The following is a 72,089-nucleotide window of genomic DNA, read 5'->3' as shown; positions in this document are numbered from 1 at the left end:
GATCTGCACTTGTTGTAGTTAACAGCAATTCAGATTCATGTAAAGTAGCTAATAATGAGGCCTTTTCTTACTGGAGATAATGTATCTCTAAATCAGAAATTTCTGCATTGCAGAAACATGGGACCGGATTCAGGAAGCCTCCGTGTAAGAGTTATAACTCTTACACAGAGGCTGCAGTTAAACGGTGTGATGTCAGCATGTCATGCATATGCATGAGGTGCATGAGGCATGCTGAATCACACTGTAACTCTTACACGGTCCGTGTAAGAGAGTAGGGGGCGTGTCCGTAGGCTAAGCCCTGCATGCGGACACGCCCCCATAAGTGTATAATGGCTGAAAGTAAACAGCCACGAGAGAAGCCATGGAAATGTAAACAAACACACTACACAACACATTCCCCCACAGACCATCAGTGTACAAAGTGAACAGAGGCTATAAAATGAAAATAAAAACTGTTTTATTTTTTTTAACCCCCCGTAAATGTATGCTACTGAGTGCACTCGTGTGCGCGGGTGTGCTACTAGCGCAACTGCGGTTAGCAATCAGTGGAAAAGGATATGAGAACTACATATGCAAAGTAAGCCAAGAAGAAATAGCTTAGCGGTAGAGTTGCCGGCTTAAGAGTAGGCAGGCAGGGTTCGAGCCCACACAACAACTTTTTTTTTTTTTGTAAATAAGCACTAAAAAAGCCCCTGACAGTATTGTCCAAATGTAAAAGTATACCCTTTTGTAAAATGGAATGAAATGGAGCATACATATTGAAGTAACACAATAATAAAAATAATTAGAAATGTACCGATAGCTAAGCTGCTGTGAGACACTGTGCCCGTAGCTGCATAGTGTTTAAAAAGCTGCAATTGGTATGCCCGTTGCTAAGCACCGGTTTAACAGGCTGAAACTGTTTGCAACTAGCTGTGCTTAGCTCAACATGTGTGTCACTAGCCAATTAAGGTTTATCCCAGTGCACACCGTTTGTGCGCCATTCCCACAAGCTAACTGCCAGTGTGCATGCGTTACCTCCGCGCAAACAAGCGCAGACCTGCTTTTAAGTGCTTAAAAGTGCTTATGGCATGTTTGATTGACAGGTCCTCAACTCATTTCTGTCATGAAAATTAAAAATCAGTGGTTAGATTCGAACCCAGGATACCATGCACTAGAGTCAAGGTACTAAACCACTAAGCCATGACAACAATACCTAGGAATGCAGAAATAGCATATATATGTGATAAAATACAGAATGGAGCATGATAAAGCATTTTCAGTGAAGTAGATACAATTCCAAAATGGCCAATCAGAGAAATGTGCGGGAAAAGCAGCATATATAAGCCCCATAGGCAGGAATACACACCATAACCGATTGTAGAACAGACCTGCAGTCAGAATGAGTGGAGTAGGTGAGGGACGTTGCTTTCGAGCACAGCGTTGGGGCGTTGAGGAGTCCAGATACATGGTCTGGCTCCTTGTCCATCATCACGAGGCCCAACTCATGCAGGGCCAGGTCTCATGGGGAGCGTACAGGGCGGAGGCATGGGACCAGTTGGCTCGTGATCTGACCAGTGCTACTGGCATTCCACGCACTGGTGAGCAGGTCCGTCACCACCATGCGGACTTGAAGCGGCGTAAGCAAGACCAGTTGACCCAATGGATCCAGGAGGCCCGGGATATGCCCAACGCCCCACTACTGAGTAAGTTACATATTACTCATGTATGTAAGGATTTCAACTAGCTGATACCATAGAGATGTGTAGTCCAATATTACTTCCTTTGTATTACAGCTGCAGGTGTCCGCTCTGCGAACCGTGAGACCCATGACCGTAGACTGGCGGCTGCCACCATGCAGGTTAGTAACCCCATCTAGTACTTGTAAATAAATATTATAGTGTAGCATGTATCAGAACACTGCAGTGCATTGATTAAAAGTAATCTAATGTGCAAGCAAGAATTGAAAGTTTGCAGGTATGTCTGCAACAAGTTCATCAGTATGCAAGTGTGACTGGAAAAATAATTTATAGAAATAAATAGTGCTGTAATACAGATGTCCCACCATTAATTAAATGTAGTATAACCTGCAGTAGTCTCCAGAGTACAGCTTCAGAATCTGAGGTAGTCACATGTGTGATTTATCCCTGTTGAAATGCTGAATCATGACAGAAGTGAGGCTGTTGGAAAGTGTTTGAATCACCACAGGTCTAATATGTGAACAAAGCCTAGAAGTACCAACCTGAACTGTGAAGTTGCAGGATGTGTGAGAGTGACAGAAAGGGTCATGTATGAATAAATAAAGTAGTAATAACCCCTGAATATATTAGCCCCAGTGTGTTTACACAGAACTAAATGCATGTGTGAAGTACAAATTAACATCCCAAACTGATTTCAGTGTGTCTGAATCTGGAATGTCAAGGCCAAAATCTGTATATGGTGATAACAGTAAACAATTTGCAGATAGAATGAATGATTATCTGACAGACTAAACAGCCATAGTTGTCCCCTGTCCTGTCATCAAAGTGTAGCAGGATGATGTATCTGATCAAATTAAAAATAAGTAGGATAGTGATGTATTTGTAACAGGTGTAGCATGACAGTCAAATAAAAATCATTTTGAAACATCAGCCTCAACTTAATTGTGTACCTATTACAAATGTATATCAATGTGTAACTTATGAATGTGTCATCACTTTCTATCTCCACCCAACCCTTTAATTCCATATAACAACACCCAATAAATATTGGTATGTGAACATTTCATTAACCATGGACATTTGTCCTTTCCAAACATATATGCATGTCTGTTCGTGCATGTGCCCTGTTCATACATGAAAATCTGATGGCCTGTTGCCATTAATCAACCCTGCATGTTGTTTGATTGTGTATTTCCATTCAAATAATGCATGTGATATTGATATGCCCCTTGTTCAATGGTGTTAATATCTGGGTGTTTGTTTAATGGGAATACCAATGCATGCTGTTACAACTAATCTGAATGGAATAATATGCCACTAACCCAAACTAACATAACTACTCACAAACCTAGAACGCTTGGGAAGGCAGGTCCCAGCGGACCCACCTCTCCCACCTCAGCTGGCGACTGCACCTGGCACTAGTGCCCAGGTCGGACCCTCCTCCGGTGGCCCTGTGCCACCTTCGGGTGGAAGCGCTGCAGGGGATGGGGCCCGTCCCCCCTCTGCAAGCGTGGCCGGAGGAGTTCGTCCACTCACCCTCCAAGGTGTCTGGTCTGTGGTGCGAAGGGAGATCCAAGACTCGTTCTTGGGCCCCTACGCCAGCTCGAGGCTCGTGTGGCACAGCTAATGGCCCCGGCCTTTGCCCCGCCTACACAGCCCCCAGCACAGCCCCGTCCTGGGCTGTGAAGAAACAGTGGCAACTGCCTATGGGTGGGGATATCAGTTCCACTGTTGCCATCTGTAGGCTCATGCGTCTTGGATATCCCAACCTCCGTCCCCGTCAATTGTGTAACCCCCCCACGTGTGTCAATACACTGCCCCTGTATGCGTCTTGTCTGTCTTGTCTGTTAACCTACCCAACCTACCTCCCCAGCTATACTGACTTCCTTCACCTGACATACCACTCTCCCTGAAAAAAAAAAAAAAGGGCACTCTGTACCCACAAAAAAATTACGCCCCATACATAGCTGTCCATGTTGCACACATGTCCGCTTGACATTGAAACTGTTAATTACAATTGGCTCTACAACAAACATTAATGTTGTCCTGACACCTCTCTCAGGGGTAGAAGGTTTCAAATGTCTCACCAAAATACATGGAAATGCACAGCTGTTGCTGCTAAAGACATGGGCATCTATGGGCCTTACCTACATCCCTCCTGCAAATCCCACGCTTGTTTCCCTACTGTCTTACCCTCTTTGTGACCCCTTTTTCACCACTTTCCTGTCACCTTTTCTTTTCTTTCAAAGAAAATAGCGGGTGTCGCTTGTGTTAGCGGAGCTCACCGCCAGTGCGCATGCGTGAGCTCAGCAAAGCGCAGACCTGGTTTTAACTGCTTAAAAGTGCCTTTATGGCACTTTGATTGATAGGTCCTGTACTCATTGTGAAAGTCTGGAAAGAAAAATAAATTCCCACTGCCAGTCTCGAACCCAGGACCTTGGTAACATTAGTCTGTATAACCTACCACTAAGCCATGACTGCCATACAAAAGCATAGTGCTAAACTAAATATAACATGCAATAGTAGGAATCAATATAAAGGCAATATAGGAGGTGTACTACCTAATACATCTCAGGTAGAGTTTTAATGTCCGAATTACTGGATTCCAACACTAGTTCAGTGTTAACAGAAACAGCCCTACTAATTGTTCGCTTGTACATAATAATGTAAGGTAATGTACACATAAGAAGATATGTAAATGTACACATACATATATATAAATATATAGTAATACATAGAAATATAGTCGTAGGTGTCAGTATCCATACACACTCACTACAGGAGACAGTGAAGATAAACGCAGCAGACAGAATCTGCAACACAGCCTGACCCCTCTGAGACCCACTAACCCTTTTAACTGCTTAAAGGTGGCTTTAGCACTTTGATTGACAGGTCCTGTACTCATCTGGAAGGTTTGGAAAGAAAAATAAATTCCCACTGCCAGTCTCAAACCCAGGACCTTGGTAACATTAGTCTGTATGACCTACCACTAAGCCATGACTACCACATGAGATCATCGTGCTAAAATAAATATAACATGTAATAGTAGGAATCAATATAAAGGCAATATAGGAGGTGTACTACCCAATGCATTTCAGGTAGAGTTTTAATGGCCAAAGTACTGGATTCCCACAGTAGTTCAGTGTTAACAGAAACAGCCCTACTAATTGTTCGCTTGTACATAATAATGTAAGGTAATGTACACATAAGAAGGTATGTAAATGTACACTTACATATATATAAATATATAGTAATACATATGAAATATAGTCGTAGGTGTCAGTATCCATACACACTCACTACAGGAGACAGTGAAGATAAATGCAGCATCCAGAATCTGCAACACAGCCTGACTCCTGTGAGACCTACTAACCCCTTAACTGCTGGAAGGTGCCTCCAGCACTTTGATTGATAGACCCTGTACTCAATTTGAAAGCCAAATACAAGCATACTAGTAGGCCCTACCACAAGACCATTGTAACACTAGTCTGTACGACCTACCATCAAGACATGACTCTCATACAGGAATATAGTGCTAAATAAGTGGAACATGTAATAGTAGGAATGAAGATAAAGGCAATATAGTATGTGTACTACCCTAAGCATGTCAGACAGACCTTCACTGTCCCAATTACTGGATTCCCATACTAGTGTGTGTTAACAGAAACAGCCCTGAAAATTGTTAGCTTGTACCCAATATTGTCAGCTAATGTACATATATGACAGTATGTATATGTACACATATGTATATATAGCAATACATAATAAATATAGTTGTGGGTGTCAGTATGCATACACACTCACTACAGGGAACAGGTGGGAGAAATGCAGCAACCTGAATTCACAACACAGCATGAAGCATGAGAGATGTACTAACCTTCACACTCACAGAACATTTTCCAACAGCATACCAGCATGGTCCACGCCCTTACAATCTGAAAGGGCAACGCCTATCTCACAGACCTGTTTATAGCACTGTCCTGAAATCACAGTGAGACATGCAATCAGTACACAACTGGCTGTATGCAATTAGCCAATGCTGCCTTACAATTGGTGCAGAGGCCATCACATGGGCCTATGCAGATACCTACAAAAGCATTCAGTACCCACACTCCACATATGCAATACAATCATTGCACAAACCTGAGAAAGAGAGAGAGAGAGAGAAACAGAAATACGAAGATAAACAGACTGACAGCAGCAAAACCAGCAGCAGCAGCAGAAAACTGCAAGCAGCAAGCAGCATCACTGATACAGCAACAGCTGCCACAAACAAAGGTAATGCAAAGTAGCAGGTTAATACTGTGTTTACTGTGACACCTCCAAATGTATCATAGCTCACTATCTATAGGTATGTCCATGAGATAGGTTGTGTGTACATAGTCCTGAAATATACACATATGTAATATTGCTGTACATGTTGCCCATACTTAAAACTTCTATAGCTGAGAACACAAGGCCAGTTGTGCATATGATGCAGTAGTTACCAGGGTCAGTAGAGGTTACTCCTCATTGGTGTGGGACCACTATGTATGTATGGCACTGTTCAGGTACATATCCCGTAGTATGGCCAGGGATTAATATCAGTCTGTCATGTGGTGCTATGTCCTCCAGGGGTGAATGTAGCACACATCCAGGGATACCATTTCGTAACAGTGATGCTATGTGTTCTGCAATGATGAGGGTGGCTCTCACCTGGACATGTGAGAGGATAGGAAGGTTACAGTCATCTGGGATAACTAATACCACATGTGTAGGAGAATGGGGGGGGTACCTGCACCTAAACTGTCTGCAACAATGTTGCCAATATCTGTGCATTTGGTGAATGTGAAGCATCTTAACACTGCTGACCACAGATGCCTTGCCGTCATGTGAATCTGCCCTGTGCTGCAGTAGCCTCCTACTATTGTTATACAATATGCCTGTATCTGTAGTCCACTGGACAGGATTAATAAGTGGTGTGCAGTTGTTCTGGGTTAGATATGTGTGTGCACAGTACATGCAGTATGTGGGATGTCTGTGGTAAGCATATGCAAAGGTGCTGGCAGTGTGTGTTGTGGCTTCCACTGGCCCAATGGGCTGCATGGATAGCATCACTGTCATAACTAGTGAATAACAGTGTAATTACATGCATACATAGCAAGGTAGTGTACTGTGCTTGTGGTGTTGTTCGGATATGTATATCCAGGCTGAGTAATGTGTGTCCACATCACAGGGTTGGATGGCAACACACATCCAGTATGTAGGGATGAACACCCAGAATGTGTCAGACGTGTCGCCTGTGCAGAAATATCCGGCCATTACCTGTGCATCCCCCACAACACACACACATGCAACATATGGCAGAAGTACTATAGCAGTACACACATGTTCATAGGTTCATACTAGGCTATTTGCCCTAGGGCATTGGTAAGCCTAGTAGAATGTGTTTGTCTTTGCCACCCAATTACAAGTTATGCTGCTATGCCCTTGTCCGACGTTAGTATACTGTGCCTCTGTCTAACAGTGACATAGAAGTGATACCTGGGGTACAACTATGATCTCCATCCACTCATCCAGATTCCTATGGAAGAGAGTCAATGAGGGACTCTGCCTAACCTGTAGTGTGAGCTCATTACAGAGTGAAGGGAGCCTCTCGGTTAGGAATATGCCCCTCCAGCATGTCCATGTATGTCAGTGCTGAGGTCCAGCTCTCCTGAGCATGTGGCTGTATGGGACTCTGATTGCCTGAGGTGCAGCATGTTCATTACTGCTGGGTAGGACATGGCTGTATATGGCATGCACAGATTGCCTCTGAACAGGCAGTATGCCACTGAGTCCAGCTGGATTTACTTTACCTGGGCAGCATATGACATCTGTGTGAGCCATTGCATCCCCTTGATGAGGTACTGTTGTCCTGTACCAGTTGCTGTAGGTGTCTGGTTAGGTACATCCCAAAAGGTGCATTGTACGCAATTATAGGCCTGATGATGGATGAGTAAAGAGGCACAATGACCTCCCCTGCCATACATGTGAATCCCTCATGATTAGCTGGGCTATATAACATGTCTTTCAATCCACATTGGCCATGTGGTTGACAAATGACAGACCACTACCATGTTTCTTCCCCAGGTCCCCAACTACGTCTTCTGTACTCAATGGCCTAACACCTATGTTGTACTTTGCCACCAATGTGGAGGCGTGGGAATCTGCATTGAATACTGATACTCCCTCCCTTGTTCAAGTGTTGGGGCTGACAAGAATGGTAACAGCTATAACTTGGTAGTACTGGTGTGCTCCTGTGAAACCTGAAACAGGTTCATGTTACTGCACAGATATCGATGTCCAGAATGCTAAGTAGGGTTTTGAGTGCGTGCATCCTGAGGTCTAGACTTCCGGTGTTGAGTAGCATCACTCTTACTTCCTCATCCTTTGTGATACAAATGGATGTGGGTTTGCCTTATGAGCCTTGCCCAATACAGGCACTATGGGTGTAGCAAGAGGCTCCGCCAAATTCCAATAGGACAGGGGTGACAGGTGCAAGCTGGCCCTAGCAAAGCATACCACCCCAAGATGGCAGGCATTGGCACACCTGTGAATGACACCAGTATGTCAGTCAATTGATGGAAGGGATCATCGTGCCTTGATATTGTGGCATTGTTCGTGGTGAGGGTAGGGTGCTACTCAAGGTCAGGGTCAAACTGTCTTGGGCTACGTGCTCAGAGAGCTCTGTACTGTCTCATGTCATGTAGTCCAGGGAGGTATGTGTCAGGTCATTCACACCAGCATGGACATTGACTGAGTCATACCTGTACTTGCCTTGGGGTTACCTGAGTGTTTGTGTTATGTGGCAGGTCATAGTGCCCGACAGGCTGCACACCATTACCCTCACCTCGTTAAGCCTGGTGAATGTGATGTTAGTGTGCCTGATGATAGAGGCACCTAGTACAGGTGTATGAGGTGTGTTGTGTACTGTTAATGGCTGTGAGTGTTCAGCACATTGGCTTTGTGTGATATGTGTTGCACGTGTACGTATCCGTGGTAGTGGTTGCCTGAGTGTCTACTTAGGAGGTCTCTGCTGCGTAGGCAGACCTGTAGTCCGAGCCTACAAGTATGTTCATGTGTGATCATGTGTTAGTTCTGCTGTCGTGGTAGGTCTATGTGAGACTGGAAGTGTAGTGAGTGTTGTTTCCCTCGCCACCTGACTGGTTATGGCGGTATTGAGTAGACAGAGCCTAGCCTCCAGTTTGGTATATGGTTGCATCACTCACATGAGTTTGAATTTGTTGTTAGGAGGAGGGGGTTGTCTGTGTACATGCAGCTGTTCTAACATTGTCTCTGGAGTACCACACTCACCAGCTGGACTGGGAGGGAACTGACAACTGACCTCTGGACATGCTAGAATACTATTGTGAAATCCGTAATAATTGAAAACAAGGTCCAGTGGGGAGTGAGGGTGTACTGATATTACCTACAACTGCTGACTGATATAAAAGCGTCAGTGAGCAAGTGCCAGGTAACCTAAGTGCAATGTGTCACAATTAAGTAAATGCAACAATGACAAGCAGTCACTTGCTGTCATGTGTAACATGGAAGTACGTACAGTAAGCAATGCAGATATCAGTAGTGAGTCACAGACGTGTTGAGAAGCTGTGTATTATGTGGAAGTAGCATACCAGTGAAATAACAAGCTAACAAATAACAAGCATATAAACAAAGGTAGATCCAGGAGGCCTGGATGTAGTGTTTGCTACAGCAAACAAGGTGTAGCAATGTCAGTAAGTTACAGCTCAGATATGCAGGCACTATAAACCTGAAACCAGATGTCCCCAGCTATGAATGGCAGAGTACAGCCTATTGTCACACACAAGTGCAGACCACAAACCTTGTTAATGTTAAATAACTGGCCTGAAGGCCAACTGCCTATACCAGAACTAATACACTTGTACACTGGGCCCTCAATCAGCAGTTCCCAACTTCAATGGATGAAAGATATGTGTCCTGCCACCACAGTGCTTGCCACAAACCTCCCTAATGTAAAACAACTGGCCTGAAGGCCAAGTGCTTAGTCAAAATGACTTAGAATGATAGCTACACTGTAATCAAGTTACAACCAAGCAGTAATAAGTACAATTTAATACTCCCTGTATAGAATGTGTACCATGTATTGCTGAGATACTATGCTGATAACCTGTTTGTGTACCTTTCCAGATCAACATGGCGGCAAAAGGAACCCAGCATATTCTGCTGCAGAAGATGACGTGATTCACCAGAGCCTGGTGCGTGACTATGCCATCCTGTTCTCACGCACCACCCAGAATCAGCAGGAGAGGTCTGCACTGTGGCAAAACCTACTTAGCAGGATAAATGATGTTGGCATGCATAATAGGACATATGAGCAGGTGAGACATCACTGCAGTGATTTGATTAGAAATGTCCGCCAGCGTGCTGCAGATATCCGCAGGCAACAGGTTGCCACAGGTGGGGGGTGGCCACACATCCCCCCCTCACCAGACAGGAGGGGCTACTGCTAAGTGTTGTGGATCCAGCCCCAGAACAACAACAGCAACAGTCATGCATCATGATGGAGGTTGGATCCACACAGCAGCAAGACACCGAGCGTGCAGGTAAGATGCCATATTTATTTATTGATATTACTGTTACATTTGTTGACCAAGATAGTCTAGCTGGATATATGTCCACTTTCAGTAGAGGCCTGGGGAGAAAAGCTCCACACATAACATAATAAAGGCAGACAGACAAGTTGTTAATACAGACAGCCAACAGAATAGAAATATACACCAGCCTGTTAATTAAATCAACATACATTTAAGGAACTCAAACAGTTTAGAGTCATACACAATGTACTGTCGGTTTCAAAGCAATTCTACCTAAAGCATAACGGTTATGCAATAAGGCAAGAGCCATATAGATAATACTTAGGGCTCAGAAGGGTAGAGAAGTAGAAGGAGTATGAAAGATAAAATAATAGGGAAGAGGCAGGGGTCAAGAAGGGAAGTGAGGAAAAGAAGGAAGACAGTCAAGAGGAGGTGGGAGGGATGGGAGAAGTAGGTCAGAGCATAGAAGGACATCAAGGTGAAAGAAACAGGGTAGAAGCTAGTTTTATGCACAATGAGGGGTTAAAGGTAAAGAGAGGGTGGGAGAGGGACATTAGCCTGGGGTCCAACAAGAACAAAGCCAGTGGTTCTGGAAGTACAGTTTGAGTTGTCGTTTGAAGAGAGGTAAGGGTGAGATTAGAGTTAACTCCTGGTATGTACATATGACTGTTCTGTACACTGTTACTTCATGCACGCATAAGGTGTGCATGTGGTATGTATATGTCATCATGATATGTAATTGTGCATGTGTGATACAGACATTATGAGCAGCTGATGTGTATAAGGGAACCAGTGTACTACTGTACTGTATCATGTGCAAAACAAATGGCACACTTGTGCCCACTGACATTACTCTCTTCACACTTCCAGGTCCCTCCCATCTAGCAACAAGGCAGGCCATACATGCTGGTGAGTGTTTGTAACATTACCTGTAAAACAATTTATAATACTAGTAAGAGTAGTGTAATGCTGTAGTAGACATGCTGGTGAGTGTGTTAATAATAACTGTAATAACCAGTTGTACTACATTAAGAGTAGTGTAACACGGTACTGATGTGTGTGTTTACTGTGGGGTGTGCATGTGTGCGAGTGTGCCTGTGCCCATGTGTGCATGTGTGTTAGTGTCCATGAGTGCATGTGTCCATTTCTGAATGTGTGCATTAGTATTGAAGTGCATCTCTGTCAAATATGTGTTGGGACTGTAATCTGTGTTCCCTGTTTTCCTCCCGTAGGTTCTGGTGCTGCTCTGGTGACCTGCAGCAGGGAACCTGAATCTTGTGCCCCAGGTACTGATGATGATGAAATGTCTGTAATGGTGCAGGAAGGTGTGTCTGGGTCCACCATTGGTCAGCCAATTGACAGTACACAGCTGTCAACCCCGTCAATGCGCACAGTCATCCTGCCGTTACATCCTTTGTCACCATTGTCCCTAGGTGATGGACAGTCTGCAGTGGGCATAGATCAGGGTAATGTGGTACCTGTGGTACATGCATCCCCACAAGGCAGCCATGAGCAGGGTCCTCCAATGGTACCACACAGACAGTCGCCCATGGGTTCTCGTGGGGGCATCCGTGGCCGTACTGCCTCTGGCCGACGTGCCCAAGGAGGTATGTCAACCTCCACTATGTTCAGAACTGTCATGCAGGCACAGGCACATATGGAAAGGTACACCAGACAGGGTCTGAGGGAGCTGAGAGCATGTCGCACAGCCATGACAGACGGCATGCGTGACGTTGCGAATGCTATCCGTAACCTCACAGATGTCGTTGACAGATGTTGTGGGGGCATAGAACAGCTGCTCCACAACCAGATGTCCATGGGCCAGGGCGATGGTGTGCGTTTGCGATGTCAACGTGGCCATATGCCAGCAACAGCACCAGCTGGCAGTGGCCGTGGATGACAACAGGCCCACTCACGCACCTCAAGTGCCAGCACCAGCCCCAGCAATGCTGGGTCTGTGCTGTCATCAGGACGCCCCAGGAGACCACGTGCACGTGGCTCTGCACAGTCCCAACAGGGAACTGTGTCCAGTCAGCACACCCCTGCTTCTGACGACAGTACCCAGTCTGGGTTAGTACCGGATATGGCCCGTAGCACCCCTGCCAGGCACAGGTACCGTGTCCGTGCCCACAGACACTGATCTGGATGACCTGACAGGTGCAGTCTGTGGCTGTCCACAAAACCCTGTACATGGCAGCCATTATGTGTGACTGTGTGCGTGCTTACACACATGCAGAAACCTAACACCTAGGGCAAACACATACACACACACACTGCACCAACACTGGTCCACCCTGTACTGCTGCCCTCACAAACACACATACACACACATGTCAATTGGTGTCACCAGTGGCTGGCTTGGGCATACCTAACCCACACCCTGTGCATATGATGACACTGTGCCACCTCCTGCATACTACAACATTGGTGCAGGAAAGGGTATACACGTTGCTGATGCACAGGGTGACTACATAGATGTGTATAAGTAGTAACATGTTTGTAACTGTTCAGTGTTCCAGTATGATTGTGTGTATATCCCAGCAGTCCTGCTGCAGTAACTGTATGAATGTCCTCAATTGTTATCTGCACCCATACTACTTACCAAAGTGTACCAGCTGCACACCATCACATGCTAACATTGACCATGGGAATGCATCATGTGCTGTTATGTAGATTCAGCTATATGTATCTGTTCTGTCACACATGCATTTATACACACCCTGCTACCCACACACATGCACACGCTCACCTGCCATTCCCATAATTTATTACCCTACATGAGTAGCTGTCGATACATGACAGGTACACATTTGAGAAGTGCACTATGTTGTTTACTACTCACTTCCTCTTCTCTACCTGTACTCACAGGGTGCAGGCAACCTCATCAGTTCAAAGATGTAATGTGCATCAGGTACTGTGGTGCCCTGATTGCCACATCAAACATGTTTCCCATACGGAAATGCACACACAGACACTTCCCACATCCACACACTTGCCACATACAGGCTTCAAAACACTATCTAGGTATATTCTGGTACATGTGCATGTTACAGTAGCATGTAACACTATACTGAGTACTGGCAGTTGTCTGTTGTCATGTTGTTTGTATAGAATAAAAGAATTGTTTGATTATCCTACTTTGTTTTGTGGACATTACTTGAAGAAGTGTTACCTTACATGTGTTATTGGTACCACCACCTTCTCTTTTGTAGTTTTGTTTGTATAGGGTGCTGTCAACATCACTGCTTGTTAAGGGTAATGAGCACCCTGCAGTGCATAGCCCCATGTGGCAAAAGCCACATCCCACCCCATCATTGTGCACACACACTAACCCCACCCACAGTAAAACACATACTTTCCATTTGCAAGATGCAAACCCATACCTAACTGTGTTATGTCAGTAGAAACAGACACATTAGCAGAGTGTGCTATATGCAGTAGTTGTGGAAATCCTTTCTAATGCTGTACTTAGAGGGTGCTGACATCATCTGTGTGTAGGAGGAGGGATGTGCACCCTGTAGTGTGTTCTCCCAGTTGGCAAAAGGCACTTATCCCTCCCAGCATAGTGCACACACATAAACCCCACTCATACTAACACACATACATTCCCTTTGCAGGATTCAAACCCCTACCTAACTATGTTATGACACTGGAGAAAGATGCATTAGCAGAGTGCGCTATGCGAATTACAGGAGGACTTTAATACAGGTAATATAGTTATAGAGTCCTGACATCATCAGTGTTTCAAAAGGGGGATCTGCATCCTGTACTGTACTGTCACAGCTGCTAATAGGGGCATTTCCCACACACACATCGAAGTGTTCGAGGTTTGCATATGTGGGGGATCCAGTACTCCAGTGTGATTTGTATATGGTTTGATTGCAACAATGAGGGATATACTCCCAGTGGTGAGCATTTGGTACTCATGTTTGTGATGATCAGGTCTAGTATATCTGCCCCTCTTGTGGGAAGGTTGGTTACCTGTTCCATAGCTGAAGAATGTCTGATCTATGTGAACCCTAGAGCTTGGGTATTGTGGCTTGTGTAATGTTCACAGTCTATGTTTGGGTATCTGATGTCACCCAGTATGATGGTGTTTGCAGAGAAATCTATACTCTCCTGTGTCAGCATGAAGGCTGTGTGGGAGTCCTGGGTTTGAGAGGGTGCTGTAAGAGCTCCTCTGTGTCTCTTTCCATGTGGTCCAGGGAGGTACATCTCAGGTTGTTTGCACCAGCATGGACAATGACTGCCTCATAGTTGTACCTGCTGTGGAGTGACCTGTGTGCCTGTGTTATGTGGCACATTCTATCACCCGACAGGTAGCTAAATGTGACCCTCACCTTGCTCTGTCTGGGGGGCGGCACGTCTGTCAACAGCTCATGTCAAGCAAGTTCACACCCCTCATAAATGATGTGGAAACCTTCAAAGGCCCCAGGCCTGTTGAAAATATGGACCAGACTGCAGATACCTGTATAAAGGCATTCTATGGACACATTCAGGAATGCATGGATCATGACACCACATATGACAGCATGACCCAATTCTCCAAAGGCAGATGTCCTGGGTGCCGGACACCAGCCATAAACACACTATACAATAGAAGGATGACGCCACCACATGATACAACAACCTCCCAAAATGTGAAGGCACCACTGATGGTTATTGGAAGACAACTACAGGCACCCATACAATTGTCTAAGGCCATCTTTGAGAGAAGATTCCACAAGCCACTGAGGATAATCACAAGGCTGTCTGTAGTTATGTTAGGAACCCGGGTGGTACTACCCAGATATGCTCAGAGGTAATCCAAGCTGTCACACAAATACAAAACACACAGACATTGCCATCATCCTAGTGGACAGGTTCACTGCTGCCTTCTCCCCCCCACACCGAAAGGGCAAATATGTCTCGCGGCAGAGTGCCACCCCCCCCTGACATCACAGATGCTCAGGTAAGAGATGCCCTTCCCAAAGCAATAAACACTGCATCAATGGGACCAGACAGTGTCCCAGGCTGTGTCCTACATGAACCACAAGAAGAGCTACACCCAGACATAACACCACTGTTCAATCCCAGACTTACTACACGATATGTGGCCAGAGAGTGGCGTACAGCAACAGTGGTCCCTCTACATTCAGGTGGTGCCTTCACGGATCCTGGACACTATTCGCCCCATATGTCTGACTAGCTTTGTCTGCAAAGCTATGGCAAGGATCAACATGAACCTCACATATCTAGATATTGTGTACCTACAGACATGTCACCATACACAGTTTGGCTTTGTTAATGGCAGATCCTGCCTCTCAAACCTGTTTGATTTCTTTGAAACAGTCACCAAGGCCACTGTCAAGGGAAGGAGGTCTACACAGCCTACCTGGACCTTGCATAAGCCTTTGATACAATACCCCACTTGTGCATTATAGGGAGCTCACCAGTGTACATATTAACCCCTATGTCACTATGGTTATTGCACACTGGCTCAAGGGCAGAACACACATGGCTAGACTTGCTGGAGCCATGTCAGCCTCCAACCTGGTACAAGTGGTGTCCCACAAGGCTCAGCCCTGGGAGCTGTCATGTTCATTATATATTTACCATAGGTACAGGCCAACATGGAAGTACTGTGGCTGAGCAAGTCGCAGGTGACTGCAAACCCTACTTGGTGGCATACTGCCTCTTCATAGGCAATCTGTGCCTGACATATAAAGCCATGTCAAACCCTCACTTAATGGCCATGCTGCACCTCAGAATATCCAGATCCCATCAGGATACATGCTGGAACGACTTGAACCTCAGGAGTGATATACATAGGACATGCTGGAGGGCACATTCACAACTCTGGAGGCTCCTTCATTCTTGAATATTATCCCAATAGAGGTTAGGCAGACTGACTCAGTGACTGTCTTCAAGAGTGATATTAATGACTGGATGTGACATTGTAGGGTTACCCTGGGTATCACTTATGTGTCACTGTGAGACAGAGGCACAGTATACTAACCTTGGAAAAGGGCATAGCAAGACAGATTTACAATGCATGTTGAAAGCCACACACATTCTGCATAGGGGATACATGCCCTGTGCAGACATCCCTGTATGAACCTATGGACCTATGTATCTTGTTCACCATTGGCCCTATGTGCTGTTAATCACCAATGCAATCTCAATACTATGGTAGCATGTGCAAGGTCATTTGTCAGTCACCTCTATGGTACAGTTGTGGGATATGTGTGTCATGTAGTAATGTCACAGCTGCCACATGTACACAGTCAACCCTATCCCCTGCCCATGGATGTACAACACATGTATGAGATGGAAACATATGGCGAACTGTGGACTAAGCACTCTGAACCCAGTACTGGCATAACCTGTCTGGTGGCATGAAATACTACAGTGACAGCAATACCAATCTGATGTGGACCTACACGGACAGCAATACAAGCATGGAAACACACCAGGTCAGTTGTGGAGCCTAAGGATAGCATCCTGCATGACTGGCAGACATCTCTGCAGCTGGCACACAGGCATACATTAGGCCTGCACACAGCATGCATAACACATAGCACACAAATCCTGTGTGTCAAACAAGCACAGTCTGTACAGCTATACAACACTACTGCCGCAGTTGTGTTAGGTACCTTTATTGTCCAGTACAGTGAGAACATGCTCACCAGGCTGGACAATGTGTAGGTCACAGTGATATGCTCATGGAGCACTGTGGTCCACCACATAACACAAACATACAGGTCAGTCAGATGCATGGACACATATGACTCAGTCATTGTCCATGCCACCACAGCTGATGTGGGATGTCCCTCACTGGGATACATGATAGGGAACATGGAAGGGATCACTGAGCAAGTGACACAGGCTGGTAGACCCTGACCTTGGTTGGCATCAGACCCTCACCAGGGATTCTGACATATTACTGAATGCTAATGAATTAGTGTAGCTACGACACCCTGGCTGAATGGTTCTTAGCATGCTGTCACTGCATTGCTGTGGAATAACGTCTTACCACTCCCACAACAGGTGAAAACATGCAGCACCTGTACATCAGCAACATGTAGACTATATGCCCCAGACCAGGTGTGTATCCCTCACTACTAGGCTGATAGCATCTACATCTCACACTGTATATACACATCCCACATGCAGCACCTGCACAGAAGACCACAGTCATAATGTTACCCTGTGCAAATACCATGTATTCACATGTGTCAGGCATCACACATGGTAACTATTGAAGGTCACAGGTACATATGTGTATTTGGCACACACATACATCATGTGTGCATTGCCATAACTGGTTTAATCAATGTCATGCATTATTGTGAGGGACAACCTGCACACATGGGCATTCTGTGTGGGCAAAACACACGTGGCATGTCTGTACTCAAAAGCCATACATAATTGTGATATCGTTTAGAAAGGGGTATGTGCATCCTGTAGTGTGTTCTCCCAGTTGCCAAAAGGGGGATTTCAGTCATACATACTTACCCCCCCCTGCACACACACTTGCTGGATCCAAACCCCTATCTAACTATGTTATGACACTAGAGACGGACGCATTAGCACAGCACCCTATTCGCATTACTGGGAGATTCCCTTTCACATGATATACTTATAGGGTGCTGACATCATCAGAGTTTAGAAAGTGGAATGAGCATCCTGTGGTGTGTTTTCCCAGTTGCCAAAAGAGAAATTCTTTTCATACACACTAACACACGCACACTTAACCCCCCTGCACACACACTTGCTGGATTCAAACCCCTACCTAACTATATTATGACACTAGAAACGGACGCATTAGCGCAGCGCGCTATTCACATTACTGGGAGATTCCTTTTCACATGATATACTTATAGGGTGCTGACATCATCAGAGTTTAGAAAGTGGAATGAGCATCCTGTGGTGTGTTTTCCCAGTTGCCAAAAGGGATGTTCTTTTCATACACACTGATCCCCCTGCACACACACTTGCCACTTGCTGGATTCAAACCCCTACCTAACTATGTTATGACACTAGAGATGGACGCATTAGCACAGCGCGCTATTCGCATTACTGGGAGATTCCCTTTCACATGATATACTTATAGGGTGCTGACATCATCAGAGTTTAGAAAGTGGAATGAGCATCCTGTGGTGTGTTTTCCCAGTTGCCAAAAGGGATGTTCTTTTCATACACACTGACACACTTACCCCCCTACACACACACTTGCTGGATTCAAACCCCTACCTAACTATGTTATTACACTAGAGACAGACGCATTAGCGCAGCACGCTATTCGCATTACTGGAAGATTCCCTTTCACATGATATACTTATAGGGTGCTGACATCATCAGAGTTTAGAAAGTGGAATGAGCATCCTGTGGTGTGTTTTCCCAGTTGCCAAAAGGGATGTTCTTTTCATACACACTGACACACCCGCACACTTAACCCCTGCACATACACTTGCGACTTGCTGGATTCAAACCCCTACCTAACTATGTTATTACACTAGAGACGGACGCATTAGCGCAGCGCTATTCACATTACTGGGAGATTCCCTTTCACATGATATACTTATAGGGTGCTGACATCATCAGAGTTTAGAAAGTGGAATGAGCATCCTGTGGTGTGTTTTCCCAGTTGCCAAAAGGGATGTTCTTTTCATACACACTGACACACACTTACCCGGCCTGCACACACACTTGCCACTTGCTGGATTCAAACCCCTACCTAACTATGTTATGACACTAGAGACGGACGCATTATTCGGATTACTGAGAGATTCCTTTTCTCCTGATATACTTATAGGGTGCTTACACGATCAGTGTCTAGAAAGGGGAATGAGCATCCTCTGGTGTGTTTTCACAGTTGCTAGGAGTAACATTTGGACCAAGTGTGTGAGCATGCCCAGTTCAGCCTTCCCATGGCATGTTGTGTGAAAGATGTCTCATTTATCTAAGTGTGTGAGCATGCCCAGTGTGGGCTTTCCATATGTTGAACTCTGCAGCACATCACATTTGTGGATGAGTGTGACCTTCAACAAATACCTCCAGTTTATGGTTGTGTGTTCTGTGCCATGTTGTGTAGTTACTGTCCAGATGCTTTGTGTGAACACAACAGGGAGTATACTGTGCCTGCAGGTTTTGCATGGGATACTTTGCACACAATTGTCAACATCCGTTCATACTGACCTAACACTGTAGTACTGTATAGTGTAGTGGTTCAGTACTTTCACTGTGGTGGTCAGTATCCTGGGCTTTAGTCCTATCACTGCTTTACATTTCCATAGTGTGCACAACAGCCTGGTTAGGGTCCAGTTGTGCACATCTGCACAAAGGCGGTGCCTCTGCAGACCATGGTAATTACTGCCCCATAAGCTTAACAAGTCTAGTCTGCAAAGCTATGGAGAGGATCATAATTGAGCTCATAAACAAAGATATGGGGACATACAGACATTGTACCCATCCCATTTTGGCTTGGTCAAGGGCAGATCATGCCTTTTGTACTGGGTTGACATCTTCAAAACGGTCACTTAGGCCATTGTTGGGGAAAGGCAGTCCATACAGCCTACCTTGGCCTTGCAAACACTTTCAACACAATACCCCACTCAGGTATTGTGGAAAACCCTAACAACTGAAATGTAAACCCATATGTCACAAGATGGGTTGCAAACTGGCTTAAGGACGGGACCCACAGGGTTAGAGTTGCTGGCACTATGTTAGACTCCAGGCTGGTCACAGGTGGTGTCACACAGGGCTCAGTCCTTGTGCCCCATTGTTTGTCATGTACTTCCCAGAAGTACAGGCCAACATGGGAGGACTTTGGCTGACAATGTTTGCAGATGACTGCACACTGGGCGCCATAGTGGACAGTGCATCAGACATGGATATCCTTCACAAGGGACTCACGGTAACTGATAGCTGGTGCCAGAGCCATGGCCTGAAGTCAAAGTGCACAACATGTGGCTAGAAAGACCTTCTACATTGCCCACCTGATCAGGATGGGATTCACATCCAGATCTAGTGGGTGATTGTTCCCCTGTACTCTTCACTTATCAGAACGGTGATCAAGTAGAATGCCCTATTCTGGATGTATCTCACCCAACATCTGCAGCAATTGGAGACACCCTGAATGTCCCCCACCTAAAGGATCAAGGAACCCCAACAGCTGTCATATGCTGCCAGATTGAAGACACTCCCACTCTATTCACTCACATACCATCTGCTTAGAGGTGACATGTGCCTGACATGCAAGGCCATGTCCAAACAGGGATTAATGGACATGCTCCACCTCAGAATCGGCAGATCCACCTGAACCACTAGTGCAGGTGACTTACACCTTAGCAGGGATGTACGTTGGACATGTTGGAGGGATGGAGTTATCACCTGGAGACTCCCTATGCTGTGGAATACAATCCCGGTCCATGTGAGGCAGAGCACCTTGCTGGCTGTGTTCAAGAGGTATCTTGACCTGTGGATGGAAGGTCATACGTTTAACCCGGGGATCGTCACTGTGTCACTGCTGGAGAGAGGCATGACAAAATAATGGGCACAGTACTGTTTCCATATAAGGGGTGGTGTACGCCAATGAACTCTGTGCTAGGCTTATACCTGCCTTAGGGAAGATAGCCTAGTATAAACCTATGTACCTATGAACCTATCTGACCATGTTGCATTATGTTCAGATGTGAACTACTTACAACAGCCTCATCCAACATCAGTAGTGTATTCCACAACATGGGTGTACATTGGCAAACACTACCGATGTGCCCTAGGCCATTTCTAATGCTAGTCGGAGAGTGTGTTTGTCCATCAACACATTGTAAGTGTAGTTTGCCATGACATATGTCTTGTTTAGTATGCTGTGCCTCTGTCTACCTGTGACATAACATTGATACCCAGGGTAAACCTCCCATCTCCCATCCACTCATTAGGATTCCTGTTGAGGGGACTCAACGAGTGTCTCTACGGACAACCTGTACTGGTAGTTTACTCATGCGTGGGGTGGCTTCTGTGTTATGGATAATGCAGTACAGCCTGTCCTATGTATGTCAGTGCTGGGGTTCAGGTCCCTCATGTGCATAGCTCCCTGCCATTCAGATTGTACAAGGTGCAGCATGTGCATTGATTCCAGCTTGGACATGGCTTTCTACATCAGGCACAGCTTGCATCTGGGTGGACAGCATGGCAGTGTGTGGAGCTGCACTCTGTTTAATCAGGCTACACATTACATGTGTTCCAGCTCTTTCATACTCCTGGTGAGGTACTGTTGTGGACTTTACAGGTGCTGGATGTGTCTGCATGAGGTACACCCACAGGGGCTGTTGTGGTCATTTCTAATGCTGATGAAAGATAACTGCAGAACCACAATGACCTCCCCTTAGCTAGATGTCAGACAGCATGGACCATGCAATCACAAATAAAAACAGGACCCTCTCCACAAAGGGAAAGTGTCCTGTCTGGTGGACCCCAGCCATAAACAAACTGTATGACAGATGAGGGTTACTAATGCAAGACAGAGCTACATCTCCAAAAGGGAAGACAGCTGTGATCAGCACTAGTAGAAAGCTACATTATCTCATAAAGACATGCAAGGTCAACTTGGGGACATAAATCACCAAAGACAATGAAGGTAACCACACTGCTTTCTTCAGTTATGTCAGACACCTGGTTGTGAACCCTCAGATATGCTCAGAGTTGGTACACAACAACATATATTCCAGTGACCTGACAGATATTGGCAACATTCCGGCGGACAGCTTCAGTGCGATTCACCCCCTCCCTCACCCCCAAAAGAAGATAGTTATCACTGCTGTATGTAACCTCACTGTCATCTTGGATGTCCATGTGAGAGCCGCACTCAGCAAAGACAAGTACACAGCATCCATGGGACCTGCTGGTATCCCCGGTTGCATGCTATGTGAACTCCAGAAGGGGCTGGACCCGTATATACAACTGCTATTTAACCTTAGTCTTGCTACAGGATATGTACCTGAACACTGGCATATGGCAACAGTGGTCCCACTCCACAAAGGAGATCCCTCCACAGACCATGGCAACTACCACCACACAAGCTTAACCAGCCTTGTCTGCAAAGCTATGGGAAGAGTCATTATGGAGCTCTTACACAGACACATTGCTGACCTATGGACCCTTGTTCCCACCTAGTTCAGCTTTGTACAGGGCAGATCCTGCCTTTTGCACCTAGTTGACTACTATGAAACTGTCAGTAGGGCCATCGATGAGGGCTACGCAGTCCACACAGCCTACCTGCACTTGGCTAAGGCCTGTGACACAATACCACACTCAGGCATCATAGCCAAGCTCAACAGCTGACATATAACAGCATATGTCACAGGATAGGTTGCAAAATGGCTAAGAAACAGAACCCATACAGTCAACATTGCAGGTGCCTTGTCAGATTCGAAGCCAGTCACAGGTGGTGTCCCACAAGGATGTGTCCTGGGACCCCTCTTAATTGGTATTTACTTTTCAGATGTGAAAGCAAACATAGGGGGGTTGTGGCTGACAAAGTTTGCAGATGACTGCAACCTAGGCACCATAGTGAATACATCAGCCGGCACACACATACTACAGAATGCCGTCACAAAGGCGGATAGCTGGTGCCAGACGCATGGCCTGAAACTGAATGCAACTGATGTGTATTCATCCCCTTTGGGAGGAACAAAGTACCCACAGATCAATACATAGACAGCAACCCACTGAGCACAGACAACAAATCAGACACCTGGGGACACATGTAGATAGTGACATCTTGTTTGACACCCCTGTTGCCAAAGTGGTTAGGAAGACTTTCTATCTTGCCCACCTTATCATGGAGGGTTTTCCATCCAGATCATAGGAGGTCATTGTTCCACTATCCTTCTCCCTTATCAGGCCCATGATTGAATACAAAGCCCCATATGGTATGTACCTCGCCCAGCACTTGCAACAGCTGGAGACACCCCAAAAGTACCTACCATGAAGATCAGGGTTCTTCAACACATGTCATATGCTTCCAGAATAGAGGAAATCCAGCTTTGTTCAGTGTCATACCGCATACTTACAGGTGACCTATGCCTGACATACAAGACCATGTCCATTCAGGATTTGGTGGACATGCTCCACTGCAAGCAATCCAAATCCACCAGAGCCATGAGAGCTGAGGATTTGAACCTCAGCACATACATGTATAGGACATGCTGGAGGGACAGAGTCATAACTCAGAGGCATCTCACACTCTAGCAGAGTATCCCAGTTCATGTTTGACAGAGTCCCTCACTGACTCTCTTCAGGAGACATCTGGACAACTGCATATGAGACAGAGGCACAGACTAGACAGAGGCACAGTCATGTTATTCAATTACGTAAGGGGTCATAATGTGTCACTACTAAGTCAGAGGCACAATATTCAGAATCTATTCTGTACACTTATTATCACTATAAGGGGTGGCAATAGCCACATCACTATGGCTAGGCTTATACATGCACTAGGGCAGATAGCCTAGTAGTAGACTATGACACTATGAAACACTGGTGTATGTTTAGGTATTGTCAGTCAAACACTATGATGTGGTTTGGGGGGCTTGATATCTCCCTGTATTCCAACATTGTTTTGTCTATTCCTTCTAGCATGTCTAGGGATCAGTTGCTAGTGTCCTCTCCTGCTCAGCTGGTGAACCTGGGAATATTGAGGCAATGTTACACTTGCCTCATGTACACTGACAACCCTCTCCTTCTCCCATAAAACACACAGACATGTGAGAGATGCAACTATATAGCCAAAGTGGAGGCTGAGCTCTCTCAACATAGGACTAGCAAGACCAGAGAGAAGGTGAAGGTAACCACACACATCACAAATCCAGTCTCACATGGCACTATCACAACTTAAGATCATACACATAGACACACAGAGACATACTCGGAGGCTCTGATCAGACTTCTACCAAAACGGCAGTGGCCACCACAGCAGACACTCACACAACTGCCTCCACAGGGCACAGCACATGCAACACATTGACCACAGAGTCGGTGTGCCAAACAGTCACAGCCCTTAAGGCCAAACACAATGCCAGACACACTTGTCATAGGTGACTCCATAGTCAGACACACTGACGTCCCGCTCACCAGATCGAGTACGGAGGAGGTCACAGTAAGCTGCCTATCGGGCACTGGAATCCACCACATAATGCAAGCACTCAGGTCACTCAACTGCAAGTACAAGTCTGACCCAGTCATTATCCATGCTGGTGTGAACGACCTGAGATGTACCTCCCTGGACTACATGGAAAGAGACATAGAGGATCCCTCTGATTATGTAGGCCAGGCAGGTATGACCCTGACCTTCAGCAGTATCCTACCTTCACCAAGTATGATGCCACATAAACAGAGACAAGATGATCAGCTGTAATAATTTGCTTAAACTATGGTGTCATTCAAAGGGGTCCAATGTCTGTCTGCCTGGGATGACATGCTGAACAGGCCACGCTTATTTGCAAGGGATTGCTTTCACCTGACACCCCTGGGCTTCCGGATTTCGGCTGATGCTCTTGCCACCCCCATTGTGCCTTTTTTATGCAAGATTCAGATTCTACACCTACCACCCTAGAACACAGTAAAGGAAAGACACTAAGGGTAATGCTGCTCAATGCCAGAGGTCTCAACCTCAAGCTGCACACACTCTATGCCCTTCTCAGTATGTAGCACATTGATGTCTGTGCTGTGCCTGAAACCTGGTTCACAGCTTCTGACAGCACCCCGGCACTATCGGGTGTTACCTCATATCATGCGTTCCGGCACCAGAATCCGGACAACACCGAGAAAGGAGGGTGGGTGTCCATATTCATCAAGGACACCCTCACCTCATGGTTGGTGGCAACACACGATGCATCGGAGGCCATCCATGTGCCAGTGACCATAGGCAAGACTGCTCTGCAGTTTGTAGCATGTTACATGCCACCCTCTCAAACTCAGGTACCTCACACAGCTGTCCTGCAAACACTGGAGGGGATAAATGTATCTCCAAACACCATCCTACTGGGTGATTCCAACTATCCACATATAGACTGGGATCACTAATCAAGCCACAACACTCTAACACAAAGGTTCCAAGAGTTCATACACTCAAATGCCATGGAACAACTGGTCCCAATCCCCACAAGTGGAGGCAACATACTAGAACTCATCATCACGAACATGGGGTCACACTGTTCAACACCAGAAGTATACCCAACATTGGTGAGATCAGATCATGGACTAATCTCAGTGGGAGTCCACATCCCACCCACACCCCAGATAGAAAAACAAACAGTGAAGACCTTCTCAAATGCCGACTTCACATTTCTAAGGACTGGTGTGGTCTCTTTCAAGGCCCCCAAGCCAGCGGACACCATTACCCAAGCCACTGTATCACTTACAAATGCCTTCTACCAGCACCTCCAGGACTGCATGGATCAGGCAATCCCAAACAAAACAAAGACTCTTTGTACCACAGGCAAGCATCCAGTCTGGTGGACCCTAGCCATAAACAAGCTCTACAACACAAGGAAGGAGCTACTACGAGATAGAGTGAAATCCGTAGAAGGGAAGACACCCCTGCTCATTGTGAGTAAAACACTGGGTTCCCCCATACAATCATCTGAGGCGGGTTTTGAGAGTAAACCCACTCAGGACTCAAGGGACAATCATGAGGCCTTTTTACCTATGTTTGAAACCTGGGAGGGAACTCCCAGATATGCTCAGAATTAGTTCGGAATGATGTAAATATCACTGAACCTACAGACATTGCCAACATACTGGCTGACAGGTTCAGTGCAGATTTCTCCCCCCCCCCAACTGGAGGGGTATCTACACCAGAGGATTGTAGCCCCCCAAACATCTCCAATGCTGGGGTGGGAACTGCTCTATCCAAGGCGGAAAACACTTTATCCATGGGACCAGATGGTGTCCCCAGTTGTGTGCTCCATGAACTCAATGAGTAATTACACCCGCAGTTAGGGCAGCTGTTTAATCTTAGCCTCACCTCAGGATATGTGCCCAAGGAGTGGCATACGGCAATGGTGGACCCACTTCACAAAGGAGGTGCCTTCACCAACCCCGGGAACTACCATCCCATCAGCTTGACAAGCCTGTTCTGCTAAGCTATGGAGAGGATCATAATGGGAATTATAAATGAAGACATAGGGGACTTGCAGACATTGGATCCAATCCAGTTTGGCTTTGTCAAGGGCAGATCATGCCTTTTAAACTTGGTTGACTTTTCAAGACAGTCACCCAGGCCATTGACGTGGGCAAGGCAGTCCACACAGCCTACCTTGACCTGGCAAAGGCTTTCGACACAATACCCCACTCAGGTATCATTGAAAACATCACCAGCTTAATTGTGAACCCATACATCACAGCATGGGTTGCAAACTGGCTAAGTGATGGAACACACAGGGTCAAAGTTGCTGGTGCCATGTCACACTCCAGAGCTGTCACAAGTGGTGTCCCACAGGGCTCAGTCCTGGGCCCACATTTGTTCAGCATCTACTTTTCAGACGTCGAGCAAACACAGGAGGATTATGGCTGACAAAGTTTGAAGATGACTGCAAACTGGGAAGCATAGTTGGAAACCCATCTGACACAGACATCCTTCAGAAGGGTCTCATAGACACAGATAACTGGTGCCAGAGCCATGGCCTTACGTTAAACACTAAACAATGCATAGTCATACCCTTCGGGAACAACAGGGTTACCCCTAGTTCCCATCTAGGTGGCAATCCTCTAAGCACAGAAGAGGTTATCAGGGTCCTGGGCACCCAGGTTGACAGTAATATTTAGTTTGACACTCACATTGCCAGAGTAGGCCTGGGGCAGTTCCTGCTATTAGGACAGAGGTGTGACCTGGTAGTGTCAGGGTGCTGATGTGGGCTTTGACCCTGTTTTCTATTACAGCACTGATATCTACATTCTCTATACTGTGTGCGTTTACACTGCACGCATTTATACTTCTGGCATTGGGTAGCATTACATCTAGGTTACTATCGCTTGTGGTACCTATGAGGTAGGTTTCTGTTTTTTGTGGTTTATGATTGGTGTGGGTGGATGTTAGTCGGGTCCTCAGGTGTGCATATGGTACATGGTATTACATTACTTAACACATGGCATTCATGCCTCAGGTGGTGCTGCAGGGCTGCCTCTGTCGGATGCACATACTACACTCCCTGTACATGTTTGGAAGCAGGTTGTGTCATGTTAGGCATCCCTGTTACTATATGAGTGAGTCAGAGCGGGTATCAGTCCCAGTGTTCCTACTGACCAAGTGTATGTGCTATGCGTTGCCTCTTTGCCAAGGCCAGGGCATACTGGGCACGCCTCCTTCTGCCTACTGGGACAAGGCCAGGTTGTTCCTCCTCCGAGTCGCCCTCTGCCTGTGGTGGCCTTGGCAATGGTGGGGGGATGTTAGGCCCAGCCCTGTGCTGGTCCTGCTGCAGCTGTTTCCGCAGGATCATATTATATAGCATAGCACATATCATGACCATTTGGGTACATGTAGTTGGTGTGTACTGCAAGGCTCCACCAGATGTGTCCAGACACCGGAACCGTGACTTGAGCAGCCCAAACACACGCTCTATCACATTACGTGTTTGTGCGTGTGCCTCATTATGGCGTTCCTGTTCAGGTGTGTGTGCATTTCTGATGGGTGTCATCAGCCACGGCTCAAGTGCATAACCTGCATCCCCACTAGGTGTCCGTGTGGGAAGTCCCCACTGGCAAATGATTGGTACAGCTGCGTCAGATGCCAGATGTGGGAATCGTGGTAGCTCCCAGGGCAGCCAGCACACACATTCATTATTATGCCCTGGGCATCACACACGACCTGGCAGTTGATGGAGGGGTATCCCTTGCGGTTAATGTAGACTCTACCCCGCTCACCAGCTGGTGCTTTGATGCGTACGTGCGTGCAGTCTATTGCACCCAGCACCTCAGGGTATCCCGCTATTTGCTGGTAGAGACGCATATTGCTGGCCACAACCTCACGGTCATTAGGGACATATATATGATCACCGACATGTGCTGACATGGCATCCAGGAACTGGTGCAGTACCCTGGAGGCTGATGCCTGTGATATCCCCATCATATCACCAGTTGGTCTTTGGAAGGTACCTGTTGCTAGTATTCTTAGGCCAACACATACCTTGGTTTCCACTGGGATGGGTTCCCCTCTGTTGGTTCTGTGTGTGAGGCGTGGCCTGCACAGCTCAACTATTTGCTGCAGGAGCTCTCTGTCCACTCTATAGCGCTCTACTATCTCCAGCTCATGTAACCCATGGTAGGTGACCCTGGGCCTGTATACTCTTCTCCTTCTCCTCACTCTGGGTTGTCTGTCAGCATCTGCATTGACACCACCCTCAGCAATTCGCCTTTGCCTGATTATAACAGCTATGGCAGCCCCTAGCATTTCTGCTCTGAGTTCAGCTTTTTCAGTTTTCAATTCTGATAGCTTACTTTCCTGCAGTATCTCTTGTGAGAAACACCCTGCACTGCTCTTTGCAGTGTTTTAAGTGCTGGGTTGGGCTTCTAGTCTGCCTGCATAATTGCCTGCTTCCAATTGTTTCCAACAATTAACTGCAGCAGTATCCTCTAGCAGTTTCCATGTAATTTAGTTGTTTCCTGTTTCCTCTCTGTTTCCTGAGGGGGAGCAATATGCACACCAGCTTAAACACGCTCACAGTCACTTAAACGCGCGCACACATCCCTACACGGTGTTACAAGCGCGCACACATCCTTACACGGTGTGAAATAGGCTGATTCATGTTAAAACGCGCGCACACTGCCTTAAACACGTACATGCCCACGCAAACCGTTGTAAACAGTTTGCAACACGCTCCCACATGTTGAACCTGCCTCACACGCGCGCACACGCGCGCATGCACGTATATCAAGAAACTTTGAGTGTAGGGATAGCGTAAGCCTTCAGTTTCTTGACTTTCCTAGTGTTCTGTTGGGACACACCTCCCTCCCTGAAGTCTGTCTGTCATCTTTCACCTTACATTGCCCTCCAATCTGGTACATTTGTATCTATCCTTCCCCGTGATGTCACCTACCTCTTACTCTGTTCCTCCCCCTTCTCTAACTCTTACACTACTCAGAAAGTGCTCATTACCTATGTGGCAGTGTGATTCAGTATTGTAACCCTCATTTACATAGGATTGCCTAGTAATGCTTAGTTACATGTCTTACACGGAGCTTCCCCCCCTTGACAACCACTAAACGGAGGCCATATTGTTTTTGGTCTGCAAGTCCCTCCATTGACATTACATGTAATACATAAATCCCACAATTGTGGGCTTATAAGCTTCGGTTTTCAGTTTTAGGTAGCGCACCCCGTTTGCGCGGGTGTGCGCTGCAATTAAACCTCAAAATCCCGTGAAAAAAAAAAGTTATATTACATATTTTTGCAACACTTTTTCATGCCAATGGCCACATATTTGGCCATTGGCATGCTTAATGACACAAATGCACCCTTTATTTGGAGCTGACATAGCTCCGTTTTTAATTTTGCAGAAATGTACTCAGTTGTCAGCTGAGTACATTTCTGCAGCTAACACGTCCGTTACACGGACTGGTTTCTGCTTCGTGGATCGCTCAGATACCTCATTTGCATATCTTTCAGCTGTAAATGGGGTATTGAGCATTTCCACGCCCAGTCCGTGTAAGAGACGTGTTAGCTGTCTCTTACACGGAGATTTGGGCTGTTCCTGAATCGGGAGGCTTACACGGAGGCTTACACTACTCTTGAACTCCGTGTAAGCCTTCCTGAATCCGGCCCATGGTCTTTTTACTACAGTAGTACAGCCCTTAATGTGAGTGGTAGTATTCTTTATGAGTCCTCAGACATGTTATTTAATCTTGAGAAACAGACATTGCACATCATCTTCACTTTTAGCCAGTAATATAGCATCATTATCATAGAAACGTTTTTTTGATAATTCTTCCAATTTGTCACGCATTCATTTTTTTCATACAATCTGGCTTCTCTGATGATTTGTTCTCCATGTATATTAAACAGATAAGAGGCAAGTATTCAGTCTTACTGTACTTCTTTACCAGTTCTGCACCAGCCTGTCTTTCCTTGTTCTGTTCAATCACCTCATTTATGCCTTCCAAATTCTTAAAGGTTCTTAAACTGGAGGCAAATTATTTCATAGCCACCTGGAACACTTTTTTGCAGCACAGAAAACTAGACATTCTTTAATAAATATTTTTTACTTATAATCAGTGAACCCTCACCTACTCACAATCTTTCAGAGCTCACCTTAACCTTCCTTATACTGCACGTGACCAAGAAAAACCTGTTAGACGTGGTTCTTTACCTCATAATTATGTGTCTTAAGTAACTATACTATCCTGTCCTATATTATACACATAAACTCCATCTTCATTGCCTGGAATTCTGCCATCCTCTTCTGGAGGTAGGCAGACTTACAGCATAACTCCTTAAACCTGTTCAGATTTGTCTTTGAGATACAGGGCATTGTCTTCCTATCTTCCAGATGTAAATAATTGAATGCAGTAAACTTTGTGCTTATTAGTTCCCCCTTTTACTTCTATTAATAAGTTCCTGTTCTGCAGTATATGTCCTCATAGTAGTTTTAATTAGCCTGTTATGTGTAAAAGGAATCTCGCCAACTGTCACTTGTGAAGCCCGAAGAAGTTAACACTTGTCAAGCCTGACGAACTTCAGTATAACATATGAAACCAGAAAGCTGCTCAGGACATAATACATCAGAAAGAAAAACATCTTTAATAAACCTGATCTCTGCAGGAATCTTTGTGAGCCAGAGTGCCTCGTGGGTCACATTAAAATCTTGCATAATTATTAATGGGTAAACATAAAAAAGCATAAAAAGCAACCAATGTAAGAACACCACAAACTCTATTTATTAAGCGCTTTTCATCCAGCATTGGACTTCTTCAGATAAAATAATCAACTTCATAGACACTCTTAAATGTTTCAACAATTCAGTCGTGACCAATGTCTCTAATTATTAATGGGTACAGACTGTAGAAATAAGGGGGGATAAACAACAGTGCAGGCCTCTCATGATGTGACTGATTTTGGTACAGTTCAGTAACATCCAAAATACCCAAAGTGCTTATAACTTATTACAGAGAGTTCTGCCTTTCCCCAACTTCCTAAGATCTAAAAGGTCTGTTATAAAAAAATACAGTTCATCCTTAAAGCAATCATCTCTTCTACAGGACCAAAATGTAGAAGCCCCCCCCATAATGATAAAACCATTTAATGTCCTGAAGGTTGTATCCAATTGTGTGTGTGTATGTGTGTGTGTGTCTTTCTCTCTCTATATAGATATAGATATATGTATAGGTTTACCTTCATAAGTGCGTTATGCACTTGGGCGAATCCACTATGTGCGAAAGAATGTTCCCAAATTGGCAATACCTTGAAAGAAAATTGTCCGAATGTGCAATGAGCGAATGCACATTGGCATTCACTCATTGCAGAGTCGACATGTTGGGTGTGGAGTGCACTATACTGGGGATCGGGAAATGAACCCCTTCCCCACTGTAGTGCGATCTCGGAATTAGTATATAAAAGTAGGGGGTGTGGGAGGTGAAGGGGGGCTTGCCCCCTGCATTACAATGTGTCTTCGACATTGTAGTTTGAAAATCAGCAAATCTGCTGTTCGATTTACTGATCTTCAAACTACGGAGACTTTCGCAGTTTAAAATTCAAGCTTTTGGTTCACACAAAAGTACGATCGATATTGTCATTTCTGACAATATGAAAGTAAATGTATGTATATGTATAAAGAAGCCACATTTACCATTTTTCACATCATATAGCTATCTGTGCTGGTGGTCTTCCATGCCTAGGCACTGTTTACATTGATAGCCCCAATAGGCCAAGCCATTGCAGAGGACTGAGTTCCAGAAGCTCCCATTCATTCTTGCTGGTGGTGTCAATGTGCAATTTATTCATTTTATTTTGGAATGTTGTTCATTTCCATACTTTTTAATCACTCAGATTTCTCCTGAGGTTCCTAGCATTTGCTGCTGCACCTCAACTGTCCTTCTGGAATTGCAATAAAAAGTAAAGCGAACCAAACCATGACAATAAGAAGGCATAAAACTCCACCACAACAATAAAAAGGCATGAAATTCCACCAAATAAACATTTAATGTTAGCGCTTTCACAGTTCACATTGACTGCTTCATCAGACAAATCCACAACAAAACACACTTCATATTTAAAAATAAAAACAACCAATGAGAGCCTTCATTCAATTAAACATACAATAAAATCTTACAAATTCCACCCTACATGAAAAATAAAAATAAACTATAACTGATATGAACTATAAAAAGCATTAATATACAAACATACAATATATGTTTGAAAAACATTCACTTGGCTAATGGTCTATTCCTAAGGGCAGGTTTAATACAAATTTTATCATAGAGTCCACTACCCCTATGGGCACGCATCCTAATGATCCAATTTAACTCACTACTCTCAACTTTATTGCTAGTATCAACACCCCAAGGCCCATGTGGTACAGTTTCTACCACCATGAATCTGAATGTGTGTGTTTCATTCTGACTAACATGCATTTGTCAAAATAGATTTATTTATGTTATAAATATGTTCTCTAATACGATCTCTTAACTGTCTGTCTGTCTTCCCTATATAGAAAGAACTGCATTGCTGGCAAATGGCCATATACACTATGGAACTCATTTTGCATGTGGCAACCAACCTAAAACTAAGCTGCTTACCTGTATCAGGATGTAAGAAAACCCATGAACTATCTAAATACTGACACCAATTACATGAGGTACACAGAAAAGTCCCACATATGGGCTCCAACTCCCCTCTGGTTTCATGCCACTTGGGATAACAAAGCATCCTTTTCAGATTTTTCTTGTTTTTATAAATAAAAGTTGTTTTTTTTCTGACTAGTCAACTAACCTCACTGTCTGATAGTAAGATTCCTCAGTTCTTTGTCATAATCCTTTCTACTTCCTTAATGTTAGTAGAATATGTAAGTGGTATCCGGAAGTCTTGGGTTGCCTTACTAGGTGTAGATTCCCAGGGTCCAGTAGAAAACATGAAAATAACAAAATAAATGTTAGTATACTTGTTTTCTTTTCTGTTATGGCATATGCACCTATGTTAGTTTTGTAATGTTTCATAAAAATGTTAAAAAAGTATTTATTTATTGCTTATTTGTTTGTTTGTTAATTAGCTAAAGGACTGGTCCAAAAAAAAAAGACATTCTTCAGACATGATCCTGTGAAAAGCCACAAGATAATACATAAACTTAATCTACAAAGAAGACTAATACATTTAGAAGTAAAAAATAAAACAAAGCAATGTAAGATTATAAGCAAGATGACAAGAAAAAAATGGTTCTATATATAACTAGGGAAGATGACTGAAAAGATAAGCAACATGTGCAGCGAACAGTAGGAATTAATATGGAAATCGCAGCAGTACTAAATGATCCAACACTAGAATTCAGTAACCTTGTTAAAGAAAAGGATACTCCGAGTCAGTGAGCTTGAGTGAGAACAAGCAGTGTGAGGAGAGCCACTTACAGTGAATAAAAAGTACAGTCTTCTCTACTCATACGTCTGTCTGCTGTACTGCCCTGTCAGCAATATGATGCTCACATGATACCTACATACATACCTACATAGATGTGCATAAATTAGCATAAAGATAGCCTTCTGCATTATTTGAACATACAGCATGTGGCAAAAATCCAGATAACATTGTAACTTGCTAATAACTGAAGATGTGTGCAAAGGCAATCATACATGCAGTATCATGAGCTTGTATTTCCTTCAGTAGTAACATGCCTTATGCAATTCATTATCTTGCACTCCAAATAGTAAACAAAACAGAAAAAATTATATTTCTAAAGCTGATTCTAGGTGCTCAAGAATGTAGCTTTGACTGGAGGTGAAGAAACCTAGGTTCATTTATTGGTCACTGATCTTGTGGGATCATTTAGTGGGGAGGGGAAGCAAGTGGCATTTTGCCAGCTTCCCTATCCTAAGGGAGGACAAGCTGGTTGATGCTGCAAGTCACAGTGAAGACGTACAACATTCAGCCAACATGTTGGGGATACATCAACAAATGTCTGCAGGATTTCATGATTGGTGCCAGTGCACATTACATGCATGGGGACGGGATTCAGGATACAACTTAAAAAAAAAACAATGACAAAAAAAAATCTTCATCACACAAGGCAGATCAGGCAGACAAAAATGTGATCCTCTGTCTGGCCCTGAATTTTGGATCTAGTCTGGGGGGTGGGTCACTTGAGCTTCTGAAGACCTGAAGATTGAGAAGGTATACACAGAGTGGCTGATAGTCAGCTCTCTGGTGAATAAAAAATATATTAAAAAATTGTATTTTCAAAATAACTTCAGAAAAAAAAACATAATCTGAAACATTTTGTGTCAGCAACTGTAATGAACTTAAATTATTTGTTCTTTAATGTATTTATCTGTCTATTTATTCATTTATATATTGCTGAATGGGTTAACCCTACTGAGCCAGGCTCATTTTCTGAAGGAACTGTAGGAAACAGAAAATAAGAGTGTGTACAAAATGAAGAAATGCAAGTCTAGTCCAATAATGCAGAAGAATAAAAGCCCTTACTGTACTCCAGATGACCTGTGTTCAAGTAGTGGAATGGTCACTGGATGGACCTGACTGTATAGGGACAAGATGGGTGACAGTTGCTAATGCCAGTTTGCTCATGTTTGGGAGAGGGAGGCAGCCTAGGCTTGCTGCAGTAGTCTCCATTCTGCATTTGGTTGTTAGGTTGCACATATGTGAAAGCATGCATGCACCAACTGAAGGCAGTGAATGAGGAGTTCACATAGCTGCTGTGAAGTCTGAAGGGGTTAGAGGACACTCTCTGGCCGCAATATGAGGTTGTACTGTCCTTGATCCCCACACTGGACCTGGATGTGGGCAAGGTTGAACCTGAGGAAGCTAAGGCAAGTCTGGTAGTGAAGGAGAAGAGGAGCTGTTGGCAGCGGATTCTCAGCTGCAGGGAGGGGGATCAGAAAAAAAAGAAAGAAAAAACAGAGTAAACAGTTAATAACTGATACTATAGTTCAAGTATATGTTAATGTATACAAATGATTCACCTTCAAAATGTGTAGAAGAAGGAAAACTAAAGAAAAGTAGTAACAACCGAAACAAGGGAATTGCAGTATATGTACAATATACATATAACTTGGTAATGATTGAATGAGAAACGTTCAGTAGTTGTTATACAATTGACAGAATCATAACTGAAAAAAAATCAAATTGTGTTTCTTTCTATAAATCATGATGCTCTATTTATCATTGCTTCTAATACATAAACTCACAGCAAGAGACACACACACACACACACACACACACACACACACACACACACACACACACACACACACACACACACACACACACGCACACACACGCAAGCACACAGAAATATATTAGCACATGTACACACACTGCACAGCGGTTTCAGATTGCTCACTTCTGTATAGTTAGTTAAGGAGGGCACTGATACATACTGCAATACCAAGTATGGCCACGTGATGGTGGTCAAGCATCATAAATAGAATAACTCACAACTACACAACTACTGCATTTACCAGAGAACTTTGTAGCACAGGATAAAACTAAAACTTGGAACAGAAACAATCTGGTGAAACAATATATTAAAACGGCTTTGAGATATGCAGCACCTTTCACACCAGTGATAGCAAGTGCAGGAAGTGTTCAAACTGGATATTTGCAAACTCAAACACAAATCCTGACAGGGAACAGAATGTGTAATTTGCAATTACCCATATAAACTGATAAGAACAGATGCTACACTTCATCTAAGCCAAAAGGTTGAGAAGTGATAAGAGAAAGAGAGAGAGTAAAAAATAACATTAATCAAAAGTTTGTTAATAATAGCGTTTAATACTGCTTTTCTTATATTCTGAACATTTATTCCCAAATGCAGGTTAATTGTACTAAGATGGGAAAGTGGTATGCTGCTATTTTGTAACCTGGCATTGATGAATTTAAATGGTTCTAGCCATTCAGTTACATTTAATTTCCATCTTTATTTCAGTGTTACTGATCTGGAAGGTTATGCATCAGTCCACTTCTTACTGCAGGCTACAGTTCTCAGTGCCTGTTTGAGGTATGGAATATAACATGTTTGTATCTGGTTCAACAGGAGCACGGCTTCTCATATGTCTTCCAAAAGCACAAATGTAAGAGTATAATAAATTGTAGACTTCAACAGAATACAATGACGATTTGATCAAAAACATATTTTTCCATCCTGAGTGGAGATGCATTTTTATTCTGCTCCATAGCACCATCTCTGCTGGTTGTGACTGAGAAAATGACAAATATATGATAATGAAATTCATTGGTAAGATGGCGACTACTAGAAGATATTCATAAATGTCACTCATTTTCTGTAGACAAACACGCACAAAGAAATATTACAGGAAAAATAAGGCACAAGACATTACTGAACGTAATGTGCATCACTGTCAATATGAACTGCTGACTAGATGACACCATGCCATTAGCTTCAAACAGCAAAATGCATTGCACTTTGGAAGGAAAACCTAGAATGGTAAATTACAGTTTTTATTTAGTGACTTATCTTTAGTAATTCTGTGCATGTGATGTGCTGTTCACAAGTAACCATGCTCAAGGTAACTCTTGACTTGTTAGCGCTGCACAAGAAACAGAACAAATGAGTAGCTCAGAGCTTACAAGAAATACAGCATGTGAAGGATTGAACATACCAGAGAAAAAAAGGCATTGCCATCTTTTATACCTTTTGAGATTATTTCACACAAATATCCCTTTCCACATTACTAGAATGGCAACTGTAGATGCACTATGCAATATTCTAAACCAAGGGAATCATTTGTAGTGTTTCCAAGTTTCGGTGTAACTGCTCCTGTAAGCAATCACTAATGTCCAACAGGGTGGGAGTTACAGGGAAATATCAGGACACTCAGGGATTTTGTGAGACTCATCACCACAGGTGTACTGCCTCCCCACCTTTGGAAGGACTTTACCTGTTAATCAAATGTCAATAAATAAACAACAAATAAACATCATGCGTGTATTTCTTTATTCATTTGATCAGGATTAAACATCAGAGGTGTGCACAGCCAATAAAGGTTTCCTAGCACTCTTTAGGAAGTGGGTGTGTCAGATTGACCCACATAATGCCAAAAGCTTTGAAACTTCAGTAGAAAGCATACAATGCTGTTTAGGAAATCCCGTACTTAAATGGTTCATAAAACAGGGAGTGTAGTTAAGGGAAGCCATGTCTTCGATTATCTGCGTTAAATGTGACAGGGGCATATTTCTAAATACCATAGTGGAGAAAAAAATTAGAAATATTCTTATACGCAAATAAAGAATCTGTAGGTGGGGGGTAAAGAGGCAGTGGAATGAAACAGAGTTACAGGCAGGCTGGGTGAGATCACATTGCTGCACTACTACAAAACCGATAAAGGCTTGATAAAAATAGATGGGCAGGATGTTCAGGGTGTACTAGACTCTAGCAGTATTATCTGCTCAAAGATAGTTCTATCACAAAGTCTATTTAGGACATACGTATCCATAGGGAGAGAAAGCATTACAAAGTTACTCAAGTGGAAGTACAGACCCAGTTTGGGATGGTCATGTATATGGTAGTAGTGGTTCCCTATCTCACTCATGATATAGTCATTGATCATAATTTACCATTATTAAGGACCTTTGGAGACAGTAAGAAGGGAATTATGTTAAGAAATCCAGCACAGCCCTTATTGCAAAAACACAACCAAGGCAGTTCACCACCTTGCAAGATACGGATGTGCTCACATGCCTAGAGAGATATAAGATCAGGGGCTCTTCAAGAACTGGAGTAACAGTAGACGTGCCCTGGAGAGATCAAAATATGGATAAACCTATTCAGAGACTGGGATAACCCCTGTTCCTGGAACACAGTTACCCACTAAAGGTAGGGAGCAGCAGACACCTCAGTAAGAAACTTGACTTGCAATGAAACTACATGATAGCAGAAAGGATGATGGAGAACCCTGAAGAGAGAATGAGGCTTTAGTTTAAGGGGATACCAGAGAGAGAGAGAATCATTTAGAGCACTAGAACAAACTGTCCTTCCTTGGACAGGAATGGGATACAGTGATTCCTGTACCTGCATTAATAGGAGAGGAGGTAGAGCCTTCTACCACCCAATGCACAGAAGGGAAAGAGTGTCCCAGCCTTCTGCCCACCAGAGAGATTGATTAAGCTTAAATAAGGCCCAGTTGGAGAATGAAATATTGAGTTATGCCAAGGAGAACATATCCAGGGCATTAGCGAAAGATTCCCCAATCAGGCATCCGCCAGCTTCACCCTACTTTGAAATGCAAAATGACCTGGTATGTAGGATAGCAAAGGAAAGACAGGGCATGATGCATCAGTTACTGATGCCCAAGTCATTGAGGCAAGTGGCCATAAACATGGTACACAGGGAAGTGCTCCAAGACCATATGGGCATACATACCAGTAACAGAAGGGCCTAGCTAGGTTTTATAATAAGGTATTCTAAAGGAAATTAAGAACTATTGCAGCTGTTGTTCTGAGTGTCAGAGAACATCTTCTAAGCTGGATTTAAGGAATCACCTAATCCCCATGTTTATAACTGAAGTTCCATTTGAAAGAACTTGTGGAAATATTAGGGTCATTAGTTAGGTCCTGCAATGGACATTAATATATCCTGGTAATACTGGACAATGCTATCAGGTTTGTTGAGCCCATCCACCTCAGAAGAAAACTAATTCCAGAGCAACAGTGAGTGAAATGGTGTTGCTATTTTGCAGGTAAGGATACTGCAGGAGATCCTAATGGATCCTAATGGACTTGCCCAACATGCTGCGACACTTCTTGAAATGCTTTCAAGTGTAAAAGCTGAGAACATCAATTCAGCACTCCCTAACCAATAGTCTGCTGGAACAATTTTATATGATCCAGAAATCTGCATTGAGAAAGGCAACAGAAAAAGATGGGAAAAACTGGGACCAGATGTTGCTGTATTTAATGATTTCAGTCTGAGAAGAACTACAGGCCTTTGCATGATTTAGCCACTTCAAACTGTTATACTGCATATGCCCCAGAGGACTATTAGATATAGTGAAAAATACATTAGAGCAGGAGGAGGAGGCACCTAATGAGTATTTTTTGCATTGCATGAAACAGACCCAGGGTTAAAATTAATCTAAGACCCTATAGGGTACCCAAATTTCAGATACAAGTGGTCTGAGAGATGATGCAAGCAAGGTTGAAGCTAGGAATAATTAAAGAGTCAACTAGTGGTTGGAATGGTCCTGTTGTACTAGTTCCAAAAATGGATGGTAGTGTCCAATTTTGTAATGACTTCAGAAAACTACATGGTCTCTTTAAATTTAACAGCTACCCTATGCTGAGAGTAGAAGAGTTGGTAGACTTGCTAAGAAACTACCCTGGATTTGATTTATTTTTAACATATTTACAACTATTTGCAAATGTACAAACATATAGATATATGAATGTATTTACACATATTCATAGTTTTCTTTGCAATCATACTAAATTTCTATCCCTATTAGACCCCCAGTCCTTTTTCCATAATCACCGTCTGATTTTACTTAACATTGTTGTGAAAACCCATTTAACATTAAACATTATTTAATTTAGTCTTTCATTCCACATAATCTATATGAAATAAAATAACGTTTTATCTATTCTAACATATTCTTTACTTTAGTCTTATGATATCCATATTTAATCATATCCATGTTTATTTTATCCACTTCTCTTATATCCTCAAAATAATCTTCTTTACATAATTTCCCCATAACTTTTTTACTATTTTACAATTCACTACACATATTCTGTAGTTTCTTCTTCTTGACAATGTAAACATATTCTATCACTTTTAATTTTATATGGCATATTCCATTTTACTGGTAATTTATCTATTATCTGTCTGCCAAAAGTCTTGATATTCTGCTTTCTGATTACATCATTTGATTCTTATTTTTATAGCTTTATTTTTTTTTCATCTGTCAGATTTTCCCATGGTTTTATGCAGTAATGTTTCATCATTACATTCTTATACCGTACTTTTCTATCTTTTTCATCATCAGTTTTTATTTTCCACAAAAATATTTTTTCCTAGTAACATTTTATTTCTTCATGTATGCACTCTTTTTCTCTTTTACATTTTTTTACCATACCCCAAAATGTATCTTACTTATATTTATACAATTTTGCTACTAATCTCTCATCTTATTCATTTATCCATGTTAACATTTTGTACAAATTTAATGAAGCAGCATATACCACTGGGTTAATTAATACTAAACCTTCTTCTTCTTTATTTACATACAAAACTTCTTTTTTATTTATTTATTTTTTTATTTTTTTATTTTATTTTACATTTTACTGGGAAAGTCCGACTGGATACAGGTCCATTTTCAGCGGAGGCCCAGGGAGAAAAACTCTGGATAAAATACATAAATCAACAGGAAGAAATCAATAACCTTTAGACTATGGATATCTAGTTATTACATAATAAATGTCCTAAGATAACACATAGCAAACCAGGCGATATATGTTAGCACATAATTTCATATACTACATAGTAAAAATAATATACATTTCTTGCAACAATGTTGATGGCACTACTATAGAAATCATAGTTAGAAGGGTCTTCACTCACACAGTAGTATAGATGGGATACATAAATATGCTACTCTCATTGTGGTGGTGTGGGATGCTGAAGCTAGTCAGGAATGTTAGTAAGTAAAAAGGGGGTGAAACAGTGTAACAGCTGGGACGTTATGGCTAGTCAAGTTGTTAATAATTAGCAGGGGGTGACGCAGCATGGCTGAGTACTGAGCACTGTGAGATGGAAAAGTAAAACAATTGATTAGTGAACATAATGTTTAGACGGGGCAAGCTAAAGTCAAGATTTCTGGATCAATACAAGGGCAAATAAAATCAAGACTTATGGATAAAAACAAGAATACAGATGGGTTAGTTCTATAAACAGAGAATGACATTGTAATGCATATTGGGTTTAGATGGAGAATAGGTTGCTAAGTAAGTGTTTATCCTAGGGAGTCACACGAGCATAACCAGGTATTCATATAATGTGCTTTGAGGAGCTTTTTAAATAAGTGGCAGAGCAAATGGAAGTCAGGTGGCAAGGTGGGGTGTTCCAAGCTTTAGATATAGAATAGCTAAAGAGGGACTTCCCAGCATCATTGTCATGTCTGATGACATCTAGGCAGTTTGGGTACTAGATCTTAAGGTTCTTGTTATAGAATAAGGTATAATTAGGTTTTGGAGGCTGGAGTTTTAGCTGGGTAGTAGTATAGTTTGTGTACCAATGATAATTGGTGGAGTTTCAGTAGCAGATGCAGCTCAGGCCAGTTTAGTTGTTTGAGAGCTACACAGTAATGGGTCCTATATGGGGTCTCAGTAGCAAATCTAGCAATCTTGTTATAACAAGATTCTAATTGTTTAGATTGTTTTTACTGGATTTAATCTAGAATCCCATATAAATGAAAATATTACCTGAAATAATTCCTTTTCAAATGGCAGGACAGTGCAGTGGTGCAGAGGTTAATGTTGTTGCTTCACACCAAGAAGTTCTCCACGTCAATTCTCAGCTGGGGTGCCTTCTGTGCAGAGTCTGCATGTCCTCCCTGCATTTGTGTGGGTTTCCTCTGGGTGCTCTGGTTTTCTGCCTCATTCCAAAGACATGTATCTGGAGCATTTATCCCTGGGCCTCTGCTGAAAATAGGCTCTGTCCTAGTCGGACTCTCCTGTTAAACAAATGTTAAATATTGTTGGCAATATAAATACACTTGCTAAGTATGTTTTTTCCCCATCAGTACTGAATTTATCAAATAAGCTTTTTTTCTGAATGATAATTTATATGACCTCCAGAAAAGAGAAGTTTGTTTTACTTCTTTTATTGTTTTCCCCCCATTGAACTCTACTTACATCTTTATTCCTAAATGTTATACCTAACACAGAAATATAATTCATCGTAAAATATATACTCCTATCTTTACTAGATCACCTAAACCTTTACTTATTTATTTATTTAAAGTCATCCTTATCATCTCTAGACACTCATTTACAGAACGTATTACTTCTTTTATCAAATTTTGTTTTTTTGCAGTTGTGACAAAGGGAGATACTGCCAGCACAGATATCTGGAATTTTGTAAATAATTATATATCATTTGTGAATATCAACATGATTCATATAAGATACTTGTGTTACAAATGTATTAGAACTGTATGTTAGGTGTAAATCAAACTGCTGGTACAGAAGTGTGTGTTGAAAAGGTTTCAGCAAAGTACTTAAAATGTAACCACAGCATGCCCTACTGGAATAAAACAGAAATGTACATACACTATTGTAACTGTTTAAATATATATATATTTTTAACAGAAGAAACTGGAATATAGAAAGTTAACTTTCAAAACTTCAGAAAAATAGCTGAAATTAAATTACTTTATGGCTAGGCCATAAAAAAGGTGTTATCTTTCCGTTTCAGTGCAGCAACAGACACACTGTCTGTGATGAGAAGTTTTCTGTACTGTCTTGGAAGTGTTTTATTGCTTTATGACTTCTAGGACCTGGAAAGATCTGCGGGAAAGCCCTTATGTATGTATTTTCACAGGTAAATGCTAAATACTACTAGCTTTCAGCAGTAGGGGTTTTACCTGGGATAGAGTCAGATTACAAGAAATGATGTCATTCTGCAAGCTATCCCAGCAGTAATATTTGAGATATCAATTTAAGAAATCTCTGAGAGAGGCTGAGCACTCTGTATTCTGTCTTTGACCTAACAACATCAGCTAGAGGATCTATTCACCACATATGCCTTGCTGCTCTAATTAAGGGTACTAGGTTATAGTAATTTTCTTAAATATAATCAGGAATATACCAAAATTTAGCTTATGTATTTTTCTTTATTTATTTGAGACTGTCATGAAATTTTGCTTTAAATATGTTCTGTGATTTTGAACTCTGATGTTACTGTAAATGTATATTTAGTATTATCTTGTTCTTTTGTTATTTAATATATTTAAACCTTTATTGTGTCTGGTCTGCCTTGACATATTTATTTGATGATGCTGTTTAGGCCACTCCTAATAGCTTTGCTCTTGGTCAAACTACCATTTGTATTGATAGTAATACTACACAGTAAGATTGGACACCCTTCGTTAAGGCACTTAAAGTAGTTGATAGAGAGGTGGCTGTTGGCAGTAAGAATTACCTTATAGTATGGGCAGAATGAGGCATAGCTAGTAAACCTAGGCCAGCCTTTTCCATGTGTGTGTGTATGTGTGTGTGTGTATGTGTGTGTGTGTGTGTGTGTGTGTGTGTGTGTGTGTGTGTGTGTGTGTGTGTGTGTGTGTGTGTGTGTATAAATCAAATCTCCAAGTGTATGTGTGTCAGCTACTTGGGCAGGGACACAAATCACTGACTGGACAAAGTGGGTTCTGGAGGTCTTGGCTTGGCCACTCAGCTGAGATCTCGACTCAATAGCTATGCCAGTGGGGAGTCTTATTGGGGATCTAGAGAAAGAGGGATTACACCTACAGACTACTTATTTCTGCTACTGGTGTTCCAAAGACAGTGTTTTGTGCTTTAGTGGTACTTGGTTCTGCTTTTGTGCTGCTTGGTTTTATTGATCTGGAGAAAGAGGGAGAAACCAGCCTTGGACTGACTGTGGTCTCTGTGTGCTCTTAAGGGAAATTGCATTTGATGCAGAGAGCTGCATCTGGAAATACTGTGTATGTACCTGTCATCCTCCCCATGTATATCCCCACTGATGCTAGTGTTGAGGATTGAGGCTCCTTGATTACTGTTCCAGTGGTGGGGTGTTACAGCAGTTATTATAATATCATCTGCATATGTTATCAGAAATGGAATTCTTAACCATTCAGATGTTATATAACCTGCCTCCTTCATTTTACAATTTATTTCACATGCTATCATGTTCCTAACTAATGTAAAGAGTATACAACTCATTGGACATCCCTGTCTTACACCACTTTTCATGTTATCAGAATTTCATATGTTATCAGAAATGAAATTCTTAACTGTTCAGATGTTATATAACCCATCTGCTTCATTTTACAATTTATTTCACATACTATGATGTTCATAACTAATGTAAAGAATATACAACTCATTGGACCTCCCTGTCTTATACCACTTTTCATATGTACCTCTTGGCTTAACCAGCCATTTATAAGTATTTTTAATTTATTACTATACAATGGCATACATAATTTCCTAACTTTCTCACTTATATTATATTCTTTCATTATTACCAACAAGATTTCATGCCCATTTGTATTAAATGCCTTATTAAGGTCTCCTATCATGATTTTCACTTCTTTTCTATTAATAATATCATTCACAATTTCTCTGTCATTAATAATTCTTGCCAAACCTTCCCCTTTATACCATATATACTATCTTCTATATTATAATATTTATATTTTAGTTTCAAATCTGTTTCATATTATTTTCATAACAATCTTATAACGTAATTCTTCTTTTCTTTTACTACCTCTCTATTTATGTCTTCTTCATCACTTATTTCAGAACCTTCATCTATGTCCTCTTTATTATTTTACTCATGTAATTTTTCTTCTGTTGATGCTGCTTCTTAAGTTTCTTCTCTTTGTTCATTTTTATCTCTGTTTCTTTTTCCTTGCTCTTATTTTCTTTCTTGCAATTCATCCATAAACGTCCAATTTTGCTCCATTTATAATATTTCAATTCACATTTTTTGAATCATGTCCCATTCCCCCACACATATAACATTTTCTTTTATCAGAGTTACTTATCAAATGTCTATCTTTAAAAAACATGTTTTGGGTTATCCCCCAGTATTTTACAACACCCCGATTCCCCTCCAAATTTATCATGCTTGGTATATGTATAATTTTTTCTCTTTCTATTTTTAATACAATATTACAATCCCATCCACCAGTCCACGAACCCCTTTTATCATCAACTTTTGCAATATCCAGTACTTCTTTACATAAAGTTTTCAAATGTCCTTTCAAAGTCTCTCTTTCCACCTCTGTTTGAAATTGTACATGGATTTTCTTTTTTATTTCCCTGTTAAATGCCTTTATCGCATAAAAATTCCATAGGTTACAGTCTTTTTTTCATATTCTTCAAGACAATTTTGTACTGAAAAACAGTCTTAAATATAACGTCATGAAATGTCTCTTTGTTATTAAGAATAAATGCTCTTACCTTGTGTACTTTTACACTCAAAGGAGCTATTAAATTGTCATACACGTCATGCCCATACATTTCTTTCTCTTTTTTAATTCGAATCCTTACCACGTACTTCCATTTTTCATTTACTTCTGCATTCTTTTCTGCTAATCCCTTTTTGCCTTCTTTTACTTTGTCTGAATATGTTTTCTTTTCCATCTCACCATTATTCTTCAGGATTCTCTCTGCATCCTCCTTTTTGTATTTTCTCTATAATGTCCCCACTAGGAAACATCTCCTTCATTTTCTGGCTCACTGTGCATCACAATTTCATTAAGTAAATCATCCTGCAACCCTCCGAACTGGAGGGTTGTAATTATACATCCATCATTTGCCAACTCCTTTACATCAAACAGATTTCTTTGAAAAAAACTCCTCAGAATCCCACACTTATTCTCATGTCTTGATGTTTGCTTCCTGCTTCATTTCTCGCACCACTCGATTATCTCCTTTTCTCTCCATCTATCTACATACTACTCCAAGACACCTCTACACCTGGAATAGAAACAGAAATTGCTCCTGCAAAATGGTTCCCACTCACAACAATGACGAGTAGGGTCCCGTATGCACTGGCCAAGTTACCCCCAGTAATATAAATATTACCTTGAGTCTCTCCAGGAAAAACAGGCCACTAACCTATTGGGACTACCCCAATCAACAAAGAATCAATAAATAAAAAAATAAAAAAGATATCTTGTATATATAAGTGGAATATGGCTGATCCAATCCAAAAAGAAAAGACAGAGGACATTAAGGACTAGCCAGTCCCAGAGATGAAAAGCCAGGTATGAGCTTTTTTGGTCTTGCTGGATACTACAGGAAATTCATTCAGCAGTATACCTCCACAGTATGTCCCTTCACAAACCTAACAAAAGGGAAGTTTTCTGAATCGTTCAAGTAAATATTAAAAGCTTTGGAGATATTTCAAAAACTTAAGCAGACTCTTTGTGTTTATCCAATTCCAGTGTCTCCTAATTTCTTAAAACCTGTCATGTTTTATAGAGATTCTGTAGAGGTTAGGTTTTGGGCAGTGCTAATCCAGAAAACATGGTAAAAAGAGCATGCAATTTGCTGTATGTTGAGGAAACTGAAGAAATCCTAGACCAAATATTCTATGAGAGAGGCAGAGACAGAATATCTGGCTATAAAGTGGGCCTTGGAGTCACTGTGTTATTATCTATTACTTAAGGAATTCATCATATTTACAGATCACACCTACATACAAAGGCTACATCAGCAGAAAGAATGCAATGTCAAGCTCTGCAGGTGAGCCCTGACACTTCAGTTGTTCTGCTTCTTAATCAAAAACCACCCTCGTGTTCACTAGTGCAATACAAGTGGTATTTCTTGGACACAGAGGCCTACCAGCAAGCTTAACGTCAGGTGGTTTATCTGTACCAAAGCATGGTGGTTTCACTGGGAAAATACCTGATAGATATAGAAAGTAGGCACAAACTGGTTTTAGAGAAACAGCATTAGAAAGGGAAATATATGTAGTATCTGGTAACAGGAGAATGAATCCATTGTATGGGAGAGTACACAAAAAGCAAAGAAATAGGGATTGATGCCTTTACACCTGCAGCTCAGGTAATAGATGTTAGCTGTACACCTGTGATTTTTAAAGCCAGGATAGAGTCAGCACAGCAGAAGTTGTTCGGGCAAGAGTCCAGAGGAGTCTGGAACATGTTAGTACATGGACTGGCAAGCTGAGGCCAGAAAAGATGATTCCAAGAAAGAAATCTGTTTTGGGAGACAGTACTTGTTAATGGCAGTTAAGTCTATGAACTGCTCAGAAAGGTGCTGGTGAAAAAAACATTATTCCCTCACAAGTGGAATTTCTGGTACCAAGGTACTTTGAATTAACTAATTCAAGCACTGTTGAATGAGACTTGCATTGCTTGAGTACTGTTTCATTGGATGGTGCATTTAAGATTGTCAGCTCTAAATATTTTGCACATGAACTGAACATTTCTGCTAAAGTGATTAATGAACTGAACAGATGCGCTTTATTGAAAATTGGGCTGCTCTATTATTTCACCTGCTACTACATTTTTTTAATTTTTTCTTGGCAGTCAGCATGTGCTATGTTTAGATAATGAAGCTACATTTTGTTACACAAAAGCCTTAGTGTGTCAGGCACTTGAAATTCCATATATACATATTATACGTTGTATTAGATAGATAGATAGATAGATAGATAGATAGATAGATAGATAGATATAGATACAGTTACTCAGTGCGACCCAGTGATGTGTTAAAATGTTTTAAAACTGAAGTGACAATGTAAATAAAACTGATACTGTACTAAACAGTATTGTAAGACAGGCAGCTAGATTTTTGTATTGGCCAGAGAGGATTCACAGCAATTTTAGCTGTACAATTATTACACTGAAATGAAGTATATAAGGAGGGCTATTGGACTGATGTTGGCCTATTGATATTGGGGGAATTTGTACTAGAACAGGAGCTCTTTGGAGAGTGCTGTTGCAAAGAAGGTCTTTCAGAATTATTTGAATAAGCTTGGATATTTCCTATTAGGAATCCAAAAAGGAGGAAACTGGCTTAAAGCTCCTTTGGATTTTGTCAAAATTAATATGAAAGACTGCTTTTTATTTGTGGAATTAAAAGAAAAGGTCCTTTATTTAGTATCTTCCACTTCATCTGTATATACAAAAAAAGTCTACCTCAGTATTTTTCCTTCTAATTAATAAACATTCATTATTTTATAGACTATAGGTCTCTGCAGCAGTATTTTATACCACACTGGTGATTGTAGTAATCATATTTGGTCCAATTTATTCCATGCCAAAGTGATTCAGAGTTGACTTTTACTGCCTGAAATACAATTAGAAGAGCAATGTGATGTTGTGAGCTGGGAGATTCATGGGATACATCTGCATTTGTTTTTATGTCAAGATGATGATCATAGAACAACTGCTTCAGACTATTGCTGTAGTAGCTGTGGGGAAGATGGTGATTATTAAGTCTGTGGTAGTGCCGAAAGCAATTCCACCTCTTAAGAAACTAACCAAAGGGGATGAGCTTCATGGTACTTTCTGGCCTTTGAGTAGTATAATCACCAGAAGGATGGGACTTGAATGACTGGACTAGAATCCTCTCAAGGCATTTGTGGACATGGAATGAACTGAGTATCAGGACTTTGATAAAGTTAAGGTACTGTCAGCTTGGGCTGCTGCTGCCTCTGAGATACAAGCTCAAATGTTTCATAGCCGGACATTTTTTTAAACTGTGGATTCACAGGTTTCAAGGCCATGCAGTCCAAAGACTATGTACACCTTTGTAACACTCATGCTCAGGCTTTACCTCTTTTCTTATGGAAGGAGAGGCCAGTTGCAAATTGTGTAAAAATTGTAAATTGCAGATTGCACCCATCTAGTCATCTAGGTTTAGTCTGAAGGAAAATATTGAATCATTTTGTTTAACCTTCAAAGGAAGTTTATTTCAGAGAAGAGAAAAGCACTGGGTGATGAATCTATTTCTCCACCATCCATGTTTTGTTTATCTATTAATGAAGGTTTAGATCTTTTGTTATAGTATTAACAATATGTAGGAGAACAAGGACCACTGGATATCTAACTTTATGGTAAGTAAGGCACGGTTCCCCTTCAGGAGTCTATAAGAAGCAAAGTACAAGGACACAGCTTTCAGTCTGTCCTGGTAACTAAGATTCTGAAGAAAAGACATCTTTTTCTTAGGAACCTCTGGTGCTTTTTGAGTTTGATGGTATGTCAAGTGAGATACATACTGAATGGGGTGCTACACTCTACAATGGATTTGGTCAGTGTTGAATAAAGGGCAATAATAATGTCTTTGGATCCGGATGACAAATCTTTAGCTGTTAGTTGTGCTAAATAAAAGGATTTCCTGACTACAGTTGTCATGTGATGATCAAAGGACAGAGAAATCTCCATCCTAGTGCCCATGATCCTGACTACCTTTTCATATAGAAAGGGTATATTTTCTATAATGTATGCTGTGGGGAATTTCTGTTTTCTGAAAGGAACAATACTACACTTTTGATATTCAGTTTAACTCCATTATCAATATACCACATACTAACTAGGGTAAGTTCTTTATGAAGAGTACAGACATCTGAGGGGCTTTTGACCATTACACTCAGTTTGCAGTCATCTGAAAATCTGGTTAACAAGGGGTTATTAATTTTGAGACTGGAGAAATAGACGCTAAACAAGAGATGACCCAGTACATACCCCTGGAGGGGCCCCAATGAATACCTTAGCACTATTTCAAGAAGCACCTACCATACATATATATGATTGCTGTCTTTCAGCTAACTGGCTCTACATCTTACCATGTAAGGATATATGTTTAGAGATGTCAGTTCTCTTGCAAGTCTGGCATGAGGTGTTATTGCTTTTTCCAGATCAAGACAAGCTGCATGACTTATATGACTACTGTGCAATAGTGTAACAAGGATGGGGTGAAGGGAGCATTTGTACTAGGTGCAAGGTGTTATGTGGAGCGATTGTCCCTTCCTGTATTTTTATTTATGTACTGGTATTTCTGAATGCTGGTATAGAAAGGGAGTTGAGCACACTAGCGCTTTGTTAGGTGTAAGCTGTAGCAAGCCGACTGCTACAAATGTAGCAATCAGCTTGCTACAGTTAAAAAAAAAAAAAAAAAAAAAAAAAATATATATATATTTATATATATATATATATATATATATATATATATATATATATATATATATATGCTTTTCATGAAGGAAGTGTTCTTGGTTTTTGATAACAACTTAAGAATGTGTTCTTTATTGAAAATAGTTGGCATAAAGGATTCTGGGTTGAATCATATTTGGAACAGAACTTTTGTGGGTGAAGTTTGCAGAGAATTTGTTTGGTGGCATATTTGCTGAGTTTGTGGAGAGCTTGTTTGCTGGTATATTTCTTGTGTTATTTGAGCTGGAATGGGTTGTCCCATTTAGGAAAAGTTCAGAGTAATGTTGAGTGCTATTTTTTTTCTAACATAGTTAAAGAAATATTTGTAGTTATCCTTTGCTTCAGAAGCTAATCTCTGTTCATCACTTGTTATACTGGTCCTTATAGTGCTTTTCATTTTTTTGGTAATATTTTTATACAATTTTTTCTGAGGAGTTCTACCTTTCCCGTAAAGTTTAAAGATCATTTGCAAATGCCAGTTTGTAGGTACATTGTGTCTTTCTTTATAGTCTTTAGCAAGTGACTAATGTATGCAGTTGAGCTATACTTGTAGTTTTACACAGATACCCTAAATCCAGTAGAACAGCAGCTTTTAATTGGGTCTATAGTATAAGATTGATGGGTGAAAACATCGAACAACATATTATGATGACACCATATGGTCGATGTCTTCAAACGTCAACCTTATAAAAAGACAAAAAAAAAAAGAAAAACGTACCCCAATGGGTTTAAGCAGTGGGGCAAGCCCCTCTGCACCCCACCCCCCCGCTACTTAAATATACCAACTCAGAGACTGCACTGCATTGCAGTAAATGTAAATCTCTCCTTACAGAGATTTCCATTTACACGCTCGAGATTCTTAGCGTTTCGATATTCTCGTGCCGACAATGTCAGATTCGACATTGTCGGCTTTCGAGAATATAATATAGACCCTTTTAATTTACAGTTTAGTAAACACTGCAGGTGTGTCTCTAACAGACTGAGACTGAATGTCTCTGCAGTAGTTGTCATGATGACGTGAATGCGTGGAAGATGTGAGTGGAGTTTAACTAAAGAAGTGCGTGCCACAGATAAATGCCAGAGAATGCATTTAAAATAAATATATAACAGTGCTTTACAACTGGTGTCTCTTACAGTGAACAAATTATTTCCTTACAATGCTCTTCTTGACCCTGACATTTTTAGATGAGACCTGCTGCATATGCCACATAAGTGTTGCTGCAGTAGTTCTGGCTGTATTTTTCCATCCATGCATCTGCTTTTACTTCTTAGGTCTGTTGCTTTTACAGTGACAAAAAACACAATTTCAAGATAGGTCACCAGGTTCAACTTATACAACAGGAGGAAATAATGAAACATTTATTGAGTACTTTTGTCCCATATAACACTTAGGACTTCATAAGAATGATAGTGACAATAAAAATCATATTAAGATAAACACAACTACATTATATAACCAGATGACCCAATCATTTAAATAAACAACACTACATAAATACATATTATTAAAACATAGAATCAACAATTCAAAGAAACATGCTTATTGTTATCACATTAAAGAAGCATACAGTAAAAAAGAAAAAGCAAAACATGAAACACTTCAATGAGGGGGTCAGGATTCTTTCATGATAACTTGTTTCTCTTTCATATCTCAGCCACTCATTTATGTCCGAATGCTGCAAATACTGCACACTTCTGGACTGAAAGTCTTACAGCTCCCCAGAAACATCAGTGTCATTACAGAGTGTGGATGTCCAGTGAAGAGGGAACTGTGAATAATGGCTGAAATATAAGGAAAACTAAAACTTCTACTTTAGCCATTTGTATATGGTGCATAAGGCATTATTTTTGTCTTATTATAAAGTTCATGTCATTGATTACTAGGGGGGGGTCTTTACATGTCTCATTTAATCTGGTTCTAGTTGGGATTACTAGATCAATGAATTTGTCTAACCGGGCATAAATTTCCTTAGTGACATTATCTGCTGTGTTGGGGATCAACATTAGTGATTTCATGGATACATTTAGGGCTTTCATTATATAATTGTGTAACATTCACCTTTTGGGAGTCATAAATACAGAACACTGGTAATAGGGGATATGGTGATTTTGAAAACAAGTGTCTCTAGTTTATGGTCCAACTTAATTGGAAAAGGAGAAACTAGGAGGCTGGAGCAATTTTAGTGAGAACTATATCTAGAATATTTTTGTTTTCTAGTGGGTTCACTGGGTTTCTATTATGTTATCGAAATCATGAAACATCAAACACTACAAGATCAAAATGTTGCACCCACAAGACTTAGTTGAAAACTTGCCTTTCTAAGAACCAATAATCTTCTACTGATGCATTTAGCTTTTATAGCCAGGGTGTTAATTTAGGTAGTGAGACATTGGGGCTTAGTATTTTATGTCATGGTAGACATTTGTAGCTCCAATAAAAAAATCAGGAGGACATCTTTATGAACAAAATAAAATGCAAAAGTGACAAGTATTTTTATCAAAAAAACTGTAACATCTCTATTGTCTGGTATAGTGAAGAAATCATACCCAACATCAGGGATTTCTTACTTATACTTGTAGCACAAATTGACCAAAACACTTAGCTTAAAACCTTAGAAGATATCAGAGATAAGAAGAACAGATATGCAAGAGGAAAGTACTAAAAGTGCTTAAAATGAGGATGAAAGGGGAGTCAGAAACCAAATGGAACAGCCCTATAGGGTTAGTATCAAAGTTTGATAGAATGATCAGGTTCTTTAATGATTTTATGAAGCTGAAGAGCATTTCAAAATTCGGCAGGTACCCAATACCTATTGCTGATGAAACACTAAAAAGGTTGAGGAAGGCAGGATTTTTAACCACATTACTGAATTAACAAAGGGATGTTGGCAAATCCTTCTAATGGATAAATAAAACAGCATTTTTAACATGTCAGGGCTTTTTCTAACATTTACTTTAGATAACATGGTACCCCTGCCATCCTTCAAAGATTAATAGGCAAGAGTTCAAAACTCTCATGTCAGATATGCTGCTGCTTACCTAGATGATACATTAATACTCTCAAAGGAATGGGACTCCAATGTAGCTAAGGTATAGGGTATATTAGCTTCCCTGAGACAAGCCAGGTTAACTGTTACAGTAGGATCCAACAGAAAGCCAAACTGCACAAACATCCTGAAGTTCTCAGCAAAACTGCAACTAGATCACACAGTGAAGTCCCATACACATTGCCCAATTAGACACCACAATGAATTGATCCCCTCTGCTTTTCTCTTACCTTGAGCAATGCAGTCGCATTAATCCCAAGTTCATCCCTAAAAATCAATTTTCAAGCTGTCCAGTGATCGCTAATCACTAGAAAGGCTAGGAAAAATATCTCTGTGCTCTTTCTATCGGCTGGAGCAATACAGATGAACTAATCCCAAGCAGATTCCTGAGACGTAGCTCCTAGGCTCCCAGTGATTGGTAGTTTACTCCCAGATGTTAGAAATTTTAGAAGGAAGATGGAAAAAAGGATTAATACTCTGAATACAGCAGCATTCAATAAATGAGAAGGATTATATGAAACAGAGATTAACTCAAGATTTAAGACTCTAAGGGGAGGGTCTGCCCTTTTAATTTATCATAACCCAGTAAAATTAGCAGATGAGATGAGACCAGGGGGAACATCAAAGTCAGATTTACAGTAGGGGTGGATATCTCCAAAGGCAACAAATCCAATGTGGTCACACACTAGCAGCAACCTCACAACACTCACAGCTAAATAAGAACATAGGTAAGCATACAGCAATCTTACTTCTCATCTCTTCCTGCTAATTAGCTAGATTTAATTCCTTTTCTATCAGTGAATGGAAAAGGATTTTTTTTTCTAAATGACCCTAGCCAAGAACTTTTAAAAATCCAAGAAAAATGCAGCAAACTGTAATATAATAAGATCAAAAATGAATAAGTAAATAATTAAATAAATAATGGAAGTATCTAAATCTTATATGAAGAAACCCAGTTCAAACTCCAATACAGTCAAGCATCAGCAATAGTCTCACAGTACTTGCAGTTAAATAATAATCACTGTTCCATCCATACATTATACACCCATGAATTAGGGTACCTTCCATTAGCTGTGCATAGATTAATGCATATATACCCTGTTTTGTTTTAAAACACTATCATAAGAAATATAATGAGAAATGAAATGTCATTACATTTCATTTCCCACTGTACTCTTCTTGATAAAGTCATATGTGATTCTGCAAAATATAAAGAGAATAGTGTGCTGTATGAACTTTCAGCTTCATTCCCCGGGATTCATGAAGCTTGCGCCAGGCGCAGGCATAGCGTAAGCGGTATAATGCCAGATATGGCCGTCGAGCGATTCAGGTACGATCCAATTCCATGTGCACTACCGGCGTACGCCAGAACTGCGCAGCCTTCGGCTTAGGTATGCTAATCACCCCATGTGCAGTGTCGCACCATGCAAATGAAGGCATATAGTGATTCATGAAGTGGTGCAGGCGTAGCGTAAGCCCACGGAAATGTAAACCAAAAACATGGTTTACATTTTCCCAAACAGAACATCTGAGCTATGGAAGAGGGCCAGACCCAGGTATCACAATGTTAACATATGCCAATGGCGAAATACACAGCCAATAGCATAAGAAAAGATGCACAACACGTAAATAACAACATTTAATGTCATGTCCACAGTAACGCACAGCACAACCGCAGGGCATGTGTGCGGAAGCTGTAACATAAAGAAATAATATAAAAATGTCATAAAATCGCAACATAATAGAAATCAGGTTTACAGCATAATACACAATGTTAGGCATGGAACACCACAACCAAGGTGCAAGGGTTGCTAAGGGCCTGCGATAGTGTTCGGCGCAGTAACTATGAATTAGTAGTCATGCCATGCAAATGAGGCAGATAATATTGAATCGCAAATGTCCCGCCGGATGAAGGTTGTACCATACGGCGCAGCAGTATAACACCGAGGAGTGGCTCAGAGGAGATACATGACATCAGCAGAGGGGCGTGCCACCGTAGCAGTAAGCACATTGGAGCAATGCAAATCTGGCCTGTCCATTGCTAAGCAAAGCTGCAGGACAGGGGTGGGGAGGAAGGTATAGAATCGTTTAGCTGAGCGCACACATGGTGCCCAAAAGAGCATGTGTACGGGGATAAAAACGTGCCCGAAACCCAGTAATCGGACGCACGTGCCGCAAACAATAGCAGAAACAGGAAGGTCAGGGGAAGAAAAGAAGGAAATGTGAAAGTAGGGTAATTGGAGTACTAATGAGCAATCAACACCAATCAACCCACGAAGGCCAATCGATGACAGCTGACAAGTCTGCTTGCAGAAACCTGCAAAACAGGATAGGGGAGGCATTGGAATGCAAAGAAAGGAGGGGAGGTATTGGATTGCAAAGATAGGAGACCTGACACAGCAGAGCAAAGCAAACCGACAGCAGACCGGCAGTAACACACATAACGCAAGATACGCCAGGTCCAGGAAAGTACAAATGAAAGTAGGCTGCAGGATGCATGCCAGAAAATGGTAGGTGCAATGTGCAGAAATGTAAAGGGAAGGTCAAGAGGTAATCCAAGGCAGGCAAATGTAATTCAACACCAAAGGCACCACAATAGTAGTTCCGGCAGTAAAACACATAAGATACCCTGTAGCTACGATTGTACATACACACCCTATGACATCATCGGTGTTCACAGCACAATAGTATAAAGTATGAAAGCACCCAACACACACCTGTGTATTCCCAAACACCGCACCATAGGTGTAAACACACGGGGAACTTTTAAAATGTACATGTTGGGAGCTGCCATAGCTGTGATTCATCAGCATGTGTTAGAGACTGACGGTGTTGTGGAGGATGATGCTGACAACCACCGCAGACCTCGGAGGAGAAGGAGAGTGTTCAGACCAAGGGTAACCTACCAGGGGCTACATGACCTGGAGATAGTAGAGCGTTACAGGGTGGACACAGACATCTTACAGCAAATAGTGGAGCTGTGCCGGCCACACCTGAGAACCAGAAACAACAGAGGGGAACCCATCCCAGTGGACATGAAGGTATGTGTAAGCCTGCGAATACTGGCCACAGGTACCTTTCAAAGGCCAACTGGAGATATAATGGGTATCTCACAGGCATCAGCATCCAGGGTACTACACCAGTTCCTGGATGCCATGTTACCACATGCCAATGAGCAGATATACTTCCCCAGAACTCAGGAGGAGATGGCCAGCAATATGCGCCACTTCCACCGTGTGGCACACTACCCGGAGGTACTGGGTGCAATAGACTGCACGCACATACAAATCAAGTCACCACCTGGTGAGCATGGTAGGCACTACATAAACCGCAAGGGATTCCACTCCATCAACTGCCAGGTCGTGTGCAATGCCCAGGGCATTATCATGGATGTGTGTGCTGGCAGCCCAGGAAGTTACCATGACTCCCATATCTGGCATGCCTCACAGCTGTATCAGGTATTTGTCAGGGGGGACATCCCACATGGCCATCTTGTGGGGGATGCTGGCTATGCACTGGAGCCGTGGATGATGACTCCCATCAGAAATGCACACACACCCATGCAAGAACGCCATAATGAGGCACACGCACAAACCAGAATCATCATAGAGCGTGTGTTCGGGATGCTGAAATCACGGTTCCGGTGCTTGGATAGATCTGGTGGAGCCTTGCAGTACACTCCAGGCACGTGTGCCCACATCATCATAGTATGTGCCATGCTACATAATATGATCCTGCGGAAGCAGCTGCAGCAGGGACAAAATGGTGAAGGCCCTCATAGCCCACCGCAATTGCCAAGGCCATTACAGGCACAGAGGGATTCAGACCATGAACACACTGTGCCAGCCCCAGTAGGCAGACGGAGGTGTGCCCAATATGCCTACGCCTTGGCAAAGAGGGAACGTATAGCACATACTCTGACAGTGTAGGTCCCTACGGACTGACACCTCTCCACCTGCACACACAGTAAAATGGATGGCACACAAACATGACCACCTGTAAATTGTAATGTATAGGTGGCCCAATGTGTGACTCCTACATAGGCAGCCCTCAAACATTGTAAACACAACAGCTAGTGGAACACGGAATGCCAACACCTGAACAGTACATGAGCCTTACAGCATATGGTGGTGCTGTGTGCCTGTCACGTTCCCCGACAGATATATATATATATATATATATATATATATATATATATATATAGATATATGTATGTACACATATGCATGTATATAATACAGATAGAAAGGGCAATAGAGTGATATATGGTGATATAGATGGATTCAGCAATATCTGCAAATATAATAGATAGTTCAACGACATTCATAACACCTTGGAGGTACAAATAAATAGGATACTGCCAACCATGGAATGTGTAACATACCGACATGTGTAACCACGAGGCTGAAAGACCGATAGAACACAGTACCGGAACAGTACAGCTGCGAGTAATAGTATGATGATATGAAGGGACAGTTAGTCACCGCTGCCGGTGTTGGGGTCCACGTAGGTACTGTGTTCAACTGTGTCTGTGAGTGCCATAGTCTGTGTAAGTGTGCGTTGAGGGTGCCGTGTGCGTCTCTGTGTGACTGTAATGTGTGTGTGTGCCCGCAACATGTGTTTGTTAGTGCCAAGTCAGAGGCAGATCAGTACGGTAGGTGTGGGTATAGCTAGCTGTAGGCATATGGTTACTACCTGTCCCCTGGGCAGGTGTGTCCTGACATAAAACAGTACAAAGGGCAAATGTCCGAGATGGTAGGACATAAATATGTCCCATATATAATGTAACAGTCATATTTAATAGTTATGCCTGTATGTAAGAAATGTAAATGTTACATGCAATATGATAAGTAGCCAAAGTCACACCACAATAGGTATGTATTGAGGATAAAAGTATGTGCTAACCTGTGTACTGACCGTGGCTATGTGTTGGCCTGTACACACCGCTGTGTGTCCCGCAAGTGTCCAACAATGACCATATGAAAAGGTGGCAACCCATGGCAAACAGGCTCTTTTACCAACACAACCACAATGACTGCAAATATCTGGGACAGAAATACAAGGGATAGCTGTCACTTACACATATCCCTTGATATATCATTGCAATTACGGAGGTATACAAGTAGCAAGCTCACCTGCAGATGATATAGAAACCAATTAACAATGGCCCAATGTACAATCCCGTAACATAAGTCCACTAACTGTTAGCTCTCTAATTAGGGACGGAGCCCACACACATATATACGGATTATGTAGAAATGCAAGGCCCACAAACCTGTATATGCTACGTACACACACCGACATCCCCCACACTAGAAACTAAAGCAATACAGACTGTAATAGCAGCACAAACATCCAGTCAGTCAATTACATCTGCAGAACCCTCAACATACCGTGTGAGAGACACAATTAAAGGCGTCATGCAAAATTGCATGCGTTGTATAATGGAACAAACAGCCATGTTACAGGTTTTGTTTGCAATACTCCATTATCAGACGTTGGGATGACAGGTACACCCACATGTTGAACCAAATACTCTACCTGTCACACACAATCCACGGGGGGCATGAATCCAAAGTATACTTGTCTCCATGCATAGCAGTTGCAATTACACATAACAAAACACAATACAGACCATCTCCCCGAAGGTAGGGCAAATAGGCAACGCCCAAGTGGAGAATCCAATTATACCCCACTGTTGTCGCGTAATTGGTGAATGGAGTAGCTGCACAGCTGATATGCAAGTAATTAGTCACTCAGGAACACCAATTGGTGGGATGAATCCACATGTTACAGGTAACAACGTATATAAGGATGACTTGCCAGACATTCAAACCATATGCTCATACCGGATACCAGTTGAAACACTGTGAGAGAGATAGAAATGAAACACCGTAACGATAACAAGGTATGTAGAATGCCCGATATGTAAGGTTATGTATAGCATGATCTGTATTAATTAGTTTTACTGTATGTATAGCCTGGTTTGCATTAATTAAATGTGTCCGCAATGCATAAAGTGGGGAAAGGTATTTATGTATTGATGTCTTGCTGAGCATACTAACGCTTGTAGAAACTGTGTGTCCAGCAGTGGGACACAAGGTACACAGCACAGACACCACAAGGGATGCTACATGAGGGCGTTAAACAGAACAATTCCATACAACCCGCCGTCAGTGGTAGGGTATGTCCAACAAGGACGTGCCATAGCAGGGGATAGTATATGTTGATATACTGTCACAGCACGCATGTGTATGGGCATATAACATTAATGACATATCTAAGGTGGTCCCGCTGTGCAAGTATGCTTTGCATTACGGGATACTATGTGAAATATGTGTAATGTATAGTATTATAGGTAGATATGACAGATATTCTACACAGCATAACAGGCATATCATGCATACCACATGTATCGTCTATTGGTATGTACAATAACAGGATACATATGGCTTGTAGGCATGGGACATTGTAATAGCATGATAGCTAATCTAAATGGAAGGGCTACCAAGTAACCATGCACAAAGGACATGTAATAGCTTCACAGGTGCATAGTGGGGTACTATGCAGTCTGGCAAGTCTATGTGTAAGCACAACTACAGTGTTCACACTAGTGGCACCTCTCTAGGGTAGTGTCCTGTGAACAGCAGAGCCATGTATCACCTGCACCTCTGCACAGTACAGCCACTGCAGTGATCCCAGGCATACATGTGTCTCCCAACCACCAAGGGAGGTATCACATGAACAGTGCTACTGAGTGTCCCTGCATGATGTACATAGGACTTTTGTTCCAAAGCATGGTGAGTGTCCAGTTTGGGAATGTAACCCACAAGCACATCCCACTCATTGTGGCATGTGTGCACATATCCATGAGCATGTTGCTCACAGTGGCCTCTGCTTATGTCGCGTATGAGGAGTATATCCATTAATAATGTTGTGGACATGGGCCCTGTCTGATCAGCAGAGGTCACCCCTGAGTATGTAGTATGCAAATGTGTACAGATGTGGTGTCCGTAGTGCAGCCGCATATTTAAACTGTTGGAGCTCAGTAAACGTCATGGCGTGTTAATGTTGTGGCATGTAAAGCTGTAGCTGTTGTGTAAGGTACACCCTAAATGGGGTGGTGTACCCTTGAATGTGTGTAGATGTCTTGACTTCAGAGGTACAATGGGTGCCTATGTACCAGCTACACACCCAGTACAGATAGGTGTGGCCACGTAGAAGGATATCCACACCACAGTGGCAATACGGTAACCACAGGAGTGGGTGCGACATATGTGTGTACTGCAAACATGTACAATGTGATATGTATGTAGGGGACTACCATCCATGTGATAGTCAGTGGGTGAATGGTGTAATGCAAAGGTGATGTGCATGCACCTTGTGTCATGCAGCTTGATGCCATGATAGTCATATTATGTATCTGTCACAGCGACACCCGTATGGATGGAGTCAGTATCAGCTGGTGGAGCAATCATATCGCTTTGTATGCAGGGGTTTGAAAGCTAGGCAGGGAAAGTCCCCTGTGCTAGCCTGTTCCGCAGGGAAGCATATACTGAACACGAGGGGCCCTATGACTGAGGACTGTGGTATGCCAAATGTACCTGACATGTAGTAGGTAGTATGCTATGCTGGCCTCACTGTGTGTGTCCTGTCCATGAGCCACATAGCATAACATCCTGAGACACAGGGTACGATGTGCAGGTGGATGTGTATGTTGTCAATACCAGAATGGAGAATGGTGCTGAAAGGCAATGAGAGGACAATGTAGGATGTGTGGACTCTCGTACCATCAGCAGCTGCCCTGGTAACTGTATGAAAGGAGTCAACCATGTGTAGGGGCCATGCTCTGGCCCTAACAAGCCCAACCCGGGTGTCAGCAAAGGACGGGAGCCCAACAATGTCTCTGTGAATGACGGCCTTGATGATGTGCCCCATAGCCATGCAGAAAAGTCCAGTCAGGTGTGTAGGACTATAGTCCCACTCGTGCATTGTGGTGCCATCTGTGTGTAGTGTGATAAATGCTGCTGTGTGCCATTCAGGAGCTACAATGTCTGAAACAAGGCTATTACTGAATATGGTGGCCTAGTGGGGAGACATGTCATTCAGAGGTTGGTGGACATCACAGCCTGGGACGTTGGGAGGTGACATAGGGCCAGTGACTCAGGACATATAGAGTGTAGGTCAGTACTGTGTAGGTGTGACCACAGGGACACCACAATGTTCATGTATGGATTGTGGCCCTGTAGTGAGTGAGAGGGTGTAATGTTAGCATTGAATCCATCCTCCAGCATGTTGCCAACATCACCTGGGTCTGTAATGTTCCTGAGTGACTGTTGTATGTGACAGCAGATGTGGGTGTTGCCATCGACTACTGACATACCACCATAATGCCTGGTGGTACACTCCGGAATGTGTGGCAGTCATGTTTACGTAGCTAGTCTTGGAGTATGTGATGAGGGACCCTGTGGCCCCACCACGGATGACCAGTGAGCCACCCCACACATGGGAATGTACACCACTGTGCAACAGCCTACACCTGTTGTTGTACATCATATGTCCATGGAACATGACCACTAGAGTGGCGTCTGTTATCTGGTGTGTACCATCATGGCTCTGAGTGGAATAGCATGATGCATGCAGTTGTGTACATGCTAATGAAGTGCACTGGGGTATGTGTCAGCATTTGTATGTGCATTGTCCATCTGCACGGGTGTCATGACGTTAACAACCGCTGTCAGCAGACGTCTGTAGTAGGTGTTGTGGTACTCATGTACTGTGTATGCTGTGATGGGTGTGGTGCCGGGATGTGGCTAACAAGGTCCATTAGCATATGTTCAGAATCCACCAATGAGGGGATAACCCCAGGTGTGTAACACCAGTCACATGGTGGTAGTATTCATGCCAAGGTTAATGTAGGTCTTGGAGGTGGTGTGTATGGGGTGATCCAGCAGAGCGGAGGTTATGACTCATGGATGTGTCGGTACATAAGTGGCTATCCCAGTGAAGTGTGGGGTAGTGTCAGTCACACATCAGTAGTAGCTGTCTGAGGCCCACTGTCCAATATACCAACAAAGAAGGTATGTTAACTGTGGGGTATGATGTTGACTCTGTAGCTTGTTACAATGTGTATAGTGGTCCCGGACACAGTTAGTTGCACGTGGAGCACCTCTGATGCATTGTGCTAAGTAACTTGCCAGGATGTGTGCAAAACATAGTGAGATATGGGAACCCCTCAGCTGTGGGTGTGCCGGTCCAGGTATGTGCCTGAAAGGTATGGTCTGTCTATAACCTGTCATTGCAGGTGTGCTCTGCAGAGCCTAGAGGCAGGTCCCAGTCACTGCAGAGATGTTTGAGTGATGCATTATAAGGTGTGCCTTGCCTGCGTGCGTCACAGAGGAAGATGCAAGCATTGTGTCACATGACCCCATGTCGTGCCTGCCAGTTCCCGTCCTGCGGTGACAGTTATTGGAAACTGTGCAAGACAGGCAGTATAGAAGCAGCAAGAGCCTTACATGTGAGCTGTACTCCCAGGGCTGACAGGTGCAAGTCATCTGTGCCACAGCATTGTGTTTGACCAGGTCAGTCAAAGCGGACAGATACCAGATGCCTGTGGAATGACAATAGGAGCATAGGCAACTGTTGAAGTGACACAGTCGGTCATTGTACAGTGGTATCGTGTCCGGATGAATGCAAAATGCTCCCCAGGGCTTGGCCCACACCCTCAGGGCTATAAGACTGGCGAGCTATTGCATGTCCCTGCACACGTAGTCTGTGAAGTGGCATCACAGGGCAGTCACACTAACATGGAGAATGACAGTCACATCGTACCTGGTGAGGTGTGGCATGGGTGCATAGGTTATGTTGCAGAAGCAGTTACCCGATAGCAAGATGTAAGCGACTATCGCCTTGTGTAGCCTGCTGTGTGGAACTGCAGTGTGACTCCCTACAGAGTCATCTATGACTGGTGTGTTGTGAATGTTATAACTCCCTATTGGCTGTATGTGATGGGCACACATGAGTCTGTGGGCTATAAGCTGGTGATGTTGTCTTCCATGATGGGGGCTACCTCTGGTGCCTACACTGAGTATGGAGACATACTGCACAAGTTGTCCTCGTAGGTGTGGCCAGTGGTGTAGATCATGTGAGACTATGTGATGGGTGGGGTGTGTTGCGAATGTTACACATCCCCAAATGACTGTCAGGTGCAGTCAGGGTTGGTGACAGCATTACCCCCAGCCATAGCTGTCAAACTCCTGTCCCCAAAATAAGGAACATTAGCTCTCATACTGTGTGACAAATGGGCAAAACGTGGAACACTTACAACTGGCTTACTAACAGCTTCAACTAGGAAGGGCATATGATGGCTAAAATAGGCTGGTTTTACGTATAAAAAAGATATTCTAATGAATTAATATGATTCCCATCTATTTAGCCATGGCTAGCAGGTAAACAATTTCCAACAATGAATGAGTGACAGACCCTTTCAATGTGGAACCTTGAGGAACATGCACTTTTTAGGTACATTCCTCGTAATGAGGTACACGTGAGAGCTATGCCCCCAGCCCAGCTGCAGAAGTGCATCCCCCGCAGGCTGTAGTGTCGTATGTTGGGAGGTGAGCATTGAATGTGTATATGAGACAATTGCTCTATTGCCACATGTACGACATATCCCTCATATAGACAGGCAGTAGCACTGGTATGTGACAGTTGGACATGCCTGTATATAGAACCATGTCCCACAGGATATGTGCGTTACGTGTGTACAACAGCTGTTGTACCATAAGCAAGCTGGGAAGTGTAGGACAGCCAGTGTACCTGTGGGAAATGGTGTGGAATGGGTGCTATAGTAATCAGTAGCTCATGACATGCTCACAAGTTCTGAACAAGTGCCTAGCATGACCATACAATACAGATAGGGTGTTGGATAATATCAACCCACACGTGGTGATGACAGTCATTTTGGGTGGCACCGCACTATAACCCTGCTGAGTATGGTGTTCATGTCCATGAACCATTATCACTGTAGATGTTAGCAGTACAGATGTGCAAGACAGCACGGATATTTGATTACAAATACCTTTGTATGTCACAGGAGTGTTCCACCAGTGGCCTGTTGACAGACTCACAACTACAAAAGGTGCAAGAGTGACATGTGCACATCACACCAGTGCCAGCTACAGTAGAACAGGGTTAATGTGTTGTACCCCACCCTCATTGTAGCCCATACCACACAGACAAATGTTAGGCATCTGTATATGTAAGGCTGTGAATGGCCATGACCTATCAGTATAGCTGTGTCAGTGTTGTGAACAACATACAGAATGGGCTGTGTGGGTGAGGTGTGTGACATATGTGCACAGTCTGATGGATGATACCAGCATTGTCACCGCTAGGTGAACATCCCTGTACCCATAAACTACTACCTAGGCTGTGGTCAACATTATGGACACTGTGTAAGGGATGGTGCTGTGCAGTGCACCCCACGACTTGGTGACATCTCCAGGCCCCTTAGGTAGTCATATGAGGTACCCATGTCATGTCCGGGTGCCATCCATGAGCACGGAGATCACTGGACAGGCATATACAGCACTGTGGTGACCAATAGTGGATCACATACCACCTTTAAGGGGTAATGGCTATGCATGGATGTGCGATACCAGCCTTCACAATCCTCACCTCCACTATGCAGCATGCTGTCTACCTTGCAGAAAGACATTTGCTACACCATGATGATGGACATTCTACATGTCCATATCCTGATCTATAATACATTTGTCATGGACAGCCACCGTCCTAATACTAGGATCACCACAGGCTGGACAGATCCCTGTGCCATATATGTGACATACTCCCGCCATACCATGCAACCCTGTCCATCAAAGCTGCACATGTCATCCCAGTCATACATGGTGTGATGGCCGCATGGTAGATGTACTATCAACTGACTGGATCAGTAATGTGGCTCTGATGCACCTTGCAGTGGCATAATGGCTGTCTGTTACAGCTTGGAAACCATGCCCGCACATGCTATGGTTGATAACCATCCCTGCGAATGTCTTCTGACTAGCCATTGTCCCATGTCTATCACATGTGCAATACAGGCGATCCGTGGCAGGATGTTGAACAGTTGTACAGTGCTGTGTAAATGTATATGGCAAAACACATGCATGTACAGGTGTCCATGCATATGTGTGCATTGTCACTGCTCAAGTCCATTACGGCTGTGTCTGTGTTGATATGTGACATATACACAGCATCCAGGTCAACAGCAGTACCGTGGACACATCCAAGCATGTGCAGATAGGTAAGAACACAAGTGCAGGCAAATAGACATGCCCACAGCAAGACAGCATTTACATGGAGTATGAACACTGTAATGAGGTGACACACATATATGGTAATGATATCCAATGCATAATGGGTGTGACATGTGTGTGACACAAACACGTCAGTCGTGTCAGTGTCATGATGCTTTGCAAAGATAACTGCAGATGTAGTAGATGTCATAGAAATGTATGTGCAGCAGTATCTCTGTACATCTCTGAAACTGTGACCTGTCACCATCATTATGTCTTACAGATAATGCCCGTACCGCCTCCCAGCATACACCCGCCAGGAGGATGATGTCCTCATCCCACAGCTCCATGACAACTATGACTTGTTGTTCAGCCATGTGCCACAGCATGCCCAGCAGTGGGATGACCTGTGGCAGGATCTACGCAGGAGGGTGAACGATGTGGGTGGCCATAACTGCACCTACCAGCAGGTGCGCAGACACTGCACGGACTTGATACGACATGCAAAACAGCATGCCACTGCAATCGCCAGGGAACAAGGTGGAACAGGTGGTGGGCCACCAACCCAGCCCCCACTCACACACACCGAGGATCTACTGGCCAGTCTGGGGACACCCAGGGAACAGCATCCAGAAACACTAGCTGCCATCGTGGAGGTGGGTGTCTCCCAACCAATGAGCCTGGAGTTGTCTGGTAAGTCAGTACTGCACATATGGCTATTGTATCCCATGTAGTTGCATGTGTCACTGTACATTATGTAAAGTAACAACATATGCAAGGTATGTGGACACACATGCTGCATACTACAGTATGCTACGTTGTGTATGCACACATGTGCATACTATATGCTATTACACAGGTGAATGTGTTCACATGCACAGTGCAACCTGTGGCTGTCATACAGTCATGGATAATGTTCATACTGGTGTGTCACCCCTATACAGGTACCTCTGGCGTGCCACACAGACATGAGTCCGTTGCAGGTGAGACTGTCATCAGTATCAGGCGTGTTACAGTGTAGATCTATTTGCCATGTGGCCAGTTAACACTTGCACACCTGGTGTTTGTTCCAGTCACGATATGCAGGTCGCATCACCCATCATTCACACAGGCCACCCATGTGCAATATATACAAACATAATGATACACTGACTTGAAACCACAGTACTTCTCATTGCGACATGTGTGGTCAGCTGTGCATACAACGGTGGAGGTGTTCTACAATGGAGGCATATGTAGTATGCATTGGAACAACATGTGTGGTACGCACACAGTACCACACAGTGAGCTGTGATATGGGCAGCCCACAGGTGTCACCATTGTGTCATATGCCCCTGCATTGGGTGCACACATTGTGATGTGCCACCTGACATGTCCCAGACATGTAGTGTTCTGTCTACAATATTGTCACACTATCGCATGACCTATACCGCACATACCAAACATACAACCTGTTGTCAGCATAGCCCTGTGGATTGTGACATATCTGACATCTATGGGTGTATGTCATATGGGACAACACAGACATGTGAGATAGATGGCCATCACACACAATTGGCCAACACATGTGCACACATGGCCATGGGGGATGGCCAGAGACATGTAGCCACACAGTACATGGGATGTGTATACACCCTGTTGCACATTGTCCACACATGGTCCAATTATAGCCTTAGTTGACTGATTATACAGTTGATGTGGTACACTGGACAACCTAAAAGCCTGTGCACAGCTACTGGAGGTGTCACTGAAGTCTACCATATACGATCTGTTGAACATCATGACTGTGTTGCAGTTATGGCTATGCAATGTGTACATATTATGCATTCTACAGTAACATAGATGCCTCATGATGCCATGCAATGGCACAGTGTCTGTACTTCACACTGTATAGCAATGTAGATGGCTCACACTACCCTCCCATGCTCATGCACATTTGCTAAACATGCATTCTATCTGTAGGGCATACACACAACACTGCAATGTGAAGCCCATTATGATGCTGTACATGTGTCAGGACACCATTGTGTCAGACATGTATGCATGTTAATGCACATGTCAGCAGATTACATGTCAAGGTCACATCAGCCATGTGTACTGTTATCCTGTTCTGGGCCACATGGTGTATCATGGGGATGCATGCATACTACCATGATTGTGTGAACTGCATGGCTACTGATATGACACCTGCTTGCTGTAGTGTGCACCCCAGGGAGGTATGCTTACTAACACTATTAATGTCTGAGCTGCATGCCCTCTGCTGTATTGCAGGCATGCCGCATGCCATCTGACAAATCACATACATGGTGTGTCTGTGTGTGTCTGTGTTTGTGTGTGTGTGTGTGTGTCTGTGTTTGTGTGTGTGTGTGTGTGTGTGTCTGTGTTTGTGTGTGTGTCTGTGTTTGTGTGTGTGTGTGTCTGTGTTTGTGTGTGTGTGTCTGTGTTTGTGTGTGTGTGTGTCTGTGTTTGTGTGTGTCTGTGTGTGTGTGTGTCTGTGTGTGTGTGTGTCTGTGTGTGTGTGTCTGTGTCTATTGTACTTTACAGTATTTCTTTGCATTCACAGGTGATGTAGGTGCGTTACCCTCCTGCGATCCATCTGATGTTAGTGTCCCCACAGATACTAGCGGTGATGAACATATGCATGAGGTACAGGCAGGGTTTTCAGGGGCTGAATCTGTGCCAATGGTTACCATCCCAGCTATGTCCCCCTCTTCCCCGCACACAGTTCTGCTGCCAACACATACCGCATCACCAGTGGCCATAGAGGAAGGACAGTCAGCATCTGTTAGCGTGGAACAGGAACGTGTGGTGGCTACAGAAGGTGTGTCTACACACCATGGTGTCAGTGTAATAACTGCAGATGTGCCACACAGGCATGTGGCCGGTGCTGCTCGTAAGAGGACCTCTGGCAGACATGCACCTGCAGGACAGAGCGCAGCAGCTGGTATCACCAGACGCATGTTCCAGACTGTAATGGCAGCACAGGCATGTGCTGAATGGCAGAACAGAGAAGGGCAGAGGCTGCAGAGGGCTGCTATCCATACCCTAAATGACAACATCCAGGCATTGGCAAATGCTCAACAGCAGATTGCTAATGTTCTGGATAGGCGATTAGGTGAAATGGTCGGAATCCTTGACCGAGGCATGGCAATCCACGAGTGGGAGCTGTCTGTGCTGGAACATCTGGTAGGAGTGAGGCGTAGGCTATGTGGACGTAGGCCAGCAACACCACCTAGTGTAGGTCGACGTGAGCGTGCCACCTCACATGCCCGCTCCCATAGTGCCGGTAGCAGTAGCAGTGCAGCTGGTACTGCGCTGTCAACACCAGGACACAGCAGGCCACGTGGACGTGGCCCTGGACGTTCTCAGTGGGGACACGGTTCCAGCGGACATGTGTCGTCGGACAGTAGCCACTCTGTACTTTCACCTGGTAGTGCCCGTGCAACCCCAGGCAGGCACAGGTCACGTGGCCATGGACATTCACAGTGAGCTGTACAACCTGCTCTGTACAATCTGGGGCTGTCAATTATACCCCGTGTAGGCCTCACAAATGGCAGAACTGTGTACACACATACACGCACACAGCAAGCACAACTGTAGGGCTCCACAACAACCACATGCATTCTGAACAGACATGTCCAATCAACTCACCGGCCCTTACACACACACATGATGTTATCCATTGGTGCAGCCTATGCCCCTGGCAAACATATCACCCTGTGCATATGATGAAGCCTGTGCCGCATCCCTGTCATCCACACCATCGGTGCAGGGTTATGCACAAATATTCTGATGCACAGGGTGAACAGCATAGTGAGAGGTGTATGTAATATTACCTGTGTATGCATAGTGAGGGATGTGTATGTTGCAGTGGTTGTGTGTGAATACTGAGAGATGTGTATGTGACATAGGTTGTGTACTGTCGACATGCACCGGTCATACCATGTAGTGCAGGTGCAGCATGCATTGTGATGTGTTCACGGTATGTGTCTCGGTTACATCTGTAGCACCATGTTGGTTGTGATACCCTGGTTCCCTCCTATGGTGTACTTGCATGTGCCTACAGGTAGCAGTGTTTGCAGTCCCCCACATGTAACTGTGGATTACTCACAGGCACGTCTGGCAATATCAGCATGCTACATGTACCCTCAACCTGACTGTTGGAAACACCAACATGACACAGATGTCCGCACATATACTGCACCTGACGCATGTGGTCAGTGCCACAGGCTACACTGGACAGAGACGTGACATACATAGCAGGACACTTTACAGGTATGGTGACATGGTGCAGGGGTTGCACACAGCGGTCTGGCCAATGATGATGTGAGGTGTCACTTGGCAGCTGGAGGCCGCACTGTGCAGCAGTAGGACCCTGTAGCAGTACGGGAACATGGCCACATTCACGGGTTGTACACCACTATAATGCACACCCCATAGTGTGCAGGTGGGGACCCTTGCCTATGTGGTCATCACCCTCACAGTACTATGCACCCACAAGACGTGTCACAGAGAAGGAACATGCACAGATAGCCAGTATGGCTGGGACCTATGGCATCAACAGGGTAGTGCACTGCATCACCATTACGGGTTAGTCACCACATGGGGTTAGTGATCATTTCTAACCGTATATTAGCATACACCCTCAGACCAAGCACCAGACATACATACAGACACACACACACTGTGGTGACCACACATGTGTATACGGACAGCCGACGTGTGTGATGCACCACACCAGCCGACGTCATGCTTCCCACACTGACGTATGTACAGATCTCTACAATGGTGTACAGGGATGTGTAACAACTGGGACATATTCCCCGCGATATGTGGCATCTCTGGTCACACATTCGGACACACATGGCAGGGCTGGGAATGATACACCTGCCATATGATGACACATTTGATCGACATGCAGCGGTATTGATTGCATTATGTGTACCAATGCTATATCTGGCAAATGTGCTGCTATATGCACACGGGAGGTTGTAGGTGTTACAGGTGCCATGTGACATATAGTTGGTAACACCTGACCGCTGTGTATGCATTATGTCAGCACCGTCACGTAACAGCAACATAGCGTACTGTTTGCACATGGCATGATAGGATGGTGTGTGACACAACTGTGAGCCACCCCCTGCACACATACATCTACACAGGTGGTTCACCACATTATGTACACACATCCCTCCATACGTGCTGTTTGTATGTTACCGTATACAGGTGTCAATGATGGGTCTGCATTGCGACTGCATGTCGTAGGTAGGTGCAACTATGTTACGGACATCAGCCACTGCACATGCATGATTGCTGCATGCACAGTACAGATGTCACATGTGTCTCCTGTTGCCATGTTTGTATGCATTGCTATTGTTGGACATGTGTGTTGACATACATAACACATGGACTGTGGTATGATATCACGGGTGTCACAGGCGACCAGTACAAGGGTATGTGTCCCGGTCAACACTGCTACCCCCTGTAGTGTGAGCATTCAACAGACATGGGCCCACCTTCCATTTGCGTGTGTAGCATTGATTAGGCCACTGTTATGCACGAGGTACATCAAAGGCTATGTATGTATGTGTTGTGTGTGCAGTCCATGCACACATCCACACAATCACATGTATGACATATCCAGACATGTGTTCATTGGTGTACAGCAACAGTCAGGTGTCACAGCTGTGTAAGGGCCGTGGTATGTCTTGAGCCGACCTGTTCATGTATACTGGTATCATTGCAATGCATAACACCTGTTGGATCCCTGTTGGTACATGTGTACTCTGCACAGCTGGTGTACACCTCTGTACAGCCAGTGGTCATGTGTCACATGGTGTTGTGGTACTGTAAGACTGTGTAGTGCTGCACCGATGACATGGTGCTGACTTGACAGCTACAGTGTACACTGCAGTGTGTAAATGTGTGACCTGCACCTGTGACAGCTGTGATGGCAGCTGTGTGTGTACAGGTCACTGCATGTGTGACCGCCCTGTGCGTGAGGACAGTTATACCTTACTGTGCCCTTCTGTACTGTGCCCTTCTGTGTGTACACTCCATCTGCATGCACGACAGGCCTTTGCAACAGCTAAGTGTGTGAGCATGCCCAGTATGCTGTTTTGTAGATGGACACACAGTACAGTCCATGTACGCAGTTGTGTAGATGGACACATGGTACATTCCACACTGCGCCCTTCCGTGATTAGACTCCCTGTGCATGCAAGATGACCCTTTGCAACTGCTAAGTGTGTAAGCATGCCCAGTACGCCGTTGTGTAGATGGACACACAGTACATTCCAAACTGCGCCCTTCTGTGATTAGAATCCGTGTGCATGCAAGACGGCCCTTTGCAACTGCTAAGTGTGTGAGCATGCCCAG

At 43.2% G+C, this 72,089-nt stretch overlaps 1 pseudogene; it reads right to left on the bottom strand.

The window, feature by feature from the left end:
- Positions 1-36,020: 36,020 nt before the first annotated feature.
- On the bottom strand, positions 36,021-36,194 carry LOC122796081 (annotated as a pseudogene).
- Between the last annotated feature and the right edge of the window lie 35,895 nt (positions 36,195-72,089).

The sequence above is a fragment of the Protopterus annectens genome, chromosome 2.part2 (assembly GCF_019279795.1).
Source record: "Protopterus annectens isolate FY-2018-M chromosome 2.part2, PAN1.0, whole genome shotgun sequence".
NCBI lineage: Eukaryota > Metazoa > Chordata > Ceratodontiformes > Protopteridae > Protopterus > Protopterus annectens.
This window is presented reverse-complemented; position numbering and strand designations above follow the sequence as displayed.